This window comes from Electrophorus electricus, chromosome 16, assembly GCF_013358815.1.
Source record: "Electrophorus electricus isolate fEleEle1 chromosome 16, fEleEle1.pri, whole genome shotgun sequence".
NCBI classification, from domain to species: Eukaryota; Metazoa; Chordata; class Actinopteri; order Gymnotiformes; family Gymnotidae; genus Electrophorus; species Electrophorus electricus.
The window spans coordinates 1898052-1970140 of record NC_049550.1 but is presented as its reverse complement, the minus strand read 5'-3'; the positions used below and the strand labels follow the sequence as shown (position 1 = coordinate 1970140).

The 72089-nt window shown below is 37.8% G+C and overlaps 7 protein-coding genes across 8 annotated transcripts in view; 3 read left to right on the top strand and 4 right to left on the bottom strand.

Annotated features, from left to right (window-relative positions):
• LOC118242740 overlaps positions 1 to 276 on the top strand; it is a 1218-nt gene extending 942 nt beyond the window's left edge. The window contains exon 1 of the mRNA XM_035535082.1: positions 1 to 276. This exon is cut by the window's left edge and continues 942 nt beyond it. Coding sequence (XP_035390975.1) covers positions 1 to 276 — 276 coding nt within the window.
• Positions 277 to 8344: 8068 nt separating this feature from the next.
• LOC118242739 lies at positions 8345 to 10910 on the top strand. The gene is made up of 3 exons (XM_035535081.1): positions 8345 to 8505; positions 8924 to 8982; positions 9655 to 10910. Exons 1-3 carry the CDS (start codon positions 8345 to 8347, stop codon positions 10908 to 10910), a joined length of 1476 nt encoding a protein of 491 aa, XP_035390974.1.
• Positions 10911 to 13038: 2128 nt separating this feature from the next.
• LOC118242702 (NACHT, LRR and PYD domains-containing protein 12-like) lies at positions 13039 to 23124 on the bottom strand. Of its 2 annotated transcripts, XM_035534917.1 has the most exons (6): positions 22588 to 23124; positions 21140 to 22524; positions 19166 to 19339; positions 15900 to 16073; positions 13724 to 13770; positions 13039 to 13618 (listed from the first exon to the last, which is right to left on the bottom strand). In XM_035534917.1, exons 1-6 carry the CDS (start codon positions 22918 to 22920, stop codon positions 13074 to 13076), a joined length of 2658 nt encoding a protein of 885 aa, XP_035390810.1. In that variant the 5' UTR covers positions 22921 to 23124; the 3' UTR covers positions 13039 to 13073. The 2 variants fall into 2 exon arrangements, with proteins under 2 accessions (XP_035390810.1, XP_035390809.1); XM_035534916.1 differs by having other exon boundaries at positions 21140 to 23124.
• Positions 23125 to 25211: 2087 nt separating this feature from the next.
• LOC118242738 (histone H4-like) lies at positions 25212 to 25553 on the bottom strand. The gene has a single exon (XM_035535080.1). The coding sequence runs from the start codon at positions 25551 to 25553 to the stop codon at positions 25212 to 25214; it is 342 nt and encodes a 113-aa protein (XP_035390973.1).
• A 14274-nt stretch (positions 25554 to 39827) lies between these two features.
• Positions 39828 to 42501, top strand: LOC118242737. Its single transcript, XM_035535079.1, has 3 exons — positions 39828 to 39991; positions 40534 to 40592; positions 41261 to 42501. The coding sequence occupies exons 1-3, from the start codon at positions 39828 to 39830 to the stop codon at positions 42499 to 42501; spliced, it is 1464 nt and encodes a 487-aa protein (XP_035390972.1).
• A 2016-nt stretch (positions 42502 to 44517) lies between these two features.
• On the bottom strand, positions 44518 to 56668 carry LOC118242700 (NACHT, LRR and PYD domains-containing protein 3-like). The gene is made up of 6 exons (XM_035534914.1): positions 54525 to 56668; positions 53809 to 53982; positions 50842 to 51015; positions 47544 to 47717; positions 45278 to 45324; positions 44518 to 45186 (listed from the first exon to the last, which is right to left on the bottom strand). The coding sequence occupies exons 1-6, from the start codon at positions 56462 to 56464 to the stop codon at positions 44642 to 44644; spliced, it is 3054 nt and encodes a 1017-aa protein (XP_035390807.1). The 5' UTR covers positions 56465 to 56668; the 3' UTR covers positions 44518 to 44641.
• Positions 56669 to 58755: 2087 nt separating this feature from the next.
• LOC113591292 (histone H4-like) lies at positions 58756 to 59097 on the bottom strand. Its single transcript, XM_035535078.1, has one exon. It carries the CDS (start codon positions 59095 to 59097, stop codon positions 58756 to 58758), a length of 342 nt encoding a protein of 113 aa, XP_035390971.1.
• Positions 59098 to 72089: the final 12992 nt, after the last annotated feature.

Here is a 72089-nt window from a genome sequence, read left to right as displayed (position 1 = left end):
CCAGATAGAAAAGACTTAGACAACCCCAGAAAAATGATTATCAATCCAAGGACTGTAGTGCAAACATCAGTGCACTACGTACCCCAAAAATATGGAGATGTCTTTTTTGTGCCTTTTGATGTATGTCGAATTGTTCATGTAAGATCACCACGACAAGGGACTCTTACCAAAGATCAACTGGTTGTTGATAAAAGGGTGTGGGACTTTGCCTCAGAACTCATACCAAACATTGATAAGACTCTACAGGCATCTGGTTTGATGGAAATTACAGATTGATATGATATTCATTTTAGTGTTTCTTTTTTTTTTCTGTGGCATTGCCTATGTCATAAATGTATGTAAATGTCTAGAATAAAAAAAAAATATGTATAATTGTGTTACCAACATTTATATATGGCCTATATTGTAAATGTTATTTGACTGTCCTTTTACACTTTATTATCAACTTTCTTAATGCCACAAGTAGATACTCCAACCTTAGAAGGCTGCTCCACGAATTTGAATATATATTACACATTTTTTTTCAAAGGCTTTTGTGTAGTCATTGCTGTCTCCTGCATGTATTAGCAAAATTGTTACATCAGCAAAAATTCCTTATGTATCCAAAGCCAGACAATAATTTCATGCAGTTTCTTCAATACATTAGATTGTAACAGAGTACATTTCAGAGGTCTGTTGTTGTTCTTGTATTCAGAAAATAATGCATTCATATAGCTCCCATACATTATGATTACATTTATATCTTACCTTATTTAACATTTGGATTTCAATTTACATTTTGGACCACTTTATTTCAATAAGGGGACATTACAACCATGTGTAACTTGTTCATTACTCCAAAGTTTCATTGTGTTTATTTCTAAAAAGGTTTGCCAACACTCATTTGTTGAGGGGTATGCAAAATCAAGATTATCTAAATTTCAGTATTTCAAGAGAATCACAGGGATTGCTATATATGTACAAAAGGCCAAGAATAGCTTATTTGAAGTTCAGATTAATAACTATTTTAATCATTAAATTACATTTTGTGGCTATGCACTAGTATTTAGCAACAATACAATAAATTTAGGCATCTGTTTGATCAGTTGACCAGGCCAATTTGTGTTCAGCTCGGATCACTGCCAATTGGTCCAAACTGTCATTGTTCACATTTGACTGAAGGTGTGTTTTGATACATTTTAGCTTACTGAATGATCTTTGAAAAGATGCAACTAGCAATGGCATTGTCATAAACACTCTAATTTGGACCAGAGTTTCCTGTTGCAGATCATTTAACTTGTCAATTGTCTTTTGCTGCCCTTTAAACCAACAAATGACTCATGTATAACTGACTTTTTGTGTATATCTGTGTGCTCATACTGAATTGTGATGGTGGCCTGTTACTGTTTTGAAATATCAAGTATGCAGTCAAGATTTTGCTAACGATGTACAGTCATGTCCAAAAGTTGAGACTAGCACAAATTTAGCTTTTCACAAAGTTTGCTGGCTCAGTTTCAATGGTGGCAATTTGCATTATCTCTAGAGTGTGAAGAGTGATCAGATGAATTGCAATTAACTGAAAAGTCAGTCATTCTTGGCCATGAAAATCAACTTCATCACAAAAATTACTCCATTCCAGCCACTGCATTTCAGCCCTTTTGCTGAATGCTTGCTCAAATGTTTGCTTAAGAACACTGCCATGAACAAGGAATGGTATCAAAACATCCTCCAAGAGCAACTTCTCCCAACGATCCAGGAGCAATTTGGTGATGAACAATTTTTTATTTTTAATTTTTTTTCCAGTATGACGGAGCACCATGTCTCAGATCTCAATCCCCAGATCTCAATCCCATTGAGAACCTGTGGTAAATCCTCAAAAAGAGGGTGGGCAAACAAAAACACAGAAACTGCTATCAACTCCAAGCAATGATTAGGAAAGAATTAGTTGCCATCAGTAAAGATTTTACCCAGAAGCTGATATCCAGCATGCCAAGGTGAATTGCAGAAGTCTTAAAAAAAGAAGGGTCAACACTGTAAATATTAAGTCTTTGCTTAAACTAGATGTATTTGTCAATAACAATTTTTTTATAAAAAAAACTTATCTATATCATATAAATATCGGACAAAACAACTGAGGCAGTAAACTTTGTGAAAACCAAAAGGGTGTGTGTGTGTGTGTGTGTGTGTGTGTGTGTGTGTGTGTGTGTGTGAGTGTGTGTGTGTGTGTGTGTGTGTGTGCGCTTTTGTCCTGAACTGTCTCTGATGGAATGAGGACTGACTGGGGGAGCTACTAGTCTCTGGGCCCATCAACGCCAATAACACGAGCGCTCCACTCTCACTGTCACGTGGTACAGCCCGCTGCATACAGTGGGAGTTTCTACTTTGATTGTAAACATGCCTACATGTCTACACACACCTGCACCTAGTTAGTGTTGTTCTGTGTTTATGGATTTAAACCTCTTGTTGGTGTGTGCATCAATGTCGGCCATTGCCTTTGTTCACACTGCCTTTGTTCGTGTCCGTTTTCACAATGTCAATGCCCTTGTTTGTGTTCATCGTTTACCTTGTAAACCCTGCGACACTTGGGCCATTACACTACAGTTATAGATGTCACAGAAAACTAGTTTTATGATGGTAACTTTAGGCCAGAGGCTAATGATTAAAATGTAAATCTTGGGTTTGAGATATTTGTTTACAATGCCATCAAATGAATCTTCAAAATGTTCATTAGGTTATCCATGATACAATTGTTACCAATATTAAATATCTCCATTTATCAAAATAGTATGGTCTGCAATTTCCTACATTGGACCACTTCAGTTGAATCCACACTGAGGATGAACAAATATACATGACCGTTGATAAATATCTTTTAAACCCAAAGTGTTCCTGTATATTGACAAGGCAAGAGGCAGGTTGCAGGTTCGAAGAGGGAACTTTAATAAATAAAAGCAAATACAAACAAAACCAAAGAATGTAAACCAAACATGAGGCAATATGAAACACTTGGAAAATAGACTATAAAACCTAAGCATATACATAAATAAGAGTCGGGTGAATAAATAACATACAAACATCAATGAAGAGCACAAACTGCATAAGAAACCAAACGTGCAAAATAACCGACAACTTGGGTGACAGAACGCAGGGCTTAAATACACGAACTAATAACGTAACAACAAGACACAGGAGAAACAGATAACAGGCAGAGAACTAAATAGGGGACAGAGAAAAAAATGAAACCAAAACAAAGAAGCACATGTAACAAAGACCAGGCAGAAAACAAAACAGAACTCATAGCGGTGGAAATCGCAACGCCAGGGAGAGGGGGCAATCATCACAGTTCCATTGAAGTTTCTTATTGCTATGGTAACTGTTGGTAATGTTGTCACGGAACGCTCGCCTCCCGCGAGTCACGTGGGTTGGCCCGCCACGAGCAGTGGGAGGGTCGTTGTTTGTGACCACACCTGCACCTTGTTTTGTTTATGCATTTAACCCTCATTGTAGTGTGCAGGATTGTTGGTTATTGTGGATGTAACGTTTTGATGTAGTGTTCCTTATGTTATTGCTAAACGTATGCATGTTTATTGTGCTTGTTTCTTGTTAACCGTTTCATGTTCATGTTAATGTTTGTAACGCTTGTGAGTAGCAATATCGTTTTGTGTTTATGTAAATAAATGTACGTCCCAGTCGCTGGATTCTGTGCGTCCTGCCCCTCGCCCTGCGGCACTCGGGCCACCACGCGTTATAAATGTATATGTCTCTGCATGTATTTCCAAATAATATGTCTCTCACTAAGATGTTAATTTAAAATTAGCTGCTTTCAGCTAGGTAGCTAATTAGCTAACTTGTTTATAAATGCAAAACAATTAGCTACAGTGGTGTGAAAAAGTGTCTGAAAAAAAAACACTTTTCACACCACTCTAGGTGGCTACCTAGCAAGATAACTTATCCAAATTAACGTGCTTTTCAAATAGATTTCTTACTAATATATTAATAATTTATTCTCTTTGTAAATTACTTTATTTTTCCTAAAAATAATTTAAAAGGAATCTAAGATACACATTTACACACCCATTCTCCTGCCACTATCGTGACTTAACTCGTGTTCTTGTCTGGCTTTTTTTTCCCAGACCTGAGTAGCTCCCTTTCTGTTTCGCATTGCATTGTGGGTTGTTGTTGTCCATCAAAACCATACTCAAAAACCAACCAATTCTATGTATTCTTTGTGGATTTTTGAGTTTACCCCACATTGACACTATTAACTCTACTGCATACTACATATTCAAATACTAGTTATCATCGGTAATTAGTACACAATTGGGATGCATCCTAACTTAAAAGCAGGGTAATGGAATGGCACAGAAAAACAAGCAAATCAGTTATATAGATAATATGCAGCAGTGTGTGTGTGTGTGTGTGTGTGTGTGTGTGTGTGTGTGTGTGTGTGTGTGTGTGTGTGTGTGTGTGTGAAGGGGCCCCTTCATCCCTTTACACTGTGTGCTCAGGAGAGGGGCGCCTGAACACAGTTGTTGAGCTGCATGGCTGCAGCTGCTCAATACTTCTCTCTGCGCCGGTCCAAGGGCCTGCAAGCTGAACAGAGCCCCCAGTGCCTCTGTGCCAGTGGGAGGCTGGGAACTCCTAGGTGACCCCACCCTGCTTCACCCACCATGTCCCCATCAGCACAGAATAGAAGCAGGAGGAGCATGTTGGATTTCCAGCAGGAGTGGGTGGGGTTTGTGTAGGACAGAGTGTGCTTCATTCATATTCATATTTCCTCAGGTCACTCATGTGTTCTACAGTGGTTCTAAAACAAATAAAACTACAGTCATTCCTCCTGATCTGCTGCTAACAACTAGGTGTTGCTTATGGTGAGGACAGTCTGTGTGTGTGTGCATTTGTGGTACTCAGTGTATGATTGTTGCCTATAGTGTTATAGGTGGTATCTATGGTCTTCTGTGTGTGTATGGTACCTAAATTGTATACTGTTTCTGTGCAGAAGTGTATTGTGGTGGTGGGGTGGGGTGTAAAAGTATTACATTTAGCAGAGAATAGTCAGGTGACTACTGATCCTCAGATTCTCAATGTTTATTTATTTATCTTCAGATCAATTTTTTTAGCATTAGTATGGGACAGCTAGTCTACTAGTTTAATAAGTGAGCAATAAAGGTGCTTTTATTTCTTTAAATCTTCTAGGTCTATCACAATTGGCTTATGTTACGCTTCCGACAGGAACAAGGCAAGAAGTAGAATGCAAAATGCAGGAGGTGGTTTATTAAATGAGGAAACATGAATGGTAACACAAACAGAGGCTAAGGGGTGCTGGGGGTAATCTAACACACGGCTGGAGTGCACAGAAAAGCAATGATGATGATGACAACTATATGCTCCAATCACTTTGTCCAGGTTGTCTACACTTTTGTTTTTGCTGTAGTCCAGGATCATAACCAGCTTCCTGTCTTCACAATGTCGGATCTTAGCATCCTTGTGCAATGTACTCATGAGGATGATGTTTTTGTTTGTCTTTGGGCAATAAGAAACAAGCATGGTATTGGGGTGAAGGCAAACTTGGAAGAAAATATGTCTCTCTGCTTTGTTGTAAGGAGTGCAGCAGGGAGTTCAGGCTTGTTCTTTGTAACTGTGCCTACCATGCTTATCTTCTTCTTCATTAAGTACTTGTCAAGTTCATATGATGTAAAAAAAAAATGTCACACGTAACAGATGTCAGACCTTCAGTCTTATCAAGAACAACACAAATCCCTTGATTCATCTCGGGGGCTCCACCCCTTGGCTTCCCTGTGTACACTTGCATTTTCTAAGCGTAGCGGCATTGTGTATCACAGGGAAGCCCAGATCTTGATTCCATACTTTGCTGGCTTGCTAGGCATGTACTGTCTGAAAGGACAATGACCTTTTGACAAAGAGAGACAGATTTCAATATCAGGGTCACAAAAAATGCAGAAAATTGCCCTTCCACTCTCAGCATCCTAAAGACGGGATGTGGCCTCCCCTCAGGATTTGTATACACCACCCAAGAATAGTACACCTATGTAGGCATCCATCTTCTTCCAGTTTTCTCCATACTTGCGGAAACCCTACATATTTGTCATTTCAAGGATGATCTTTTCAATGTCTGGTGTAGTAAAGAGGCAGAAGGTTGAGGCAAAGTCCTTGGCATTGGACATAGCTAATCTTGTAAGCCCTTGAGTCATCTGCATTAGATTGTGTGCTGCCAGCCTGCCCTGATCAACAAAGAGTGATGTGGACCACAGCAAAGCCTGTTCTTTGACAAAAATGTCTCTCCCAGCTTGATGGTCTTCAGGGAGATCTTCCTCACATGAAGCTGAATCATCATGATCAGTTATATTCTTCATCATCATCATCATCATCATCATCATCATCATCATCATTATCATCATCAGATATCACTTCTTTGTCTCATCCATTATGACTTTGTTCCTCCTGTACATCTTATTAGGTCAGCAGGTCAAGGTCCTGTTGGCCATTGTAACATGTGCTCTTGGTTTCAGCAGAGAAAGAAACTGGGGTCCTGACATGAGCCTTTTATAGGAATATGACCACCGCGCCTATTACCTATTTCGTGCTAGAAAACGATGCTCTCCCAATGAGTACTGCTCTTACTTTGATACATTGTATGATAGTGTATGAGACAGGTGTGGGGGTCAGGTGTGAAGTTGGGCAATGCATAACACTATATATTCACTGGAAAGTTTATTCTTGAAGCATGTATAATTATATTTATTTTTCTCTTATATCCCTGTGTGTATTAAAATTTATTTGAAATAATAAATAAATTTTATATTTTATTTATATGTTTATATTTATACTGTTTTTATCTTTTTAGTTGTTATAAATAATTTAGTAATGGTTGAATTTGCCTACAGATCATTGTAACGGCTGCCCGAGTGCCGCAAGGGCAGGACGCACAGACTCCCTCGACTTGATGAAACATTTATTAACAATTAGCATAAAAGACAATGGTGGCATTCATTCAATATCAACGTTAAACACGAACACACTTAACACGTTTAAACAGACCCTGTATCTAAGATAATAACAGAGGAATAGGTTGTCTTTTGTCTTGTTTTTGAGAGGTCCCTTATCCTTAGTTTCACAGACTATTCAGATATGCAGATCTATGAATCATTTGCGTTTGGCTAATAAGAACTGTTTTTCAACACAGACCCACCCCCTGCGGTTTCACCTGTGCATTAAATTCGCGGAAATCTTGTAAATAGACTAGTCTGTACGGGAGTAATGAATACATGCAAAAAGACATACGCGTCAGTGATAAGTAAGTAAAAACTTAAAGGTAGTTCCATTATTATTATTATTATTATTATTATTATTATTATTATTACAAAATAATAAGGTACAATATGTACACTCAAACAACACAATGACTTCAGTTTATTTGTTATGCACAGACTATAACTGTACATAATGAGCTGCCTTACATTTTACAGTGAATAGTAAGTTATTTCAAGGCAACTAATTAGATTTTTAATTAGATTTTTTTTTTTCTGTGGCTTGAAACACAGCTGGTGCCGCTATTATACTCTAAACTCATCTGACTGTACCAGAGTCCTGTAAACTGTTTGTATTGTGTATTAGTCTTCATTAATAATCTGGTCTTGACCAAGTTCAAACCAAGACTCGTTGCATTCAGACTACCCTTATACTTCAACATACCTTTATATTTGTCACTAATCCCCACTAACCAAATGAGAAAAGAATAAACTAACGAATGGCGTGAGAAAACGAACGAGTTCTGCAAGTTTCTCACTGGTCTTCGTAGTCCGAAATTTAATAAATGGGTATAAAGTACTTCTTAGTTTACTGCACCCGTGGACCAGATGGGAACGAGCAACTAGACGAAAACTAATCCATTTCACAGATTTTCGCTGGCTTGAAACACTCTCTTCAGGAGCTACTCTCCGCGGCAGTACTATCCGATTAACTGCAGTGCCTTTTGCATATCCCGTTTCTATAATGTATTTTTGCAAAGGTGGACAATAGCTGTATGGCTGTATTTAGGTACTGTATTTAAATATAATTTTGGGCAATTTGCAGTTTACTCAGGCATTATTAATGCTGAATAGGTAATCATGCTAAAAAGTGATTGCGTACATTTTCATTTAGGCCTTCAGAGTACAAAATTACAATAATACACGTATTTACGTAAACAGCACATTGCAATTCATATTTATTCATTTTAAATATAAAAGCTGAAAATTGTCGATTATCATTAGTTCATAAGTGAATGGATACAACTGCTGGTGATACAGATTCGCTAAAATGTAGGCTACAGAAGCTTACAGTGAAGGCTGTTGCATGATCGAACATGGCGTATCTATTCGTAGCCATTGAATTGGATGACGGAGCGCGTTTAGCGCGCAGAAAGTTCAGGCCACCAAGGTCGTTTCAAGACAGGACAGATCCACTTGATTTTTCGGATGGCGACTTTTACCAGCGTTACCAGCGCAGTGTTGGCCCGTTTAAGTTGTATTATGTTGTATTATACTTTCCAATAACAATTTTTTAATGTTAAAGCGCCCATAAATGTGGTAAAAAGCGTGCTTACGCATTTAGTCTGTCGACAATTTTCTGCCAGATTGCATCTCTACATTTAATAAACTAGAGATTATTTCCTTCTAATAATTACTTAATATTCTTCATGAGTAATTCCTGCTAATTCATAATTCATAAATATTAAAAATATTGCTTGCGCGCGTGATCTACCATTACAAATGCCTGGCTTGAAAAAGAGTACCGAGAAACCTTAATTGCATGCACGTTACAAAACGCACAGAAAATAAGAAATAAGGGAGACGCTGTAAACAGCATCATTGCCATTATTATTAGGGGTCCAGTGCTGTAACCCTATTATATGTTAGAGATTTGTTTAAGAATTCTTATTCAGATCCATTACTAAAACCAATCGCCCAGACGAGAACAAAGGTCCAACAGACATGAAATTCGGTAAGTAGGTAGCAGTCCCCTCCACAACGCCAGACCGATTAGATGATAGGTATGACTATAATACAAACGTATTCCATAACACTGTATATCACAGAGTCAAAATCCGCTCCCCCACCCCCCACCCCCACCCCCCAAGCTTGTAAATCCATTTCAACACTACTTGGATTCCACATGCCAATCAAAAACAGGTTGAGTGTGCATTGCATATCTTGTATATCTGGTCCCAACCCAGCACTGATAGACACTTTGGTACAGCTATTGAGTACGTGTATCTATGAAATGGCAACTCAGTGCACATACTTTGCCCATAAATGGGTAAGTATAGCGTCAATTATAGTAGAACGTTTGTTACAAGTACAACCTGTTTAGATTTTAGTGGTTGGTTCATGCTCAGCTTCTAATTATAGGACAATAACAAGCCTGCTCACATCGCAGAACATTTTTAGTCCTTGTTATTTTTTAATTCTTTAATTTTTTTGGCCACTAATTTTCCCATTATAGTGGAACATGTGTATACACGTGTATTCCGAAAATAAACAGAAACTGCTTGTAGTGGTTGTATTAATGCAATTATTTTGTTTCAATCTGCAGGTGTTTTTTCTGGATAGTGGATTAAGATGGAAAAAAAGCAATTCCCTCTTTTTGTTTTGATTTTAGTTTCTGTGTTATTAGGGGTCATCCTTACCCAAATGTTTACTGGATATACATTTATGGACATATTGCCCTTTAGTTTCAATGGTTCTGAAACAAACAAATTCAGTTTGTTTTCCATAACCCCTATTAAACACTCAAAACATTTAATGGTGTCTGCATTCATCGATCACAGAATCAATAAGGCCATTCGAGTTATCAGCATAATCAGAAGAGACAGTCTGCAGCCTCTTTACTGCATCTACTGTAACAATGACCATAACTGCCAGACTGCTGAGGCTGAAGTCCAGATACACGTTGACCATTTTGGCTTTCCATTTGGAGCCTCAGATGTCCTGTGTCATGGCGCACACACTCAGAGTGCAACACGTGTAGCCATTTCAACCAGTGCAAACATCTCAGAGATTCATAATGAAGATTTCTTGCCCATCAAGAATGAAAAGACCCATGAATCATTTATGTTCAATTTCACTGTTTGTATCTCCACCCTTTTTGATAGCTACAATAATGTTCTGCAATTTGCCCAAACAGTGGAGATATACAAACTTCTAGGTGTTCAACATATAGTTATCTACAATACGAGCTGTGGACCTGACCTGGAGAAACTCTTACAGCATTATAAGAGGGAAGGAATTTTAGAGATTGTTCCATGGCCTATTGACCATTTCCTTAACCCATCTAAAGGATGGAACTTTGTGGAGCATGGTGGAGACCTCCACTATTATGGTCAGTTGGTAACCCTCAATGAGTGTATTTATAGAAACATGTATCAGTCCAAATATGTTCTTCTGAATGACATTGATGAAATCATTATGCCTTATGAGCATGCTAACCTTCCATTACTGATGGAGGATCTTCAACAGCAGCACAAAGACATGGGTGTGTTTTTCATTGAGAGTCACTTTTTCCCCAAGACACAATTTGAAGAGAGTGATCGATTCAGTCGGCCAGAATGGAGAAATATACCCGGTGTTAATATTATGGAACATATTTATAGAGAACCAGATAGAAAAGACTTAGACAACCCCAGAAAAATGATTATCAATCCAAGGACTGTAGTGCAAACATCAGTGCACTACGTACCCCAAAAATATGGAGATGTCTTTTTTGTGCCTTTTGATGTATGTCGAATTGTTCATGTAAGATCACCACGACAAGGGACTCTTACCAAAGATCAACTGGTTGTTGATAAAAGGGTGTGGGACTTTGCCTCAGAACTCATACCAAACATTGATAAGACTCTACAGGCATCTGGTTTGATGGAAATTACAGATTGATATGATATTCATTTTAGTGTTTCTTTTTTTTTTCTGTGGCATTGCCTATGTCATAAATGTATGTAAATGTCTAGAATAAAAAAAAATATATGTATAATTGTGTTACCAACATTTATATATGGCCTATATTGTAAATGTTATTTGACTGTCCTTTTACACTTTATTATCAACTTTCTTAATGCCACAAGTAGATACTCCAACCTTAGAAGGCTGCTCCCCGAATTTGAATATATATTACACATTTTTTTTCAAAGGCTTTTGTGTAGTCATTGCTGTCTCCTGCATGTATTAGCAAAATTGTTACATCAGCAAAAATTCCTTATGTATCCAAAGCCAGACAATAATTTCATGCAGTTTCTTCAATACATTAGATTGTAACAGAGTACATTTCAGAGGTCTGTTGTTGTTCTTGTATTCAGAAAATAATGCATTCATATAGCTCCCATACATTATGATTACATTTATATCTTACCTTATTTAACATTTGGATTTCAATTTACATTTTGGACCACTTTATTTCAATAAGGGGACATTACAACCATGTGTAACTTGTTCATTACTCCAAAGTTTCATTGTGTTTATTTCTAAAAAGGTTTGCCAACACTCATTTGTTGAGGGGTATGCAAAATCAAGATTATCTAAATTTCAGTATTTCAAGAGAATCACAGGGATTGCTATATATGTACAAAAGGCCAAGAATAGCTTATTTGAAGTTCAGATTAATAACTATTTTAATCATTAAGTTACATTTTGTGGCTATGCACTAGTATTTAGCAACAATACAATAAATTTAGGCATCTGTTTGACCAGTTGACCAGGCCAATTTGTGTTCAGCTCGGATCCCTGCCAAACTGTCATTGTTCACATTTGACTGAAGGTGTGTTTTGATACATTTTAGCTTACTGAATGATCTTTGAAAAGATGCAACTAGCAAAGGCATTGTCATAAACACTCTAATTTGGACCAGAGTTTCCTGTAGCCGATCATTTAACTTGTCAATTGTTTTTTGCTGCCCTTTAAACCAACAAATGACTCATGTAACTGACTTTTTGTGCATATCTGTGTGCTCATACTGAATTGTGATGGTGGCCTGTTACTGTTTTGAAATATCAAGTATGCAGTCAAGATTTTGCTAACAATGTACAGTCATGTCCAAAAGTTGAGACTAGCACAAATTTTGCTTTTCACAAAGTTTGCTGGCTCAGTTTCAATGGTGGCAATTTGCATTATCTCTAGAGTGTGAAGAGTGATCAGATGAATTGCAATTAACTGAAAAGTCAGTCATTCTTGGCCATGAAAATCAACTTCATCACAAAAATTACTCCATTCCAGCCACTGCATTTCAGCCCTTTTGCTGAATGCTTGCTCAAATGTTTGCTTAAGAACACTGCCATGAACAAGGAATGGTATCAAAACATCCTCCAAGAGCAACTTCTCCCAATGATCCAGGAGTAATTTGGTGATAAACAATTTTTATTTATTTTTTTTTTTTTTCCAGTATGACGGAGCACCATGTCTCAGATCTCAATCCCCAGATCTCAATCCCATTGAGAACCTATGGTCAATCCTCAAAAAGAGGGTGGGCAAACAAAAACACAGAAACTGCTATCAACTCCAAGCAACGATTAGGAAAGAATTAGTTGCCATCAGTAAAGATTTTACCCAGAAGCTGATATCCAGCATGCCAAGGTGAATTGCAGAAGTTTTAAAAAAAGAAGGGTCAACACTGTAAATATTAAGTCTTTGCTTAAACTAGATGTATTTGTCAATAAAATTTTTTTTATAAAAAATACTTATCTATATCATATAAATATCGGACAAAACAACTGAGGCAGTAAACTTTGTGAAAACCAAAAGGGTGTGTGTGTGTGTGTGTGTGTGTGTGTGTGTGTGTGTGTGTGTGTGTGTGTGTGTGTGCACGCACTGCTGGGTGTAGCCTAGAGTGTGACACTTACATGCTAATGGCTGAATTTTAAAACCACTTATTTATATAATAAACATCTAGATATTTCTACTCAGAAGTGAAATATGGTCTGACATATCTACTAAGTAGTCTGAAAAATTGAGTCTTGAAAAATATTGAATTTTGAATCCTGCTGATACAAGATGTCCACAATACAAAGTAAGGTTTGTCTGATATTTCCCTGCACAACACAAGATATTCTATCTCACTCGCACTGAGGTACCAGAAGACACAGCCCAAAACCCAAACCCTGCATAGAGGGGCTCAGTGAATGTGGAGTGGAATGTATATAAGTGGGTCAATGTATGTGTGTCCAAGGAGACATTGTAAAAGGACAGAGTGCCTGACGGCCAGTCCAGATACACTCCTACTCTGTTGGACCTGGAGGTAAGGACAGGTAAGAAAGTGTGATTCTTATTATGCCTGGCAATGTAACGCTCATTAGAGCAGATGAGACACCAGGACTTGTCATTGTATCCAAATGCACAGTCAGTACTGCCTCCTTTTGAGTTGATTCCTTTATATGCCACTGCTACAACAGACTCTCCACTCCCCCTCCACTCTGCTTCCCAGTAACAGCGTCCAGACACAGTCTCTCTACACAGCACCTGCTCACAGCCATCAAATCTCTCTGAATGATCAGGATATGACTGCTGCTCCTCCATCCATGTCACCTTTCGGTTTCCCTCAGACAGATGGAGATGGGGGTGTGCTGTGTTTGGATCCAGTGTGAGCACACATGCGTCTGTGCACAAGAAGAAAGGTTAAAGGCAAGGACACAAATTGAATGTGTGTGTGTGTGTGTGTGTGTGTGTGTGTGTGTGTGTGTGTGTGCATACAGTGAACCTACATTTTTTAAAGCCTGCTTTGATTCTGATCATCCCTGCAAGTTCCATTCTAAAGACACACAGAAACACACACACACACACACACACACACACACACACACACACACACACACACACACACACACACACACACACACACACATACAGTTTAATAATAATATGTAAGAATTATTAATTTCTTGAAAAGTATTTTCATTGACAGCAAGTTTTTATTGATCTTCTCACCCATCTGTCATTTCTCCCAGTGTAGTTCAACAATTTATTACTGCACTCATTCAGTATAGGTCTACATTCAGACTGTGGTTAACACAAACACACAGGGCTACATTAATTCAGCTTTTCCACTGGGAAACTGTTTAATTACAGATAGGGTTGGACGTATGAATTAGAACCACAGAGTCCTCAGTACTCAGGTTACATTGTAGAGGCATACACACGTGTCCTTCATTCCAACCATTTTAGTCTATAATAGCAGTATACTATAATACTATAATAGTATAGTATAATAATATTATAATTTACCATGATAATTTAAACACATGCCAGTAATTTCTAAATTATTATTTCAGTGTTATTTTTTCTTTTTCTTTTTCCTTTGTGGGAACATGTCATTATCAATCAGCTGATATGTTTGTGTAAAACTGCATGTTTGCAGAGGAAATTAATTTGTCAATACTGTTATATTATTTAACTTATATAAAACATACAGCAGGCATGGTGGAGCTTTTCAGCATCCCCACTCTCCTGCTCCCCTGCACGTTCTGTTGCTTATCTCCAAGTTTGTAATATTGTTTCGCATTAACAAAAGGTTTGGTGTTGTTTTGTGCTAAATTAATAAAATTAATAACTTCTGTACTTTATAGTTAAGATTTATCATAATCCTGTCTTACATAAATCTTTTTTTATTTCATTTTTGTCATGGTCATAGCAATAATAATGTTAAGTAATAGCCTATATAAACAAGATGTAACTAACTAATATTTTGTGGAAAAAAAATTGAAAAAATAAAAAATAAACCTACACATTTACCAGACTTTATATCATGTTTGCGGACCGGAGCTTCTCCTGTTTCCCTGGCTTCATGATCTCTTCCGTGTGTCCAGTCCTTAGTTTCGTTTTCTCCACCTCCTCGTTTGTTTTCAACACCCGTCATTGCTTTCACCTGCTCCTTGTTTATATTCTTTTTATCTTTGTATATTTAAACCGTGTCACTGAATCTTAGGGTTGTTGGTCATTTCTAATTTCATTTCTATGTATTTTTGATCGTTCTTGGTGTTTCAAGTTAAGTTACTCTCTCTGTTTACTATTGTTATTCTCCTGTTAGTGTTATCTTTTGTTTGGTTCCTACATGCTTTCTCTTGGTATTCTAGTTTATGTTGCCTTCTTTGTCGATATTGCCTTGCCGGTTAATGTTCATTAAGTTGATTCTGATCTCCTGGCCGCTATACATTATTTCTGTGTACTCCTAAGTTTCTTTCCTGATCTATAATCCCATGCTGTAGTCTAGTCTCTTTCCTTGTCACTTTGCTCCCTTTAGGTTTCTTTCCCCTTCCTTTTTGTTTACCCTGTTTGTTTATGCTTCCTTGTTATCCCATAGGTTCCCCTTCAATATGTTTCTGTTATTAAACTAGTCCATTTCTTTACATTGACCTGTTTATCATTCTCGATATGTCTTCCCCTGTTTTGGATTCTGCTCATTCTCAAGTCCAAGTCGCTGGTACTTTGCATGTGTGTTCGCCCCCTACCTCACTCCCATTACACTTTAGATTTTGGTCATTAATGCTGGCATAAGCTTCAGTACGAAGCTCCTGAGAAGAACTGTGCTAAAGTATTCATTTTACAATAATTTAACATTTGTAGCAGCATGAACACTTCAATAAACTGGCAATTAATTATTTTAAGAGTGTTCAGTGCACCACCCTCATCCTTGTAATGCTGGGAGGCTTGGCAGGATGCAAAGACAATCTCATCTAACAGCACAGCTACACTGATGCTCACTCAGACTGTTATCTTGTATCTATTATTGTACAATAAATCAGACAATTCACTGACCAGCCAAAAGCCAAACCCAAATTTAAGCATATCATTGACACTACATAAAGTAACCTAAATAGACTAGTATCAATTTGAATATACCCCCTTATACATTTATACGGACACCACTATAGTTTCACATACTTAAGTGTGTCCAGTTTGCAGAGTGGATCTTCCAGTCTAGCAGAGAGCAGCTTCATTCCTGAGTCTCCTGGGTGGTTATAGGTCAGAACCAGTTCTTTTAGATGTGAGGGGTTTAAACTCAGGGCTGAAGCCAGAGAAGAACAGCCTTCCCCTGTGACCAAACAACCAGACAATCTGCAAAAAAGGAGAGGAAAACAAATAGAGACAAATTCAGTGACATAATTCACATGCTTCTCAGGCTGTACTGTCTAACTGCAAACATTTTTTGTTATGAAATTAAATAAAATGTTAAAATTAATAAACTTTTTTTTTCAACACTTATTTGTGTGTAACCTTAAAAACCAAGTCTAACCAAATATGGGTATTTTTGTTATTTCCATGTTATGTAGTTTAAAAGGCATTATGTATTTATATAGTTTTGTAGGACACCATGTTCTGAGAAAAAAAGGCTTATGAGGTTGAACATATATCATGTGTCATCATAACACACTGTATGCTTAGTTGATACTTCCAGTCTTCCCACAGAATCAGTTAAACTTTATGATTTAGACTACAGCCGTCATATTATCACTAAGTCTTTTTTGAATGCTACTGTACTAAGTGGAGCACTTGGCGAACTCTTCCAGAAATGTATCCCTCCCTGCCCACACACTGGGCACCTCATCACTGGTGTGCAGGTTACCCTATGTTTTACAAATCAAGCTTCGCTCAAGAGTTAGAACTTAAGTGCAGAGCAGAGACAGAGAATGAACAGACATTTAAAAAAATAAATAAAAATAAGTAATAACCTAGAATATATCAGATAGAACAAAACCAGCTGAACTTAACCTACAGCCATGTCATTCTGCCATTTACTCGTGGTGCCATTTTATTTTCTTGGTTCTTGTATGGAGAACCAAAAGTAGCAAATCTCCACCTCCTTTAACATCATGCATGTACATTTACATGAGTATGCACAAACCTTGTTTTCCTCTTTCTCACAACACACACACAAGCTAATTTACACTATAAATAAACAGATTGTTGATTCTATTGGTTTTGACTTTGAGTAGCTTGTGTGTTATTAAATGTATAATTTATTTCCACCAAGTTGTCCACTAATGCAACAAGCTTATTGTTCCTATAGTTATTATTATATAGATTTTTGTAGTCAACAGTGTTAAAAATGGAAAACACTGTAAAATGTTGTTTGGCTATCCTTTCACTGAAATACTCCCTCACTGTTCATTTGTATTTTTTTCCTGGCAGCAAGAAATATGATGAATGTCAAGTTGGATTAATGCAAATTGATTAATTTTGCCACATTTGAGATATTGATCCGATTTTATGACCACATATGAAAGTGGCCCTAATTGGAAATGAACATAACAGAATAACTCTGGCTTTTGCTGTTTGTGCTGCTGTTCAAATTACAATTGTGCATCACATATAGAGTAAAAGATCAGATTTGACCCACATTTACCTGATGTGTGAATGTGGCCAAAAGTAAAGCACACTTATTTAATCCTTCAGAAATGAAATAATGTATGTTACTTTCTTTAGTTAAAAATTAAGAATTGTGATCAATATGATTTGACTGACAAATTAAGACTGATTTATTAATGAGATTAATAATTGAGACATACAGTGGTGTGAAAAAGTATTTTCCCCCTTCCTGATATCTTATTTTTTTGCATGTTTATCACACCTAAATGTTTCAGAACATCAAACAAATTTAAATATTAGACAAAGATAACACAAGTAAACACATAATTCAGTTTTTAAATGAAGGTTTTTATTATTAAATGGAAAAGAAATCCAAACCTACATGGCACTTTGTGAATGACACACCCAGGCCTGATTACTACCACACCTGTTCTCAATCAAGAAATCACTTAAATACCATTTGGCTGACAAGGAGAAATAGACCAAAAGATCCTCAAAAGCTAGACTGCATGCTGTGATCCAAAGAAATTCAGGAACAAATGAGATACAAAGTAATTGAGATGTATCAGTTTGGAAAAGGTTATAAAACCATTTTTAAAGCTTTGGGACTCCAGCGAACCACAGTGAGAGACATTATCCACAAATGGCAAAAACAGGTAACAGTGGTGAACCTTCCCAGGAGTGGCCGGCCGACCAAAATTACCCCAAGAGCACAGCGATGACACATCCAAGAGGTCACAAAAGACCCCACAACAGCATCCAAAGAAATCCAGGCCTCACCTGCTTCAGTTAAGGTCAGTGTTCATGACTCCATGAAAAAGAGACGGGGCAAAAATGGCCTGCATAGCAGAGTTCCAAGACAAAAAACACTGATGAGCAAAAAGAACATAATGGCCCATCTCAGTTTTGCCAGAAAATATCTTGATGATTCCCAAGACTTTTGGGAAAACACTTTGTAGACTGACAAGACAAAAGTTGAACTTTTTGGAAAGTGCATGTCCTATTACATCTGGCGTAAAAGTAACACAGCGTTTCAGAAAAGGAACATCATACCAACAGTCAAATATGGTGCTGGTAGTGTGATGGTCTGGAGCTGTTTTTCTACTTCAGAAGCTGGAAGACTTGCTGTGGTGAATGGAACCATGAATTCTGCTGCCTACCAAAAAATCCTGAAGGAGAATGTCTGGCCATCTCTTCGTCAGCTCAAGCTGAAGCGCACTTGGGTTCTGAAGCAGGACAATGATCCAAAACACACCAGCAAGTCCACCTCTGAATGGCTTAAGAAAAACAAAATGAAGACTTTGCAGTGGCCTAGACAAAGTCCTGACTTAAATCTGAATGAGATGCTGTGGCATGACCTTAAAAAGGCAGTTCATGCTTGAAAACCCTCCAATGTGGCTGAATTACAACAATTCTGCAAAGATGAGTGGGCCAAAATTCCTCCACATTTCTTTTACATGCTATAAAAGACTCATTGCTAGTTATCGCAAACAATTGCAGTTGTTGCTGCTAAGGGTGTCCCAACCAGTTATTAGGTTTAGGGGGCAATCACTTTTTCACACAGGGCCATGTAGGTTTGGATTTTTTTCCACCTTAATAATAACCTTCATTTAAAAACTGCATTTTGTGTTATCTTTGTCTAATATTTAAATTTGTTTTATGATCTGAAACATTTAACTGTGACAAACATGCAAAAAAATAAGATATCAGGAATGGGGCAAACACTTTTTACACTACTGTACTGTTACTTTTATGTGGTGTGAAGGGGGAAAAAAACATTCTATATTTATACTTTTATATAGATTTTATATTTATACTTAATATTTACATTTTTAGCTCACCTGAGTATCTCCAGTTTACAATGTGAACTCTTCAGTCCAGCAGAGAGCAGTGTCACTCCTGAATCATGCAGATCATTGTTAGTAAGGTCCAGTGCTCTCAAGATTGAGTTTGTCAGTTGCAAAGCTGATCCCAAATTTTCACAAGTCTTTTCCCCAAGATTACAGATAGGTAGCCTACAAAGGCAGATCAATGACAGATTTTACAATATATTTAATGACTCAGAATTATAATTTTGCCAGATGGTAAACAAAGGTGGTAAAATGACCTTAAGGACTGTATATTTATTTTTAGTCCAAAGTGATTTGTACAGTAACTGTTGACCAAAATTGGTATGAAAGAGTGATATGTGAAAGCTTTATTACCAATTCATTAATAAATAAGCAAATATCAGACTTTTTCTGTGCAGCCGTAAAAATAACATTCCAAACAGAACACTCGTATGCCAGGTGAACACTTGAAATATATGAAATAAGACAAAGTATCAAAGAACAAAACAAAGCCAGTAAGTAATAAAAAAACATACAAATGAGGAAGGCTTATTAAGAAGGAGTAAGTATGTAACGTAATCTGTTTAGTACAATAGGGAAAAACATCTATTTAATGTATTAGGCTGAAAACTAAAGTCAAAAGGTCAAGAGTCGGTGTTTGTGTATCACTACTGAATGCTAGTGGTGCCTTTTATTTCTCCTTGTACAAGATACTTAACTGACTGTACAATTAAAGTAAAGAGGGAATGCACTGTTGCCTAAAGAGAACAAAATACATTTTTTTTAAAAAACAGAGTGACTACAAAAACTACAAATTTATGATTTGCTTATAATGGTCATTTATTTTACTTTCTGATAGTATGGGAATGGAGTGTTCAACAGTATGGAATTGATGGGAGTGTTTATATGGTAACAGTGAGAAAGAAACACACCACCCCAAATCTGATCATTCACTGTCCAGACATGGAACCATCCAGGCATCAGGAGCTTTAAAAATAAAATACTACCCCTCTCCAGCTTTTCAACACATTCATCTGTGCATATTTAACCCCAGGATGACAGAGAAATGAATGACCAACATTTCCCATTTAAAAATGCATTTGGAGACCAAACAAATGTCTCCATCTTGTGGATGTTTCAGAGAACAACCACCCAGCCAATCTATCACATGACCTTTTTTTTTTTCCATGGGACACATTTTACGCAGCCTTGAACGGTATAGCTTGTTTACACTATGTTAATGCCGCAGACTGAACATGCATTAAAACTGTTAAGCACTTAAAACCAATGTTATGATTGGCCCCCCAGGGGGTGGTAAAAGGATGACAGTGTATAAGAAAAGTCAAATTTCTTCCTCCTCACCTATTATTTACCCATAATAATGTTGTACTGTCAACACTGCATATTATAAAAATATGGTTTCTCCTATAGCTATAGCTCTGTCCTCTACTTCTTTCTGGTGTTGGACTACATTCTTTAACATTTCCCAATGTGAAACAAGAAACTAAATGGGAAACATTAGTATGAATAGGTTTTTTTTTCTTTCTTTTTTTTCCCCCCAAGAGTGTGTCCAACTGCATATTGACTATAGAATTATATATATTATATACTGGTTATTATAAAACATGATAATAACTAATGTCATGTATAACAATACACTTGTTTTTCATTTAGACCCTTTGAAACATTTACTTTATTGTATGTAAAGGAAAAACATTTAATTTTAGTATGAAATTTGCATTTGGTCCACAGACATATTTTAAGTATTGTATACAGCATACATTCATCCAGTCACATTCCAAACCAATCTAATTCTGGGTCATGGGGGGTGGAGCCTATTCTGATAGCACAAGATGGGAACTAACCCTGGGCAGTGTGCCAGACCATCACAAGGCATGATGAACTAACTTAAATGTGGCCAGTGTTCACATTTATCCTATTTTTAAAAAATATTCATGACATTATACTCATTCACATAACACTCACAGAGCTTTTCTGCAGTTGTACACAGCTGGTATCAGTCTCCTGTAACCCTCCTCTGATGTATTGAATTTCTTCAGGTCCACCTCATCCAGCACTTCCTCTGACATCTGCATTAAGAAAGCTATAGCTGAACACAGTCCAGGAGAGAGCTTGCTTTGGGATTCTTTATCTGATTGTAGATATTGCTGAATCTCCCTGGAGAGGGACTGGTCATGTATTTCAGTCAGACAGAGGAAGAGATTGTTGGATTTCTCAGTAAGAATGCTTTCTGTTTTTATTTGTTTTTTGATGTACTGGACTGCCTTGTTGATGCTCTTTGAACTGTTCTGTGACTGTATCAGTAGGCCTTGTAGGAGTCTCTGATTGGTCTCCAGTGTGATGCCCAGCAGGAACCGGAGGAAAAGATCCAGGTGTCCATTTTGACTCTTCAAGGCTTTGTCCACTGCTCCTTCCAGCAGGTCCTCCAGTAGAACATTCTCCTCTCTAAATATCTCAGTGCAAATCCCAGAGTACACAGAGGCCTCAGTGACATCAATGTCACACTCTCTTAGGTCTTCTTCATAGAATAGTACATTGCCCTTCATCAACTGCTTAAAAGCCACTTCAGCTAGTTTCAGAATCAAAGTTCTGCTGGATTCCAGAAGGGTTTTTAGATCTCTCTCATTTTTCTCTTTGTACTTTGCATTCTTCGTGTGTAACCGAGTCCACATAAAGTGTATATACATCTCAGTCAGAGTTTTAGGGATTTCTGTATCATTATTTTTTTTAATGATTTTCTGAAGCACCGTGGCTGAGATCCAACAGAAGACCGGTATGTGGCACATGATGTGGAGGCTCTTTACTGTCTTAATGTGTGAGATGATTTTCTTGGCTTGGTCTTGATCACCGATTCTTTTCCTGAAGTACTCCTCCTTCTGTGCATCAGTGAATCCCTGAATTTCTGTCAAACGGTTTATGTACTGAGGAGGGATTTGACTGGTTCCTGCTGGTCGGGAGGTTATCCAGATGAGAGCAGAGGAAAGCAACTCTCCTTTGAAGAGGTTTGTGATCAACACATTCACTGATGATATCGTGGTAATGTCAAATACATTCTCACACCATAGAAAGTTCAGTGGAATTGTGCTTTCGTTTAAACCATCAAAAACGAACACACATTTGTGTGTATCATATGTCCTTAAGGCAAGATCTTTAATCTCAGGATGGAAGTTACACAGAAGTGTATGAAGACTGTACTGCTCATCTTTAATCAAGTTCAGCTCCCTGAATGGAAGCACAAACATGAAATCTACATCCTGATTGGATTTTCCCTCAGCCCAGTCAAGAATGAATTTCTGCACAGAGACAGTTTTCCCAATTCCTGCAATTCCTTTAGTCAGAACCGTTCTGAGCTTTGGCATTTCTGGTCCTTTATCTTCTTTTTCTTCTGTGTGTCTGACACCTTCAGCCATCACAGCTCTAATGTTCTCTTCTTCCATTTCTTTTTTAGGATCTTGTACAGCTTTAAAGATGTCAGAGCAGTTGATTGGAATGTCTTGTAACAGTTGTTTCCTGAGTGTTTTCTCCATCTGTAAAACCTCATGTTCTTCATCCACACTTTCACTCTCTCCCTCTATGATGTAGAGCTGTGTGTAAATCTGGTTCAAGAGGGTTTTATTCTCTTGTGTATTGATTCCCTCAAATAAGCTCTCATACTTGTTCTTCATGCTGGTTTTGTGGGTGTGTAAGACTCTATGCAGTACATCATGCACTGGAGTGTGACAGTCGTGCTGCATGGCCTCTTCCATGTCTTTGTGTGGGTGTAGAAGAGGACGGGTTCTAGATCTCTTTCTGCACTGTGGACAGCCAAACCCTCCTGATGAAGAAGACTGGTCCCAGTAGCTGCTGATACACTGTCTGCAGAACCTGTGTCCACAGCTGATGGAGACTGGATCTGTCAGAAGCTGCTCACACACTCCACACCTGGACTGATCTTGTAGTTCATCATCTTCCCTCCTGTTAATAGAAACAAAGAGGAAGAGTCAGGATGAAAGAGAGAGGATAAAATAAATACATGAATCAGACTGAAACACAAGGCATTTTAGTCATTATTTCATATATACATTGTGATACACTCTGACATTGCGTGTGTGTGTGTGTGTGTGTGTGTGTGTGTGTGTGTGTGTGTGTCTGTTTTAGTATATACCGCACAGGACACAGCACTTAATAACATGTCCAGTTCTACAGGCAGCATATCTACTGCTCACTCAGGATCAGCGTTTATGCTCTGGGATATGAATGACTACTAACCAGAATAGACATTTTTTTAAAAGGACACAGAATCTCTATACTCCTTTATGTTTTATGTTATTAACATGACTAATTCAATGTTTAAATCTCTTTTTCCTGTAAACACGCTTTTTATTACCTCAGAGGGAAAAGCTTGGAGCTGTCACTTTTCATAGACATACAGCTTGGATCTGGAGATTCTGCTCTCTGCTTCCCGCATCTGGTGATATTAGATAGAAAATAATTCAGATGAAGTGCAGCATGAGGACTGAAAATAATACACTTGATAATAATACACACATTAGGCGGTTCATCAGAGGAGGCAAGGGAGGATGTGCCCGGTCAAATGTCTGGTTTAAATAAGCAATCCAATCCGTCATGTGTTATTAACTTTTACATGCCTATGTAGGAGTGTGGTGTGGTCAAGTATTGTCTACTGTGCGGAAACACAACCAATGAACCAGCGAATGATTAAAATGGGTCGAAAATGCTGTAACAGTTCTTACCCGGAGTGAGGAACAATTGCTTCAGAGTAACTGTGATGCACGGAGTTAAGAGGGAGCACATATGTAGTAACGAGGACATTAGTGTGGGTACAATGAAAGGCTCGTTTATTTTATAGACTGACCATACCAAGCCAGCTCACATGGCAACTAATGTTCTATATATACATAAAGGAAACAATATGAAGCACCATAACGGCATTACTGAAAATGCTAAGAAGGCTAGAGAAACAATACAGTGACAGCGTCCAGCTCTCTTTCCCAAATGAGCTCTCTCCCCTCTCTCACAAGAGATCGCCCAAAATACACGTGATCATAAAGACGAACTAGCGACCTCTTAAAGACAGCATACATGTTACACTGCATGTCATTAACAGTAGCCTACTTAAACGGGTACTTTTGTTTCAGTATACTCAGAGCAAGAGACTTCACAAACAGAACTGTACTGCTGAGAACCGCTGAAATAAGGAACTTATTTAAAGACTGTCTGTTTCGTGGCTGTTTTTTTCTTATTTTATTTTTTAAATTTATTTATTTGTTTGTTTTAAATGTTCATGAAGACAAGCCTTTCCTGTCCCCTGAATCCATCCTTCCTTGCAGATTCAGCACACTTTCTAAAATCTAATTTTAGAAAATGTTTCCCTAATCCAGGGACATCAAGCATTTCCAAAATAATCATGTATTTTCCTATAATTTCACATAGATATTCAAAGTCTTTGGGAGGATTGTTTTAAATCTTTACTTTCACAGCCTAATTTTACAAAATGTTAGTTCTGGAGCACCATTCAGCTCTTAAAAAGTCCAACAAGCTGCTAAAAATGCTACTGCTATTATAAGTACTCCATCCATAATGATAGCCAACCACATTAAGCATATTACACCATATTAGAGTTACTGGATGAGCCTGTTGTGATATATACATTACTATCTGTTTGGTTAGGTAATAAAAATAACTCTGATTAAGCTAGTGTTCATCTACACGTCAGCCTCCCCAGGAATCTTCCTCATACTGATTCAGTACACATACACAAATTCATGTGACTATATTTAATTTCCTGTTTATGAAAACCTACCTAGGTTTTTGAATGGCTAAGACATCACCCCAGTGGAATGCCCTTAAGCCTTGTAGGCATGTCCTGAACAACTGTTTGTTTAATACTAATGATTTCAAAACTGAGGACCTACTATCCATAGCAGACATGTTTGTGTTCGTGTTTTACCTCAGGTCAGTGCCAGCTCCACTACTGAAATGATAAGGATTCTCCATGGAACCCTCCATGGCCCTCTTCTAAGAGATACACTCTTACTTATGATATGGTTGGCTCTAATAAGTGCCGGTGGTTTCGTGTTGTTTGATATCGAAGTTTAACCCAAAAGAGTGGTGCCTGGCATTTCAGAGCAAAAATCACATCCAAATAGGTGACGGTGTTCCTCTTCTCGTGCTCGATGTAGGTAACTGCATCCCTGATAACGTTCTCTAGGAACACTTTCAGCACAGCACGGGTCTCCTCGTAGATCAGACCGGAGTTACGCTTGACGCCGCCACGACGGGCCAGATGGCGAATAATGGCATTAGACATGACCTGCATGTCGTCACAGCGAACCTTGTGCTTAGTTCCGCCTTTGCTGCGCTTTCTTTTACCTGACATAGCTAGTCGAATAAAAGTGAAACACTGGAGCTGCAATTCCAACATGCCTGTATTATTTTCCTCTAAAGGAGCTGGTTGGAGACAACCAGGTGGTGGCGCGGGTAAATACCATACTCCTCCAGTTCTTATTCTTCTTGAAACTATGATTATTTTATAACTATTGCTTTTTTTTTTTTAACTCATTACCGGGGCCCACTAGTTTGTTTCACAGTCATTCTAATAGCAAGAATTCCAGCTCATCAGCTAATTATGAAACTCTTCTTAAATTTGATCATGCAAGCAAAGTTTAAAACTGCAGGTTAATGAGTCCTCAGAACTGGTGTTGAAGAACTGGTGCTGAAAACCCCAAAAATCGAGGACTCCCGTTTTAAAATAGGGAAATGACATACACACTGCTAATGTATTTTTTACTAGGCTGCTTGGGACTTCATAGCATCAAAGAACCATGGGTTATCTGTTATTGAAGCATGTCGGTTTTCCAAATGCTATGTTGTAAACTCTAATTAAAGCTAATAACAGAAATTGATCGAAATGAGGGGTTAGAGTGTTGTACTGACAAGAAACTTAAAAAAAAAACATAAATAGATGGCAGTATGGCCAATGGGATTAAGGCCTATATTTTTAAATAAGTAATTCAAATTACTTTACCAAATATAAAAACAACTGCAAAAATGAATCTGACAGGATTAAAAAAAACTTTGGATGAATAAAATGAATATGTGGTCCAATTTATTTTCATCTATCAAAAACAAAGAAGCAACTATTCTGATCATCCCTAGACAGTCTTGTTTCTTGTAAGCATAAAATGTCAAATTTGGCCATCAAAATATTTCCTTTTTGCAGTAGACTGAAGTCCACGGACATTTCAGCTTACAACTGCTATGTCAAAACGTCCTTTTGTTTAAAGTACATTTTCCAGACCTTCGCTCTCTCAAAGAATCCTTGTTTCTTTTCATCTCCTTCATAGCAGAGGTCCAAGGCTTTTCCCTTCCTTTTGTCTGGTAGCTTTTTTTAATGTTGAGAATTTTGTTTTTAATTGCATCATTTGTTTTGTAACTGGAGTTAGCAAATCCATATTAATTAGCCAAAACAAAATACATTTGAAATATTGTAGCATTTATTTTCTGTAATTCTTATCATAAGCTATTCATATGTTATACATATTTATGTAAAATTGTAATAAATATTTTGAGGCTTCTGAGGTTCTATTATTTGTTTGACTGAACAAATTATCGTGTTCTTTTTCTTTCTGCCTAAGCTAACAATTTTAAATTTTCATGTAAACATAGATCAGTCTGGAGTAGCTCTGACCACCACAGCTCAGTGACCCAGCACAGACCACCATAACTCAGACTGTTCTGGGAAAGACCACCACAGCTCAGAGTGACCCAGGAGAGACCACCATAAATCAGAGTGACTCTGGACAGACCACCACAGTTCAGAGTGACCCAGGACACACTATCACAGCTCAGAGTGACCCAGGACAGACCACCATAATTCAGAGTGACTCAGGACAGACGACCACAGCTCAGAGCGACCCAGGACAGACCACTACAGCTCAGTTACCCAGGACAGACCACCATAAATCAGAGTGACCCAGGACAGATCACCACAGTTCAGAGTGACCCAGAACACACCACCACAGTTCAGGGTGACCCAGGACACACCACCACAGTTCAGGGTGACCCAGGACACACCACCACTGCTCAGAGTGACCTAGGACAGACCACCATAATTCAGAGTGACTCAGGACAGTAATTCAGAGACCCAGGACAGACCACTACAGCTCAGAGTGACCCAGCACAGACCACTACAGCTCAGCGTGGATGATCTGTCAAAGCACAGGCCCTACATAGAATTAATGATTTAAAGTAAAAGTGCTTGATTTTTGTTGATGTGCAAATTGGAAAGTCTTCTTTTGTTCCTTTCCATTTTATACAATTGTAAATTAGTATTATGTATTTATGACTTACAAAAGTTCTTTGTCATTTACTAATAGAATGTATCCTAGCCAGTACAGTAGGTTAGAGTTCAAGATATCATTGAAATACTGTTGAAATACAGGGATCAATGCTTATACCTAGAAGTGAAAAACATGCATAACCTCTATCTCAGGCAATGAAAAGTGCAATAACAAGAGCAGCCAAGGTGCATAAGCGACTTTTACCAGAAACCCCTTACTCACCTGCAAAAAGGAAACAATGTCATGTCAGCAGATGTTCAGGAAACAAAATGTATTAAATCTGCCAGACATGTAAGTGTCACGGTTAGCTGACCATCCAGCAGGAGGGACATGCTCACTCCTCCTAGGGATCTTACCAAACACCCACACTGCTCCCAATCCCCTGACTACTGATTAGTTTCACCTGTTCCTTCTTGTCTTTCACTTATATAAACCCTCAGGCTTCAGATGATAGCTCTGCACATTAGCCGACCATAGACTGAGAGTCTACCTGCTCCAGTGCTACCACTCACAGAGAGGATTACTTTGTTTCGTTGCATCAGTGCTTCTATTGGTGATTCCCTTATGGAAAATAAAGAGCACTTCCTCACTACCCCACCTCCTGCAGTAAGAGACTGGTCTGTGGTAAACACTCAAACACTGCACCCAAGCTGTGCTTTGAATGTTAATAAAGTGCTGCACAATTCAAACGGAACTTAAGTTGGGGGGAAAAAAAAAAACTTATGACATCTCCAAATGACACCTGTAAGCCCCAAAAAATGTAAGCCATTGAATGGGGACAAAAAATTGGATTTTTTGTTTGGTTGTCTAAAGTAAAATATGATAGACATTTGCAGATCATCAAAAACTTCACAGTCCTTGAAGCCTGCAGGCAATAAAAGATAAAACATGGTTGTATGATTTGCATTAAACTGAAATCAATGTTTTTCTTCATGATCAGTGATGCAGGTTGATAAACATTCCAGAACAGCTGGTGAAACTCTAGAAGATCAGTGGAGGAGTGTCCTGTAGAAGTTCCAGTGGAATCTGATTAACAGTGTGGAAGATTACAAATGCATTTCAAATGCTCAGCTGAAGAAAGCAGGCAGAAATTATATTGTGTATAAGATGGTGGTGCACTACAGCCCAGATATTGTAGTGGAGATCACACCGGCCATCCTGAAGAACATGAATCACAACAAACTGGCTGAAGAACTAATGAAAAAACCCAGAGAGAATTAACATATTATCTGTTTAACCACATAAACAGTAATGCTCAAATCATATTTACTACTTACACTCAGAGTAACGCCACTGAATCTATATTCACACTTTAAACTCAGAGGCCTTGATTTACAAATGAATATGAATAAAGCACACTCTGTCCTACACAAACCCCACCCACTCCTGCTGGAAATCCAAAATGCTCCTCCTGCTTCTATTCTGTGCTGATGGGGACATGGTGGGTGAAGCAGGGTGGGGTCACCTAGGAGTTCCCAGCCTCCCACTGGCACAGTGGCACTGGGGGCTCTGTTCAGCTTGCAGGCCCTTGGACTGGGGCAGAGAGAGGCATTGAGTAGCTGCAGCCATGCAGCTCAACAACTGTGTTCAGGCACCCTCTCCTGAGCACACAGTGTAAAGGGATGAAGGGGCCCCTTCATACACACACAAACACACACACACACACACACACACACACACACACACACACACACTGCTGCATATTATCTATATAACTGATTTGCTTGTTTTTCTGTGCCATTCCATTACCCTGCTTTTAAGTTAGGATGCATCCCAATTGTGTACTAATTACCGATGATAACTAGTATTTGAATATGTAGTATGCAGTAGAGTTAATAGTGTCAATGTGGGGTAAACTCAAAAATCCACAAAGCATACATAGAACTGGTTGGTTTTTGAGTATGGTTTGGATGGACAACAACAACCCACAATGCAATGCGAAACAGAAAGGGAGCTACTCAGGTCTGGGAAAAAAAAGCCAGACAAGAACACGAGTTAATTCGCGACGGTGGCAGGAGAATGGGTGTGTAAATGTGTATCTTAGATTCCTTTTAAATTATTTTTAGGAAAAATAAAGTAATTTACAAAGAGAATAAATTATTATTATATTAGTAAGAAATCTATTTGAAACGCACATTAATTTGGATAAGTTATCTTGCTAGGTAGCCACCTAGAGTGGTGTGAAAAGTGGTTTTTTTTCAGACACTTTTTCACACCACTGTAGCTAATTGTTTTGCATTTATAAACAAGTTAGCTAATTAGCTACCTAGCTGAAAGCAGGTAATTTTACATTAACATCTTAGTGAGAGACATATTATTTGGAAATACATGCAGAGACATATACATTTATAACGCGTGGTGGCCCGAGTGCCGCAGGGCGAGGGGCAGGACGCACAGAATCCAGCGACTGGGACGTACATTTATTTACATAAACACAAAACGATATTGGTACTCACAAGCGTTACAAACATTAACATGAACATAAAACGGTTAACAAGAAACAAGCACAATAAACATGCATACGTTTAGCAATAACATAAGGAACACTACATCAAAACGTTACATCCACAATAACCAACAATCCTGCACACTACAACGAGGGTTAAATGCATAAACAAAACAAGGTGCAGGTGTGGTCACAAACAACGACCCTCCCACTGCTCGTGGCGGGCCAACCCACGTGACTCGCGGGAGGCGAGCGTTCCGTGACAACATTACCAACAGTTACCATAGCAATAAGAAACTTCAATGGAACTGTGATGATTGCCCCCTCTCCCTGGCGTTGTATATAAACAGGGATATTTATTTATTTGTTTGTTTGTCTATTTATTCATTTATTTATTTTTAAATTGCAGAATTCTACAGATGACTGGACAAACTGATTTACTCGGGCTCATTAGAAATAATTAATGATCAAATTAATTTACTCCAAACAGGCTAAATACCTAAGGGGAAATGGCACACCAAGGCCAAGACGGTTTTACCTTCTTCAAAAAATACACAAACCTCTATACACACACACACACACACACACACACACACAGACACAGGACTTCAAACAAAAGGTCAGGAACACGACCTTAGAACAGAAAATCCTACTATTCTCTATAAATGATTTTTATACCAACATAGAGACAAACATGGACTGCAATCTCACAGACATTGCTTTAACCAAAACACAGATGAAAACAGACCAGATGAGGTGTTAAATCAAGTTCAAGTTTGGTTTATTAATCTACTAGAACTAGAACGAGAACTAGAACTAGAAATAGAACTAGTCTTTAACTTTCTTTATGTTTCAGTGTTTGTTTTCTTTAGTTTTTTTTTTTTGTTTTTTGTTTTTTTTTTACCTTTAAAGCCCATTCTGTTACAAAGCTTTTTAGGGCTGAACTACTGCTTTACAACCTTTGATTTTTTGTGTCTCTGTATCATGTTAAATTTCCACGGAACCCTGATTGTTATATTTAAAGGGCTTTGAAATTTCTTGTTCTTTTTCACCCCACTAGCAGGACTTTTCTAACTGATATCTCCAGTTAGGTCTTCTGCTCTAACACACTGTTCTTTGTTTTTGGTCTTCTGCATCTGTCTGCTGTTTTCAGCTCCAGTAGTTTAACCTACCCTCCCAAATTTGACAATCTCTTGAGAAAACTTTAGGAAAGATCTCTGAAATAAACAAAATACATCTGAGGATAGTTTTTCATTCTTTGTTGTGCTTCTGTTTCTTAGTGTCCTTTTTGTAGTTCTCCTTTTGTAATGTCATTTCATTTTTATAACAGTGCTGCTGCATAAAAAGCCTAAAACATCTGCTAAATGTACAACTGTATAACCCAAGTGAATCAGAACACTGGATAAAGCTTAGATATATTTGTGTAATTAATTTTAACCAGTTTGCCCAGAGATTACATACATGCCCAAAAAGTCACCAGAGTTGGTGCATGCAGCCAAGGATCTTTATTTGACAACTGAAAATATCTGCACAAAGCTTCAGAAACTCTGTTTCTATGTCCATGATTTGTACAAAAAAGACTGCTGGAACTGAGGTAATAGAGGAAAATTGTCCTTCCCCCACGAATATGAATTGTGGATATTAAAGAAATTTATTTCATGTTTTAATTACAAACTACAATTACATTACAAAGTCTCATTATTTACTAGCCATAACTTTTTTTTTTTTTTTTTTTTACATTTCAGGAATATGTACCCATATTAGGAGACTATTAGGTCTTAATGTCTTCCATGTCTTAAAAAAAAACAACCAAAAAATAAATAAATAAATTATATATATATATATATATAAGACCATATGCTTTTAAAATGTTCTATTGGAAGCCATTGTAGAAATTCATGTAAATTGTAGGAGGAATGTTAGCCATTCACACAGGAAAAATGGTGTTTCATGCGGTGTCACCTGTCTCTTGTGTAAGGCAGCATTTGAGAACATTTCACGATGTCACAAACAAGTCTGAGTTATACCTACTGCTGATTAGACTCAAACTTTTGTTAAGAACCTAGGTGACAATGTCTTTTGTTAAAAGCACTATATAACTAAATTAATTCAGTTCTGGACAAACATCTACAAAATGTTCACCATGATCTTCAGGTTAGTGTTTTTTGACTGTGCAAACAGATTGTGACTGCATGATAATAGTGTTGTCATAAGAACAATGCTGTCAAAACCAAAAGAACTGCTAGCAAAAGAGGAAAAAACAAATGTCTGCCAAATACGACAACCAGACAGAAGTTTGGGATTTTGTGTGCGACCATTGTGATCTCTGTCACAAAATCTGTATCATAACAGCTCTTATTGGTGCACTTGGGATAGAAGCAGCTCTCAATGCAGAAGAAAAGCTGAAGAAGGAAACGGAAGCAGCTTCAAAGGGTTCAACTGCCATGTCTGAGAATGCACAGCACAAAAGGGTTTCTTATCCGCTCCTCCTCAGTATTTAGAGCAATACAGAAGAAGGTTTTGGGGTTTTGGGTAGTTCTTAGGCCAGTCTTGATATCTTGCTGGCCCATTTTTGCTTGGGGAAGAGACACTGCTTAATTATTATGCACACCTTGTTATAGGGTGTTAATCTCTTTAGGCCACCCCCTCACTCATTACACAAATACACATTGCATGATATGCTTAAATCTAATAAGCATTCAAGTTTATACAGCTTGGAGTTGGAAAATATGCACAAAAATGATGATATGGTCAAAATACTCTCTTGCCTAATAATTGTGCACACAGTATAGACATGTAAGTGTTTTATTTAGATTTTTAGATCACACACAATGCTCATTCTGAATTGATTAGCCATGTTTTCAAGGCAGTGAGTATTTCTGTAAGATGTTTGAATGTTGGAGTTTGTTGGGAATTTATTTTAGTTGAGTAGGTAGGTTTTTTATTTGATTTCCAATTGCTAAACAGATCAGTGGGCATTTTATGTTGAACACCTAATTTTTAGATCCTGGCCAATGCTAATCCTGAAGTGATTAGCCATGTTTTCAAGATGGCTAGTTTTACAGTAAAATGAATAGCATGGAGTCTATTTTCAATTTGATTAAACAGGTGTTTATCTTTAGCTTCCATTAGTAATTAGACAGGTAAGAATTTTATTTAGAACTCCTGATTTTTAGATCACACGTATTTCTCATTATTGTAGGGAAATGACAGCAGTTACGGAGCGACTAATCGGGCTATAACCCTGGAACAACAGGACAGCACACATGGAGCAACACACAAGAGCAATAATACCACACAGATAACAGGGAGGAAAATTTGGAGTAACAGCTGGCCCCATGGGTCTCACTGCTGCTGAAGTTGAGATACCCAAGATTCTACTTCTGGAGGGGGAGGTATACCGTCCTTCATGGCTGTAATTAAATCGGTTAAGTTGTGGTGAGCATCTGGAATATAAAAACAACAACACCTTGCACACTCCCCCTTCCTTTGCTAGAACAAACCTGTGTTGAAGGACAGCAGTGTGAATGGAGAACAACTCCCTGTCTATTGTTCCTAAAGCCACTTCAAGTTTGTTTTCTAAAATTTGTCTGCCTTGCCATCCTATTTATTTTTTGCAATTTAGCAGCGATGCTGCCGCCAGGTAGTAGGGCCCAACCCATTGTTGTCCCCGGGGTCGTCCAGGGATCCCACATATGATATCCATGCCAGGCATGGTCGCTTCTTGTTTTGTCTTACTTGAGCTTTTGTCCTGAACTGTCTCTGATGGAATGAGGACTGACTGGGGGAGCTACTAGTCTCTGGGCCCATCAGCGCCAATAACGCGAACGCTCCACTCTCACTGTCACGTGGTACAGCCCGCTGCATACAGTGGGAGTTTCTACTTTGATTGTAAACATGCCTACATGTCTGCACACACCTGCACCTAGTTAGCGTTGTTCTGTGTTTATGGATTTAAACCTCTTGTTGGTATGTGCATCAATGTCGGCCATTGCCTTTGTTCACACTGCCTTTGTTCGTGTCCGTTTTCACAATGTCAATGCCCTTGTTTGTGTTCATCGTTTACCTTGTAAACCCTGCGACACTTGGGCCATTACACTACAGTTATAGATGTCACAGAAAACTAGTTTTATGATGGTAACTTTAGGCCAGAGGCTAATGATTAAAATGTAAATCTTGGGTTTGAGATATGTGTTTACAATGCCATCAAATGAATCTTCAAAATGTTCATTAGGTTATCCATGATACAATTGTTACCAATATTAAATATCTCCATTTATCAAAATAGTATGGTCTGCAATTTCCTACATTAGACCACTTCAGTTGAATCCACACTGAGGATGAACAAATATACATGACCGTTGATAAATATCTTTTAAACCCAAAGTGTTCCTGTATATTGACAAGGCAAGAGGCAGGTTGCAGGTTCGAAGAGGGAACTTTAATAAATAAAAGCAAATACAAACAAAACCAAAGAATGTAAACCAAACATGAGGCAATATGAAACACTTGGAAAATAGACTATAAAACCTAAGCATATACATAAATAAGAGTCGGGTGAATAAATAACATACAAACATCAATGAAGAGCACAAACTGCATAAGAAACCAAACGTGCAAAATAACCGACAACTTGGGTGACAGAACGCAGGGCTTAAATACACTAACTAATAACGTAACAACAAGACACAGGAGAAACAGATAACAGGCAGAGAACTAAATAGGGGACAGAGAAAAAAATGAAACCAAAACAAAGAAGCACATGTAACAAAGACCAGGCAGAAAACAAAACAGAACTCATAGCGGTGAAAATCGCAACGCCAGGGAGAGGGGGCAATCATCACAGTTCCATTGAAGTTTTTATTGCTATGGTAACTGTTGGTAATGTTGTCACGGAACGCTAGCCTCCCGCGAGTCACGTGGGTTGGCCCGCCACGAGCAGTGGGAGGGTCGTTGTTTGTGACCACACCTGCACCTTGTTTTATTTATGCATTTAACCCTCATTGTAGTGTGCAGGATTGTTGGTTATTGTGGATGTAACGTTTTGATGTAGTGTTCCTTATGTTATTGCTAAACGTATGCATGTTTATTGTGCTTGTTTCTTGTTAACCGTTTTATGTTCATGTTAATGTTTGTAACGCTTGTGAGTACCAATATCGTTTTGTGTTTATGTAAATAAATGTACGTCCCAGTCGCTGGATTCTGTGCGTCCTGCCCCTCGCCCTGCGGCACTCGGGCCACCACGCGTTATAAATGTATATGTCTCTGCATGTATTTCCAAATAATATGTCTCTCACTAAGATGTTAATTTAAAATTAGCTGCTTTCAGCTAGGTAGCTAATTAGCTAACTTGTTTATAAATGCAAAACAATTAGCTACAGTGGTGTGAAAAAGTGTCTGAAAAAAAAAAACTTTTCACACCACTCTAGGTGGCTACCTAGCAAGATAACTTATCCAAATTAACTTGCGTTTCAAATAGATTTCTTACTAATATAATAATAATTTATTCTCTTTGTAAATTACTTTATTTTTCCTAAAAAGAATTTAAAAGGAATCTAAGATACACATTTACACATCCATTCTCCTGCCACCGTGGCGAATTAACTCATGTTCTTGTCTGGCTTTTTTTTCCCAGACCTGAGTAGCTCCCTTTCTGTTTTGCATTGCATTGTGGGTTGTTGTTGTCCATCCAAACCATACTCAAAAACCAACCAGTTCTATGTATGCTTTGTGGATTTTTGAGTTTACCCCACATTGACACTATTAACTCTACTGCATACTACATATTCAAATACTAGTTATCATCGGTAATTAGTACACAATTGGGATGCATCCTAACTTAAAAGCAGGGTAAAGGAATGGCACAGAAAAACAAGCAAATCAGTTATATAGATAATATGCAGCAGTGTGTGTGTGTGTGTGTGTGTGTGTGTGTGTGTGTGTGTGTGTGAAGGGGCCCCTTCATCCCTTTACACTGTGTGCTCAGGAGAGGGGCGGCTGAACACAGTTGTTGAGCTGCATGGCTGCAGCTGCTCAATGCTTCTCTCTGCCCCGGTCCAAGGGCCTGCAAGCTGAACAGAGCCCCCAGTGCCTCTGTGCCAGTGGGAGGCTGGGAACTCCTAGGTGACCCCACCCTGCTTCACCCACCAAGTCCCCATCAGCACAGAATAGAAGCAGGAGGAGCATGTTGGATTTCCAGCAGGAGTGGGTGGGGTTTGTGTAGGACAGAGTGTGCTTCATTCATATTCATATTTCCTCAGGTCACTCATGTGTTCTACAGTGGTTCTAAAACAAATAAAACTACAGTCATTCCTCCTGATCTGCTGCTAACAACTAGGTGTTGCTTATGGTGAGGACAGTCTGTGTGTGTGTGTGCATTTGTGGTACTCAGTGTATGAGTGTTGCCTATAGTGTTATAGGTGGTATCTATGGTCTTCTGTGTGTGTATGGTACCTACATTGTACACTGTTTCTGTGCAGAAGTGTATTGTGGTGGTGGGTTGGGGTGTAAATGTATTACATTTGGCAGAGAATAGTCAGGTGACTACTGATCCTCAGATTCTCAATGTTTATTTATTTATCTTCAGATCAATTTTTTTAGCATTAGTATGGGACAGCTAGTCTACTAGTTTAATAAGTGAGCAATAAAGGTGCTTTTATTTCTTTAAATCTTCTAGGTCTATCACAATTGGCTTATGTTACGCTTCCGACAGGAACAAGGCAAGAGGTAGAATGCAAAATGCAGGAGGTGGTTTATTAAATGAGGAAACATGAATGGTAAAACAAACAGAGGCTAAGGGGTGCTGGGCGTAATCTAACACACGGCTGGAGTGCACAGAAAAGCAATGATGATGATGACAACTATATGCTCCAATCACTTTGTCCAGGTTGTCTACACTTTTGTTTTTGCTGTAGTCCAGGATCATAACCAGCTTCCTGTCTTCACAATGTCGGATCTTAGCATCCTTGTGCAATGTACTCATGAGGATGATGTTTTTGTTTGTCTTTGGGCAATAAGAAACAAGCATGGTAGTGGGGTGAAGGCAAACTTGGAAGAAAATATGTCTCTCTGCTTTGTTGTAAGGAGTGCAGCAGGGAGTTCAGGCTTGTTCTTTCTAACTGTGCCTACCATGCTTATCTTCTTCTTCAATGAGTACTTGTCAAGTTCATATGATGTAAAAAAAAATGTCACACGTAACAGATGTCAGACCTTCAGTCTTATCAAGAACAACACAAATCCCTTGATTCATCTCGGGGGCTCCACCCCTTGGCTTCCCTGTGTACACTTGCATTTTCCAAGCGTACCAGCATTGTTTATCACAGGGAAGCCCAGATGTTGATTCCATACTTTGCTGGCTTGCTAGGCATGTACTGTCTGAAAGGACAATGACCTTTTGACAAAGAGAGACAGATTTCAATATCAGGGTCACAAAAAATGGAGAAAATTGCCCTTCCACTCTCAGCATCCTAAAGACGGGATGTGGCCTCCCCTCAGGATTTGTATACACCACCCAAGAATAGTACACCTATGTAGGCATGCAGGCCAATGGCATCCATCTTCTTCCAGTTTTCTCCATACTTGCGGAAACCCTACATATTTGTCATTTCAAGGATGATCTTTTCAATGTCTTGTGTAGTAAAGAGGCAGAAGGTTGAGGCAAAGTCCTTGGCATTGGACATAGCTAATCTTGTAAGCCCTTGAGTCATCTGCATTAGATTGTGTGCTGTCAGCCTGCCCTGATCAACAAAGAGTGATGTGGACCACAACAAAGCCTGTTCTTTGACAAAAATGTCTCTCCCAGTTTGATGGTCTTCAGGGAGTTCTTCCTCACATGAAGCTGAATCATCATGATCAGTTATATTCATCATCATCATCATCATCATCATCATCATCATCATTATCATCATCAGATATCACTTCTTTATCTCATCCATTATGACTTTGTTCCTCCTGTACATCTTATTAGGTCAGCAGGTCAAGGTCCTGTTGCCCATTGTATCATGTGCTCTTGGTTTCAGCAGAGAAAGAAACTGGGGTCCTGACATGAGCCTTTTATAGGAATATGACCACCGCGCCTATTACCTATTTCGTGCTAGAAAACGATGCTCTCCCAATGAGTACTGCTCTTACTTTGATACATTGTATGATAGTGTATGAGACAGGTGTGGGGGTCAGGTGTGAAGTTGGGCAATGCATAACACTATATATTCACTGGAAAGTTTATTCTTGAAGCATGTATAATTATATTTATTTTCTCTTATATCCCTGTGTGTATTAAAATTTATTTGAAATAATAAATAAATTTTATATTTTATTTATATGTTTATATTTATACTGTTTTTATCTTTTTAGTTGTTATAAATAATTTAGTAATGGTTGAATTTGCCTACAGATCATTGTAACGGCTGCCCGAGTGCCGCAAGGGCAGGACGCACAGACTCCCTCGACTTGATGAAACATTTATTAACAATTAGCATAAAAGACAATGGTGGCATTCATTCAATATCAACGTTAAACACGAACACACTTAACACGTTTAAACAGACCCTGTATCTAAGATAATAACAGAGGAATAGGTTGTCTTTTGTCTTGTTTTTGAGAGGTCCCTTATCCTTAGTTTCACAGACTATTCAGATATACAGATCTATGAATCATTTGCGTTTGGCTAATAAGAACTGTTTTTCAACACAGACCCACCCCCTGCGGTTTCACCTGTGCATTAAATTCGCGGAAAAACCAGGTTCTTGTAAATAGACTAGTCTGTACGGGAGTAATGAATACATGCAAAAAGACATACGCGTCAGTGATAAGTAAGTAAAAACTTAAAGGTAGTTCCATTATTATTATTATTATTATTATTATTATTATTATTATTACAAAATAATAAGGTACAATATGTACACTCAAACAACACAATGACTTCAGTTTATTTGTTATGCACAGAATATAACTGTACATATAGAGCTGCCTTACATTTTACAGTGAATAGTAAGTTATTTCAAAGCAACTAATTAGATTTTTAATTAGTTTTTTTGTTTTTTTTTCTGTGGCTTGAAACACAGCTGGTGCCGCTATTATACTCTAAACTCATCTGACTGTACCAGAGTCCTGTAAACTGTTTGTATTGTGTATTAGTCTTCATTAATAATCTGGTCTTGACCAAGTTCAAACCAAGACTCGTTGCATTCAGACTACCCTTATACTTCAACATACCTTTATATTTGTCACTAATCCCCACTAACCAAATGAGAAAAGAATAAACTAACGAATGGCGTGAGAAAACGAACGAGTTCTGCAAGTTTCTCACTGGTCTTCGTATTCCGAAATTTAATAAATGGGTATAAAGTACTTCTTAGTTTACTGCACCCGTGGACCAGATGGGAACGAGCAACTAGACGAAAACTAATCAATTTCACAGATTTTCGCTGGCTTGAAACACTCTCTTCAGGAGCTACTCTCCGCGGCAGTACTATCCGATTAACTGCAGTTCCTTTTGCATATCCCGTTTGTATAATGTATTTTTGCAAAGGTGGACAATAGCTGTATGGCTGTATTTAGGTACTGTATTTAAATATAATTTTGGGCAATTTGCAGTTTACTCAGGCATTATTAATGCTGAATAGGTAATCATGCTAAAAAGTGATTGGATACATTTTCATTTAGGCCTTCAGAGTACAAAATTACAATAATACACGTATTTACGTAAACAGCACATTGCAATTCATATTTATTCATTTTAAATATAAAAGATGAAAATTGTCGATTATCATTAGTTCATAAGTGAATGGATACAACTGCCTGCGATAAAGATTCGCTAAAATGTAGGCTACAGTAGCTTACAGAGAAGGCTGTTGCATGATCGAACATGGCGTATCTATTCGTAGCCATTGAATTGGATGACGGAGCGCGTTTAGCGCGCAGAAAGTTCAGGCCACCAAGGTCGTTTCAAGACAGGACAGATCCACTTGATTTTTCGGATGACGACTTTTACCAGCGCTACATACTCCGAATGCATAGTATCTGGGCAAAGTATTAGGACCCTACATCGAAATCACTCGGTGCAGTAAAGCGCTTACTAAAGACCAAATGTCCTGTATGGCTTTGAGGCACATTTTTAAAACAGAACTGCCTACCCTAAAACGTAGTGTGTTGGCCCGTTTAAGTTGTATTATGTTGTATTGTACTTTCCAATAACAATTTTTTAATGTTAAAGCGCCCATAAATGTGGTAAAAAGCGTGCTTACGCATTTAGTCTGTCGACAATTTTCTGCCAGTTTGCCTCTCTACATTTAATAACACTAGCGATAGTTTATTTCCTACTAATAATTACTTAATATTCTTCATGAGTAATTCCTGCTAATTCATAATTCATAAATATTAAAAATATTGCTTGCGCGCGTGATCTACCATTACAAATGCCTGGCTTGAAAAAGAGTACGGAGAAACCTTAATTGCATGCACGTTACAAAACGCACAGAAAATAAGAAATAAGGGAGACGTTGCCATTATTATTAGGGGTCCAGTGCTGTAACCCTATTATATGTTAGATTTGTTTAAGAATTCTTATTCAGATCCATTACTAAAACCAATCGCCCAGACGAGAACAAAGGTCCATCAGACATGAAATTCGGTAAGTAGGTAGCAGTCCCCTCCACAACGCCAGACCGATTAGATGATAGGTATGACTATAATACAAACGTATTCCATAACACTGTAAATCACAGAGTCAAAATCCGCCCCCCCACCCCCCACCCCCCAAGCTTGTAAATCCATTTCAACACTACTTGGATTCCACATGCCAATCAAAAACAGGTTGAGTGTGCATTGCATATCTTGTATATCTGGTCCCAGCCCAGCACTGATAGACACTTTGGTACAGCTATTGAGTCCGTGTATCTATGAAATGGCAACTCAGTGCACATACTTTACCCATAAATGGGTAAGTATAATGTCATTTATAGTAGAACGTTTGTTACAAGTACAACCTGTTTAGATTTTAGTGGTTAGTTCATGCTGAGCTTCTAATTCTAGGACAATAACAAGCCTGCTCACATCGCAGAACATTTTTTAGTCCTTGTTATTTTTTAATTCTTTAATTTTTTTGGTCACTAATTTTCCCATTATAGTGGAACATGTGTATACATGTGTATTCCGAAAATAAACAGAAACTGCTTGTAGTGGTTGTATTAATGCAATTATTTTGTTTCAATCTGCAGGTGTTTTTTTCTGGATAGTGGATTAAGATGGAAAAAAAGCAATTCCCTCTTTTTGTTTTGATTGTAGTTTCTGTGTTATTAGGGGTCATCCTTACTCAAATGTTTACTGGATATACATTTATGGACATATTGCCATCTAGATTCAATGGTTCTGAAACAAACAAATTCAGTTTGTTTTCCATAACCCCCATTAAACACTCAAAACATTTAATGGTGTCTGCATTCATCGATCACAGAATCAATAAGGCCATTCGAGTTATCAGCATAATCAGAAGGGACAGTCTGCAGCCTCTTTACTGCATCTACTGTAACAATGACCATAACTGCCAGACTGCTGAGGCTGAAGTCCAGATACACGTTGACCATTTTGGCTTTCCATTTGGAGCCTCAGATGTCCTGTGTCATGGCGCACACACTCAGAGTGCAACACGTGTAGCCATTTCAACCAGTGCAAACATCTCAGAGATTCATAATGAAGATTTATTGCCCATCAAGAATGAAAAGACCCATGAATCATTTATGTTCAATTTCACTGTCTGTATCTCCAGCCTTTTTGATAGCTACAATAATGTTCTGCAATTTGCCCAAACAGTGGAGATATACAAACTTCTAGGTGTTCAACATATAGTTATCTACAATACGAGCTGTGGACCTGACCTGGAGAAACTCTTACAGCATTATAAGAGGGAAGGAATTTTAGAGATTGTTCCTTTCCTTAACCCATCTAAAGGATGGGACTTTATGTACCATGGTGGAGAAATCCAGTATTATGGCCAGTTGGTAACCCTCAATGAGTGCATCTATAGAAACATGTATCAGTCCAAATATGTTCTTCTGAATGACATTGATGAAATCATTATGCCTTATAAGCATGCTAACCTTCCATTACTGATGGAGGATCTTCAACAGCAGCACAAAGACATGGGTGTGTTTTTCATTGAGAGTCACTTTTTCCCCAAGACACAATTTGAAGAGAGTGATCGATTCATTCGGCCAGAATGGAGAAATATACCCGGTGTTAATATTATGGAACATATTTATAGAGAACCAGATAGAAAAGACTTAGACAACCCCAGAAAAATGATTATCAATCCAAGGACTGTAGTGCAAACATCAGTGCACTACGTACCCCAAAAATATGGAGATGTCTTTTTTGTGCCTTTTGATGTATGTCGAATTGTTCATGTAAGATCACCACGACAAGGGACTCTTACCAAAGATCAACTGGTTGTTGATAAAAGGGTGTGGGACTTTGCCTCAGAACTCATACCAAACATTGATAAGACTCTACAGGCATCTGGTTTGATGGAAATTACAGATTGATATGATATTCATTTTAGTGTTTCTTTTTTTTTCTGTGGCATTGCCTATGTCATAAACGTATGTAAATGTCTAGAATAAAAAAAAAAAGTACAATTGTGTTACCAACATTTATATATGGCCTATATTGTAAATGTTATTTGACTGTCCTTTTACACTTTATTATCAACTTTCTTAATGCCACAAGTAGATACTCCAACCTTAGAAGGCTGCTCCCCGAATTTGAATATATATTACACATTTTTTTTCAAAGGCTTTTGTGTAGTCATTGCTGTCTCCTGCATGTATTAGCAAAATTGTTACATCAGCAAAAATTCCTTATGTATCCAAAGCCAGACAATAATTTCATGCAGTTTCTTCAATACATTAGATTGTAACAGAGTACATTTCAGAGGTCTGTTGTTGTTCTTGTATTCAGAAAATAATGCATTCATATAGCTCCCATACATTATGATTACATTTATATCTTACCTTATTTAACATTTGGATTTCAATTTACATTTTGGACCACTTTATTTCAATAAGGGGACATTACAACCATGTGTAACTTGTTCATTACTCCAAAGTTTCATTGTGTTTATTTCTAAAAAGGTTTGCCAACACTCATTTGTTGAGGGGTATGCAAAATCAAGATTATCTAAATTTCAGTATTTCAAGAGAATCACAGGGATTGCTATATATGTACAAAAGGCCAAGAATAGCTTATTTGAAGTTCAGATTAATAACTATTTTAATCATTAAGTTACATTTTGTGGCTATGCACTAGTATTTAGCAACAATACAATAAATTTAGGCATCTGTTTGACCAGTTGACCAGGCCAATTTGTGTTCAGCTCGGATCACTGCCAATTGGTCCAAACTGTCATTGTTCACATTTGACTGAAGGTGTGTTTTGATACCTTTTAGCTTACTGAATGATCTTTGAAAAGATGCAACTAGCAAAGGCATTCTCATAAACACTCTAATTTGGACCAGAGTTTCCTGTAGCAGATCATTTAACTTGTCAATTGTCTTTTGCTGCCCTTTAAACCAACAAATGACTCATGTATAACTGACTTTTTGTGCATATCTGTGTGCTCATACCGAATTGTGATGGTGGCCTGTTACTGTTTTGAAATATCAAGTATGCAGTCAAGATTTTGCTAACAATGTACAGTCATGTCCAAAAGTTGAGACTAGCACAAATTTAGCTTTTCACAAAGTTTGCTGGCTCAGTTTCAATGGTGGCAATTTGCATTATCTCTAGAGTGTGAAGAGTGATCAGATGAATTGCAATTAACTAAAAAGTCAGTCATTCTTGGCCATGAAAATCAACTTCATCACAAAAATTACTCCATTCCAGCCACTGCATTTCAGCCCTTTTGCTGAATGCTTGCTCAAATGTTTGCTTAAGAACACTGCCATGAACAAGGAATGGTATCAAAACATCCTCCAAGAGCAACTTCTCCCAACGATCCAGGAGCAATTTGGTGATAAACAATTTTTTATTTATTTATTTATTTTCCAGTATGACAGAGCACCATGTCTCAGATCTCAATCCCCAGATCTCAATCCCATTGAGAACCTATGGTAAATCCTCAAAAAGAGGGTGGGCAAACAAAAACACAGAAACTGCTATCAACTCCAAGCAATGATTAGGAAAGAATTAGTTGCCATCAGTAAAGATTTTACCCAGAAGCTGATATCCAGCATGCCAAGGTGAATTGCAGAAGTCTTAAAAAAAGAAGGGTCAACACTGTAAATATTAAGTCTTTGCTTAAACTAGATGTATTTGTCAATAAAAAATTTTTTATAAAAAAACTTATCTATATCATATAAATATCGGACAAAACAACTGAGGCAGTAAACTTTGTGAAAACCAAAAGTGTGTGTGTGTGTGTGTGTGTGTGTGTGTGTGCGCGTACTGCTGGGTGTAGCCTAGAGTGTGACACTTACATACTAATGGCTGAATTTTAAAACCACTTATTTATATAATAAACATCTAGATATTTCTACTCAGAAGTGAAATATGATCTGACATATCTACTAAGTAGTCTGAAAAATTGAGTCTTGAAAAATATTGAATTTTGAATCCTGCTGATACAAGATGTCCACAATATAAAGTAAGGTTTGTCTGATATTTCCCTGCACAACACAAGATATTCTATCTCACTCGCACTGAGGTACCAGAAGACACAGCCCAAAACCCAAACCCTGCATAGAGGGGCTCAGTGAATGTGGAGTGGAATGTATATAAATGGGTCAATGTATGTGTGTCCAAGGAGACATTGTAAAAGGACAGAGTGCCTGACGGCCAGTCCAGATACACTCCTACTCTGTTGGACCTGGAGGTAAGGACAGGTAAGAAAGTGTGATTCTTATTATGCCTGGCAATGTAACGCTCATTAGAGCAGATGAGACACCAGGACTTGTCATTGTATCCAAATGCACAGTCAGTACTGCCTCCTTTTGAGTTGATTCCTTTATATGCCACTGCTACAACAGACTCTCCACTCCCCCTCCACTCTGCTTCCCAGTAACAGCGTCCAGACACAGTCTCTCTACACAGCACCTGCTCACAGCCATCAAATCTCTCTGAATGATCAGGATATGACTGCTGCTCCTCCATCCATGTCACCTTACGGTTTCCCTCAGACAGATGGTGATGGGGCTGTGCTGTGTTTGGATCCAGTGTGAGCACACATGCGTCTGTGCACAAGAAGAAAGGTTAAAGGCAAGGACACAAATTGAGTGTGTGTGTGTGTGTGTGTGTGTGTGTGTGTGCATACAGTGAACCTACATTTTTTAAAGCCTTCTTTGATTCTGATCATCCCTGCATGTTCCATTCTAAAGACACACAGAAACACAGAAACACAGAAACACACACACACACACACACACACACACACACACACACACACAGTTTAATAATAATATGTAAGAATGATTAATCTCTTGAAAAGTATTTTCATTGACAGCAAGTTTTTATTGATCTTCTCACCCATCTGTCATTTCTCCCAGTGTAGTTCAACTATTTATTACTGCACTCATTCAGTATAGGTCTACATTCAGACTGTGGTTAACACAAACACACAGGGCTACATTAATTCAGCTTTTCCACTGGGAAACTGTTTAATTACAGATAGGGTTGGACGTATGAATTAGAACCACAGAGTCCTCAGTACTCAGGTTACATTGTAGAGGCATACACACATGTCCTTCATTCCAACCATTTTAGTCTATAATAGCAGTATACTAAAATACTATAATAGTATAGTATAATAATATTATAATTTACCATGATAATTTAAACACATGCCAGTAATTTCTAAATTATTATTTCAGTGTTATTTTTTCTTTTTCTTTTTCCTTTGTGGGAACATGTCATTATCAATCAGCTGATATGTTTGTGTAAAACTGCATGTTTGCAGAGGAAATTAATTTGTCAATACTGTTATATTATTTAACTTATATAAAACATACAGCAGGCATGGTGGAGCTTTTCAGCATCCCCACTCTCCTGCTCCCCTGCACGTTCTGTTGCTTATCTCCAAGTTTGTAATATTGTTTCGCATTAACAAAAGGTTTGGTGTTGTTTTGTGCTAAATTAATAAAATTAATAACTTCTGTACTTTATAGTTAAGATTTATCATAATCCTGTCTTACATAAATCTTTTTTTATTTCATTTTTGTCATGGTCATAGCAATAATAATGTTAAGTAATAGCCTATATAAACAAGATGTAACTAACTAATATTTTGTGGAAAAAAAATTGAAAAAATAAAAAATAAACCTACACATTTACCAGACTTTATATCATGTTTGCGGACCGGAGCTTCTCCTGTTTCCCTGGCTTCATGATCTCTTCCGTGTGTTCCAGTCCTTAGTTTCGTTTTCTCCACCTCCTCGTTTGTTTTCAACACCCGTCATTGCTTTCACCTGCTCCTTGTTTATATTCTTTTTATCTTTGTATATTTAAACCGTGTCACTGAATCTTAGGGTTGTTGGTCATTTCTAATTTCATTTCTATGTATTTTTGATGTTCTGACTCTTCTTCGCTTATGGTTACGCTGTAATCGTTCTTGGTGTTTCAAGTTAAGTTACTCTCTCTGTTTACTATTGTTATTCTCCTGTTAGTGTTATCTTTTGTTTGGTTCCTACATGCTTTCTCTTGGTATTCTAGTTTGTTGCCTTCTTTGTCGATATTGCCTTGCCGGTTAATGTTCATTAAGTTGATTCTGATCTCCTGTCCGCTATACATTATTTCTGTGTACTCTCCTAAGTTTCTTTCCTGATCTATAATCCCACGCTGTAGTCTAGTCTCTTTCCTTGTCGCTTTGCTCCCTTTAGGTTTCTTTCCCCTTCCTTTTTGTTTAGCCTGTTTGTTTATGCTTCCTTGTTATCCCGTAGGTTCCCCTTCAATATTTAGTCTCTTTATTTATCCAGTGCTCACCCTCACCCTGAATTGGCCTCTTATCTTTTTGGTTTGTTCCTCGTGTTTCTGTTATTAAACTAGTCCATTTCTTTACATTGACCTGTTTATCATTCTCGATATGTCTTCCCCTGTTTTGGATTCTGCTCATTCTCAAGTCCAAGTCGCTGGTACTTTGCATGTGTGTTCGCCCCCCCACCTCACTCCCATTACACTTTAGATTTTGGTCATTAATGCTGGCATAAGCTTCAGTACGAAGCTCCTGAGAAGAACTGTGCTAAAGTATTCATTTTACAATAATTTAACATTTGTAGCAGCATGAACACTTCAATAAACTGGCAATTAATTATTTTAAGAGTGTTCAGTGCACCACCCTCATCCTTGTAATGCTGGGAGGCTTGGCAGGATGCAAAGACAATCTCATCTAACAGCACAGCTACACTGATGCTCACTCAGACTGTGTTATCTTGTATCTATTATTGTACAATAAATCAGACAATTCACTGACCAGCCAAAAGCCAAACCCAAATTTAAGCATATCATTGACACTACATAAAGTAACCTAAATAGACTAGTATCAATTTGAATATACCCCCTTATACATTTATACGGACACCACTATAGTTTCACATACTTAAGTGTGTCCAGTTTGCAGAGTGGATCTTCCAGTCTAGCAGAGAGCAGCTTCATTCCTGAGTCTCCTGGGTGGTTATAGGTCAGAACCAGTTCTTTTAGATGTGAGGGGTTTAAACTCAGGGCTGAAGCCAGAGAAGAACAGCCTTCCCCCGTGACCAAACAACCAGACAATCTGCAAAAAAGGAGAGGAAAACAAATAGAGACAAATTCAGTGACATAATTCACATGCTTCTCAGGCTGTACTGTCTAACTGCAAACATTTTTTGTTATGAAATTAAATAAAATGTTAAAATTAATAAACTTTTTTTTTCAACACTTATTTGTGTGTAACCTTAAAAACCAAGTCTAACCAAATATGGGTATTTTTGTTGTTATTTCCATGTTATGTATTTTAAAAGGCATAATGTATTTATATAGTTTTGTAGGACACCATGTTCTGAGAAAAAAAGGCTTATGAGGTTGAACATATATCATGTGTCATCATAACACACTGTATGCTTAGTTGATACTTCCAGTCTTCCCATAGAATCAGTTAAACTTTATGATTTGGACTACAGCCGTCATATTATCACTAAGTCTTTTTTGAATGCTACTGTACTAAGTGGAGCACTTGGCGAACTCTTCCAGAAATGTATCCCTACCTGCCCACACACTGGGCACCTCATCACTGGTGTGCAGGTTACCCTATGTTTTACAAATCAAGCTTCGCTCAAGAGTTAGAACTTAAGTGCAGAGCAGAGACAGAGAATGAACAGAAATGTAAAAAAATAAATAAAAATAAGTAATAACCTAGAATATATCAGATAGAACAAAACCAGCTGAACATAATCTACAGCCATGTCATTCTGCCATTTACACGTGGTGCCATTTTATTTTGTTGGTTCTTGTATGGAGAACCAAAAGTAGCAAATCTCCACCTCCTTTAACATCATGCATGTACATTTACATGAGTATGCACAAACCTTGTTTTCCTCTTTCTCACAACACACACACAAGCTAATTTACACTATAAATAAACAGATTGTTGATTCTATTGGTTTTGACTTTGAGTAGCTTGTGTGTTATTAAATGTATAATTTATTTCCACCAAGTTGTCCACTAATGCAACAAGCTTATTGTTCCTATAGTTATTATTATATAGATTTTTGTAGTCAACAGTGTTAAAAATGGAAAACACTGTAAAATGTTGTCTGGCTAGCCTTTCACTGAAATACTCCCTCACTGTTCATTTGTCTTTTTTTCCTGGCTGCAAGAAATATGATGAATGTCAAGTTGGATTAATGCAAATTGATTAATTTTGCCACATTTGAGATATTGATCCGATTTTATGACCACATATGAAAGTGGCCCTAATTGGAAATGAACATAACAGAATAACTGTGGCTTTTGCTGTTCGTGCTGCTGTCCAAATTACAATTGTGCATCACATATAGAGTAAAAGATCAGATTTGTCCCATATTTACCTGCTGTGTGAATGTGGCCAAAAGTAAAGCACACTTATTTAATCCTTCAGAAATGAAATAATGTATGTTACTTTCTTTAGTTAAAAATTAAGGATTGTGATCAATATGATTTGACTGACAAATTAAGACTGATTTATTAATGAGATTAATAATTATGAGACATACAGTGGTGTGAAAAAGTATTTTCCCCCTTCCTGATATCTTATTTTTTTGCATGTTTATCACACTTAAATGTTTCAGAACATCAAACAAATTTAAATATTAGACAAAGATAACACAAGTAAACACATAATGCAGTTTTTAAATGAAGGTTTTTATTATTAAATGGAAAAAAAAATCCAAACCTACATGGCACTTTGTGAATGACACACCCAGGCCTGATTACTATCACACCTGTTCTCAATCAAGAAATCACTTAAATAGCATTTGGCTGACAAGGAGAAATAGACCAAAAGATCCTCAAAAGCTAGACTGCATGCTGTGATCCAAAGAAATTCAGGAACAAATGAGATACAAAGTAATTGAGATGTATCAGTTTGGAAAAGGTTATAAAACCATTTCTAAAGCTTTGGGACTCCAGCGAACCACAGTGAGAGCCATTATCCACAAATGGCAAAAACATGTAACAGTGGTGAACCTTCCCAGGAGTGGCTGGTCGACCAAAATTACCCCAAGAGCACAGTGATGACACATCCAAGAGGTCACAAAAGACCCCACAACAACATCCAAAGAAATCCAGGCCTCACCTGCTTCAGTTAAGGTCAGTGTTCATGACTCCATGAAAAAGAGACTGGGCAAAAATGAAAGAGACTGGGCAAAAATGGCCTGCATAGCAGAGTTCCAAGACAAAAAACACTGATGAGCAAAAAGAACATAAAGGCCCATCTCAGTTTTGCCAGAAAATATCTTGATGATCCCCAAGACTTTTGGGAAAACACTTTGTAGACTGACAAGACAAAAGTTGAACTTTTTGGAAAGTGCATGTCCTATTACATCTGGCGTAAAAGTAACACAGCGTTTCAGAAAAGGAACATCATACCAACAGTCAAATATGGTGCTGGTAGTGTGATGGTCTGGAGCTGTTTTTCTACTTCAGGACCTGGAAGACTTGCTGTGGTGAATGGAACCATGAATTCTGCTGCCTACCAAAAAATCCTGAAGGAGAATGTCTGGCCATCTCTTCGTCACCTCAAGCTGAAGCGCACTTGAGTTCTGAAGCAGGACAATGATCCAAAACACACCAGCAAGTCCACCTCTGAATGGCTTAAGAAAAACAAAATGAAGACTTTGCAGTGGCCTAGACAAAGTCCTGACTTGAATCTGATTGAGATGCTGTGGCATGACCTTAAAAAGGCAGTTCATGCTCGAAAACCCTCCAATGTGGCTGAATTACAACAATTCTGCAAAGATGAGTGGGCCAAAATTCCTCCACAGTGCTGTAAAAGACTCATTGCTAATTATCGCAAACGCTTGATTGCAGTTGTTGCTGCTAAGGGTGTCCCAACCAGTTATTAGGTTTAGGGGGCAATCACTTTTTCACACAGGGCCATGTAGGTTTGGATTTTTTTTTCCCCTTAATAATAAAAACCTTCATTTAAAAACTCCATTTTGTGTTTACTTGTGTTATCTTTGCCTAATATTTAAATTTGTTTGATGATCTGAAACATTTAACTGTGACAAACATGCACAAATAAAATAAGATATCAGGAAGGGGGCAAACACTTTCACACCACTGTAGTTACTTTTATGTGGCGTGAGGGGGAAAAAAATATATAATTCTATATTTATACTTATATTTTATATTTATACTTAATATTTACATTTTTAGCTCACCTGAGTATCTCCAGTTTACAATGTGAACTCTTCAGTCCAGCAGAGAGCAGTGTCACTCCTGAATCATGCAGATCATTGTTAGTAAGGTCCAGTGCTCTCAAGATTGAGTTTGTCAGTTGCAAAGCTGATCCCAAATTTTCACAAGTCTTTTCCCCAAGATTACAGATAGGTAGCCTACAAAGGCAGATCAATATGACAGATTTTACAATATATTTAATGACTCAGAATTATAATTTTGCCAGATGGTAAACAAAGGTGGTAAAATGACCTTAAGGACTGTATATTTATTTTTAGTCCAAAGTGATTTGTACAGTAACTGTTGACCAAAATTGGTATGAAAGAGTGATATGTGAAAGCTTTATTACCAATTCATTAATAAATAAGCAAATATCAGACTTTTTCTGTGCAGCCATAAAAATAACATTCCAAACAGAACACTCGTATGCCAGGTGAACACTTGAAATATATGAAATAAGACAACATATCAAAGAACAAAACAAAGCCAGTAAGTAATAAAAAAATACAAATGAGGAAGGCTTATTAAGAAGGTGTAAGTATGTAACACGTAATCTGCTTAGTACAATAGGAAAACATCTATTTAATGTATTAGGCTGAAAACTAAAGTCAAAAGGTCAAGAGTCTGTGTTTGTGTATCACTACTGAATGCTAGTGGTGCCTTTTATTTCTCTTTGTACAAGCTACTTAACTGACTGTACAATTAAAGTAAAGAGGGAATGCACTGTTGCCTAAAGAGAACAAAATACATTTTTTTAAAAAACAGAGTGACTACAAAAACTACAAATTTATGATTTGCTTATAATGGTAATTTATTTTACTTTCTGATAGTATGGGAATGGAGTGTTCAACAGTTTGGAATTGATGGGAGTGTTTGTATGGTAACAGTGAGAAAGAAACACACCACCCCAAATCTGATCATTCACTGTCCAGACATGGAACCATCCAGGCATCTGGAGCTTTAAAAATAAAATACTACCCCTCTCCAGCTTTTCAACACATTCATCTGTGTATATTTAACCCCAGGATAACAGAGAAATGAATGACCAACATTTCCCATTTAAAAATGCATTTGGAGACCAAACAAATGTCTCCATCTTGTGGATGTTTCAGAGAACAACCACCCAGCCATTCTATCACATAACTTTTTTTTTTTTCTTTTTTTTTCATGGGACACATTTTACGGTATAGCTTGTTTACACTATTTTAATGCCCCAGACTGAACATACATTAAAACACAATACAAAAAGAGGTCCAAAGCCTGGAGGACTGTTACAATACAGCCCCTCCCTCCTCCTCAAACATCTGTGTGTGTGTTTGTTAGTCTGTAGTGTCACGCTGTCTCGTCACCCACCTGATCTGATCCTTGTGTGTAATTGTCGAGTGTGTGTCTCTTGTGTCGTCATATGTTTGTTGGTATTTGATGTAATATAGTATGTGTGGTGAGTGTAGGTGTTTTGTGTTAAATAAAACATTTGTCTCAACGTGCCTCATCCCCACATCCTGCTTAAGCCTCGTTCCGTAACAGGACTATTAGAGCTGGGGCCTAATTTAAGCAGTAGGTCTAATGTCTAGACATGCGCCTAAATTTAACTTTAAAATAAAATAATAAAAAACAACAACAACAAAGTGATGGTCAAGCAGACAAGGTTTTTTTCAAGAAAACGGGGGCAATCAGAGGTGAGAAGGTGCTTACTGGCAGGCTTGGACCTAAACATCTGTAAAGCTGCTTGTGCCTGTTGTAAAAAGCACTATATAAATGCATTTTGATTGATTGATTGTTTACTTTTGGTAATACTATCATTTTGATAGAAGATATTCTGTCAATGAGGGTTGGCAGTTATCATTTTTAGATGTGAGTATGGATTAAAATTAAGATTAGGCAACTATGAAAGATATCTGGAGATTTTTATACTCAAATATGTGATGTGCTGAGTGCTTAGAGGCATGAGCTCATGTTGAGTGATTTGGTCCAGTTAATATATTTGGAGATTTTGGAATGTATTTCTATAGTTTGGATAGTTTGATGAGAGATGATTTTGCAGGAACAGTAATATATCATCTGCATATAAACTGATTATATGTTCTGCATTATGGGTCTAAACACCTTTGACATTTGTAGTTTGTTATATAACTGCTGCTAATGCTTCCAAAAATAATGAGAACAGAAAGGATGACAGTTCAGATATTGAGTGAGCAGCCACTTTGATATTATTAGCTTCTACTGCATGTAGTCATGTCCATGATTAGGTTTATATTTATTGTTAACACACTTTAATCATACATTTTATAAACACAATCCCCATCAGTGGGGAATTAATGCATTTATAAATCTCAAACTAAGTAATGTGCTAAGACACTTGTGGTGCGACAATTTAACTTTAGTTAATTTTTATAACCCATAAGCTCTATCAGTGTAAACAAGCAAGTTTAAAGTTGTGTTAAATTACACTAAGTAAAACTGTAAAATAATTTCAGCTCATAGCTTCATCCCATTCCTAGTAGGTTCTACTGATATCTATTGCTTATCTTAAAGTTTGGTTAGATATTTTAATCCTTCTAGAGTAGCCCTGCATTGCGGGTTTTATTGTCTCCTGCTCACCTATTTTATAATGACCATTCATTTCAGGTGTTAAATTATGGTTTGAAGAAACACAATCAGTGCCAGAATCCAAGAAGGATGACATATTTATCTAATAATAGCAAATCTGCTTGTGAAAACAAATGTCTTTATCATGCCCTTGCTATCATTATTTCCCTTGGGGAAAATCATAACCATCTTAAGGGCCACTCCATTACTTTAACAGCAACTTCAAGAGCAGAATTTGCCCCAAAGTCAATGCTTAATTTCTATATTGAGACCCAGGAATATTCATAAAAATATCACGGCCTTGCCTTCACACATTACAATGAACTTGTTTTAATTCAGGTATTAAATGATAGAAGGCTTACCTGAGTATCTCCAGTTTACAGTGGCAACTCTTAAGTCCAGAACAGAGCAGCTCCAATTCTGAATTTTTTAGGTTATTGTTACTCAGTTGCAGTTCTCGCAGGGGGTAGTTTGGAGACATCAAAGTGTAGGAGAGAGTTTCAATGCAGTCTGTGGTGAGATTATAGCCATCTAGTCTGCAAAGGCAGTGAGAATTAAGTGCACAGTACAGTTAAAACAGGCTGATGGAAACAGGTAACACAGAAATTGCTTGGATAAGCTGAAGAGGAAACTTTCTTTTTTTTTCCCCCAAGAGTGTGTCCAACTGCATATTTACTATAGAATTATATATATATTATATACTGGTTATTATAAAACATGATAATAACTAATGTCATGTATAACAATACACTTGTTTTTCATTTAGACCCTTTGAAACATTTACTTTATTGTATGTAAAGGAAAAACATTTAATTTTAGTATGAAATTTGCATTTGGTCCACAGACATATTTTAAGTATTGTATACAGCATACATTCATCCAGTCATATTCCAAACCAATCTAATTCTGGGTCATGGGGGTGGAGCCTATTCTGATAGCACAAGATGGGAACTAACCCTGGGCAGTGTGCCAGACCATCACAAGGCATGATGAACTAACTTAAATGTGGCCAGTGTTCACATTTATCCTATTTTTAAAAATATATTCATGACATTATACTCATTCACATAACACTCACAGAGCTTTTCTGCAGTTGTACACAGCTGGTATCAGTCTCCTGTAACCCTCCTCTGATGTATTGAATTTCTTCAGGTCCACCTCATCCAGCACTTCCTCTGACATCTGCATTAAGAAAGCTATAGCTGAACACAGTCCAGGAGAGAGCTTGCTTTGGGATTCTTTATCTGATTGTAGATATTGCTGAATCTCCCTGGAGAGGGACTGGTCATGTATTTCAGTCAGACAGAGGAAGAGATTGTTGGATTTCTCAGTAAGAATGCTTTCTGTTTTTATTTGTTTTTTGATGTACTGGACTGCCTTGTTGATGCTCTTTGAACTGTTCTGTGATTGTATCAGTAGGCCTTGTAGGAGTCTCTGATTGGTCTCCAGTGTTATGCCCAGCAGGAACCGGAGGAAAAGATCCAGGTGTCCATTTTGACTCTTCAAGGCTTTGTCCACTGCTCCTTCCAGCAGGTCCTCCAGTAGAACATTCTCAGACCGGTTTCTGTACCAGCCCCAATGCTGAGGCATAAAAAACTGCAGTGCCTCAATGTCCTTGTTCACACAGCATTGAAACACATAGAAAGTAGCCAGGAACTCCTGAAAGCTCAGATGCACAAAGCAGTAGACCTTTGTCTGGTAGAGCACAGATTCCTCTCTAAATATCTCAGTGCAAATCCCAGAGTACACAGAGGCCTCAGTGACATCAATGCCACACTCTCTTAGGTCTTCTTCATAGAATAGTACATTGCCCTTCATCAACTGCTTAAAAGCCAGTTCCGCTAGTTTCAGAATCAAAGTTCTGCTGGATTCCAGAAGGGTTTTTAGATCTCTCTCATTTTTCTCTTTGTACTTTGCATTCTTCGTGTGTAACTGAGTCCACATAAAGTTTATATACATCTCAGTCAGAGTTTTAGGGATTTCTGTATCATTATTTTTCTTAATGATTTTCTGAAGCACCGTTGATGAGATCCAACAGAAGACCGGTATGTGGCACATGATGTGGAGGCTCTTTACTGTCTTAATGTGTGAGATGATTTTCTTGGCTTGGTCTTGATCACCGATTCTTTTCCTGAAGTACTCCTCCTTCTGTGCATCAGTGAATCCCTGAATTTCTGTCAAACGGTTTATGTACTGAGGAGGGATTTGACTGGTTCCTTCTGGTCGGGAGGTTATCCAGATGAGAGCAGAGGAAAGCAACTCTCCGTTGAAGAGGTTTGTGATCAACACATTCACTGATGATATCGTGGTAATGTCAAATACATTTTCACACCATAGAAAGTTCAGTGGAATTGTGCTTTCGTTTAAACCATCAAAAACGAACACACATTTGTGTGTATCATATGTCCTTAAGGCAAGATCTTTGATCTCAGGATGGAAGTTACACAGAAGTGTATGAAGACTGTACTGCTCATCTTTAATCAAGTTCAGCTCCCTGAATGGAAGCACAAACATGAAATCTACATCCTGATTGGATTTTCCCTCAGCCCAGTCAAGAATGAATTTCTGCACAGAGACAGTTTTCCCAATTCCTGCAATTCCTTTAGTCAGAACCGTTCTGAGCTTTGGCATTTCTGGTCCTTTATCTTCTTTTTCTTCTGTGTGTCTGACACCTTCAGCCATCACAGCTCTAATGTTCTCTTCTTCCATTTCTTTTTTAGGATCTTGTACAGCTTTAAAGATGTCAGAGCAGTTGATTGGAATGTCTTGTAACAGTTGTTTCCTGAGTGTTTTCTCCATCTGTAAAACCTCATGTTCTTCATCCACACTTTCACTCTCTCCCTCTATGATGTAGAGCTGTGTGTAAATCTGGTTCAAGAGGGTTTTATTCTCTTGTGTATTGATTCCCTCAAATAAGCTCTCATACTTGTTCTTCATGCTGGTTTTGTGGGTGTGTAAGACTCTATGCAGTACATCATGCACTGGAGTGTGACAGTCGTGCTGCATGGCCTCTTCCATGTCTTTGTGTGGGTGTAGAAGAGGATGGGTTCTAGATCTCTTTCTGCACTGTGGACAGCCAAACCCTCCTGATGAAGAAGACTGGTCCCAGTAGCTGCTGATACACTGTCTGCAGAACCTGTGTCCACAGCTGATGGAGACTGGATCTGTCAGAAGCTGCTCACACACTCCACACCTGGACTGATCTTGTAGTTCATCATCTTCCCTCCTGTTAATAGAAACAAAGAGGAAGAGTCAGGATGAAAGAGAGAGGATAAAATAAATACATGAATCAGACTGAAACACAAGGCATTTTATTCATTATTTCATATATACATTGTGATACAATCTGACATTGCATGTGTGTGTGTGTATGTGTGTGTGTGTGTGTGTGTGGGTGTGTCTGTTTTAGTATATACCGCACAGGACACAGCACTTAATAACATGTCCAGTTCTACAGGCAGCATATCTACTGCTCACTCAGGATCAGCGTTTATGCTCTGGGATATGAATGACTACTAACCAGAATAGACATTTTTTTAAAAGGACACAGAATCTCTATACTCCTTCATGTTTTATGTTATTAACATGACTAATTCAATGTTTAAATCTCTTTTTCCTGTAAACACGCTTTTTATTACCTCAGAGGGAAAAGCTTGGAGCTGTCACTTTTCATAGACATACAGCTTGGATCTGGAGATTCTGCTCTCTGGTTCCCCCATCTGGTGATATTAGATAGAAAATAATTCAGATGAAGTGCAGCATGAGGACTGAAAATAATACACTTGATAATAATACACACATTAGGCGGTTCATCAGAGGAGGCAAGGGAGGATGTGCCCGGTCAAATGTCTGGTTTAAATAATCAATCCAATCCGTCATGTGTCATTAACTTTTACATGCCAATGTAGGAGTGTGGTGTGGTCAAGTATTGTCTACTGTGCGGAAACACAACCAATGAACCAGCGAATGATTAAAATGGGTCGAAAATGCTGTAACAGTTCTTACCCGGAGTGAGGAACAATTGCTTCAGAGTAACTGTGATGCACGGAGTTAAGAGGGAGCACATATGTAGTAACGAGGACATTAGTGTGGGTACAATGAAAGGCTCGTTTATTTTATAGACTGACCATACCAAGCCAGCTCACATGGCAACTAATGTTCTATATATACATAAAGGAAACAATATGAAGCACCATAACGGCATTACTGAAAATGCTAAGAAGGCTAGAGAAACAATACAGTGACAGCGTCCAGCTCTCTTTCCCAAATGAGCTCTCTCCCCTCTCTCACAAGAGATCGCCCAAAATACACGTGATCATAAAGACGAACTAGCGACCTCTTAAAGACAGCATACATGTTACACTGCATGTCATTAACAGTAGCCTACTTAAACGGGTACTTTTGTTTCAGTATACTCAGAGCAAGAGACTTCACAAACAGAACTGTACTGCTGAGAACCGCTGAAATAAGGAACTTATTTAAAGACTGTCTGTTTCGTGGCTGTTTTTTTCTTATTTTATTTTTTTAATTTATTTATTTGTTTGTTTTAAATGTTCATGAACACAAGCCTTTCCTGTCCCCTGAATTCATCCTTCCTTGCAGATTCAGCACACTTTCTAAAATCTAATTTTAGAAAATGTTTCCCTAATCCAGGGACATCAAGCATTTCCAAAATAATCATGCATTTTCCTATAATTTCACATAGATATTCAAAGTCTTTGGGAGGATTGTTTTAAATCTTTACTTTTACAGCCTAATTTTACAAAATGTTAGTTCTGGAGCACCATTCAGCTCTTAAAAAGTCCAACAAGCTGCTAAAAATGCTACTGCTATTATAAGTACTCCATCCATAATGATAGCCAACCACATTAAGCATATTACACCATATTAGAGTTACTGGATGAGCCTGTTGTGATATATACATTACTATCTGTTTGGTTAGGTAATAAACATAACTCTGATTAGGCTAGTGTTCATCTACAGGTCAGCCTCCCCAGGAATCTTCCTCATACTGATTCAGTACACATACACAAATTCATGTGACTATATTTAATTTCCTGTTTATGAAAACCTACCTAGGTTTTTGAATGGCTAAGAGATCACCCCAGTGGAATGCCCTTAAGCCTTGTAGGCATGTCCTGAACAACTGTTTGTTTAATACTAATGATTTCAAAACTGAGGACCTACTATCCATAGCAGACATGTTTGTGTTCGTGTTTTACCTCAGGTCAGTGCCAGCTCCACTACTGAAATGATAAGGATTCTCCATGGAACCCTCCATGGCCCTCTTCTAAGAGATACACTCTTACTTATGATATGGTTGGCTCTAATAAGTGCCGGTGGTTTCGTGTTGTTTGATATCGAAGTTTAACCCAAAAGAGTGGTGCCTGGCATTTCAGAGCAAAAATCACATCCAAATAGGTGACGGTGTTCCTCTTCTCGTGCTCGATGTAGGTAACTGCATCCCTGATAACGTTCTCTAGGAACACTTTCAGCACAGCACGGGTCTCCTCGTAGATCAGACCGGAGTTACGCTTGACGCCGCCACGACGGGCCAGATGTCGAATAATGGCATTAGACATGACCTGCATGTCGTCACAGCGAACCTTGTGCTTAGTTCCGCCTTTGCTGCGCTTTCTTTTACCTGACATAGCTAGTCGAATAAAAGTGAAACACTGGAGCTGCAATTCCAACATGCCTGTATTATTTTCCTCTAAAGGAGCTGGTTGGAGACAACCAGGTGGTGGCGCGGGTAAATACCATACTCCTCCAGTTCTTATTCTTCTTGAAACTATGATTATTTTATAACTATTGCTTTTTTTTTTTTTAACTCATTACCGGGGCCCACTAGTTTGTTTCACAGTCATTCTAATAGCAAGAATTCCAGCTCATCAGCTAATTATGAAACTCTTCTTAAATTTGATCATGCAAGCAAAGTTTAAAACTGCAGGTTAATGAGTCCTCAGAACTGGTGCTGAAGAACTGGTGCTGAAAACCCCAAAAATCGAGGACTCCCGTTTTAAAATAGGGAAATGACATACACACTGCTAATGTATTTTTTACTAGGCTGCTTGGGACTTCATAGCATCAAAGAACCATGGGTTATCTGTTATTGAAGCATGTCGGTTTTCCAAATGCTATGTTGTAAACTCTAATTAAAGCTAATAACAGAAATTGATCAAAATGAGGGGTTAGAGTGTTGTACTGACAAGAAACTTAAAAAAAACCATAAATAGATGGCAGTATGGCCAATGGGATTAAGGCCTATATTTTTAAATAAGTAATTCAAATTACTTTACCAAATATAAAAACAACTGCAAAAATGAATCTGACAGGATTAAAAAAACTTTGGATGAATAAAATGAATATGCGGTCCAATTTTATTCATCCATCAAAAACAAAGAAGCAACTATTCTGATCATCCCTAGACAGTCTTGTTTCTTGTAAGCATAAAATGTCAAATTTGGCCATCAAAATATTTCCTTTTTGCAGTAGACTGAAGTCCACGGACATTTCAGCTTACAACTGCTATGTCAAAACGTCCTTTTGTTTAAAGTACATTTTCCAGACCTTCGCTCTCTCAAAGAATCCTTGTTTCTTTTCATCTCCTTCATAGCAGAGGTCCAAGGCTTTTCCCTTCCTTTTGTCTGGTAGCTTTTTTTAATGTTGAGAATTTTGTTTTTAATTGCATCATTTGTTTTGTAACTGGAGTTAGCAAATCCATATTAATTAGCCAAAACAAAATACATTTGAAATATTGTAGCATTTATTTTCTGTAATTCTTATCATAAGCTATTCATATGTTATACATATTTATGTAAAATTGTAATAAATATTTTGAGGCTTCTGAGGTTCTATTATTTGTTTGACTGAACAAATTATCGTGTTCTTTTTCTTTCTGCCTAAGCTAACAATTTTTAATTTTCATGTAAACATAGATCAGTCTGGAGTAGCTCTGACCACCACAGCTCAGTGACCCAGCACAGACCACCGTAACTCAGACTGTTCTGGGAAAGACCACCACAGCTCAGAGTGACCCAGGAGAGACCACCATAAATCAGAGTGACCCAGGACAGATCACCACAGTTCAGAGTGACCCAGAACACACCACCACAGTTCACGGTGACCCAGGACACACCACCACAGTTCAGAGTGATCCAGGACACACCATCACAGCTCAGAGTGACCCAAGACAGGCCTGTGGGCCCTACATAGAATTAATGATTTAAAGTAAAAGTGCTTGATTTTTGTTGATGTGCAAATTGGAAAGTCTTCTTTTGTTCCTTTCCATTTTATACAATTGTAAATTAGTATTATGTATTTATGACTTACAAAAGTTCTTTGTCATTTACTAATAGAATGTATCCTAGCCAGTACAGTAGGTTAGAGTTCAAGATATCATTGAAATACTGTTGAAATACAGGGATCAATGCTTATACCTAGAAGTGAAAAACATGCATAACCTCTATCTCAGGCAATGAAAAGTGCAATAACAAGAGCAGCCAAGGTGCATAAGCGACTTTTACCAGAAACCCCTTACTCACCTGCAAAAAGGAAACAATGTCATGTCAGCAGATGTTCAGGAAACAAAACGTATTAAATCTGCCAGACATGCAAGTGTCACGGTTAGCTGACCATCCAGCAGGAGGGACATGCTCACTCCTCCTAGGGATCTTACCAAACACCCACACTGCTCCCAATCCCCTGACTACTGATTAGTTTCACCTGTTCCTTCTTGTCTTTCACTTATATAAACCCTCAGGCTTCAGATGATAGCTCTGCACATTAGCCGACCATAGACTGAGAGTCTACCTGCTCCAGTGCTAAAACTCACAGAGAGGATTACTTTGTTTCGTTGCATCAGTGCTTCTATTGGTGATTCCCTTATGGAAAATAAAGAGCACTTCCTCACTACCCCACCTCCTGCAGTAAGAGACTGGTCTGTGGTAAACACTCAAACACTGCACCCAAGCTGTGCTTTGAATGTTAATAAAGTGCTGCACAATTCAAACGGAACTTAAGTTGGGGGAAAAAAAAAAACTTATGACATCTCCAAATGACACCTGTAAGCCCCAAAAAATGTAAGCCATTGAATGGGGACAAAAAATTGGATTTTTTGTTTGGTTCTCTAAAGTAAATTTTGATAGACATTTGCAGATCATCAAAAACTTCCCAGTCCTTGAAGCCTGCAGGCAATAAAAGATAAAACATGGTTGTATGATTTGCATTAAACTGAAATCAATGTTTTTCATCATGATCAGTGATGCAGGTTGATAAACATTCCAGAACAGCTGGTGAAACTCTAGAAGATCAGTGGAGGAGTGTCCTGTAGAAGTTCCAGTGGAATCTGATTAACAGTGTGGAAGATTACAAATGCATTTCAAATGCTCAGCTGAAGAAAGCAGGCAGAAATTATATTGTGTATAAGATGGTGGTGCACTACAGACCAGATATTGTAGTGGAGATCACACCGGCCATCCTGAAGAACATGAATCACAACAAACTGGCTGAAGAACTAATGAAAAAACCCAGAGAGAATTAACATATTATCTGTTTAACCACATAAACAGTAATGCTCAAATCATATTTACTACTTACACTCAGAGTAACGCCACTGAATCTATATTCACACTTTAAACTCAGAGGCCTTGATTTACAAATGAATATGAATAAAGCACACTCTGTCCTACACAAACCCCACCCACTCCTGCTGGAAATCCAAAATGCTCCTCCTGCTTCTATTCTGTGCTGATGGGGACATGGTGGGTGAAGCAGGGTGGGGTCACCTAGGAGTTCCCAGCCTCCCACTGGCACAGAGGCACTGGGGGCTCTGTTCAGCTTGCAGGCCCTTGGACTGGGGCAGAGAGAGGCATTGAGCAGCTGCAGCCATGCAGCTCAACAACTGTGTTCAGGCACCCTCTCCTGAGCACACAGTGTAAAGGGATGAAGGGGCCCCTTCATACACACACAAACACACACACACACACACACACACACTGCTGCATATTATCTATATAACTGATTTGCTTGTTTTTCTGTGCCATTCCATTACCCTGCTTTTAAGTTAGGATGCATCCCAATTGTGTACTAATTACCGATGATAACTAGTATTTGAATATGTAGTATGCAGTAGAGTTAATAGTGTCAATGTGGGGTAAACTCAAAAATCCACAAAGCATACATAGAACTGGTTGGTTTTTGAGTATGGTTTGGGTGGACAACAACAACCCACAATGCAATGCGAAACAGAAAGAGAGCTACTCAGGTCTGGGAAAAAAAAGCCAGACAAGAACACGAGTTAATTCGCGACGGTGGCAGGAGAATGGGTGTGTAAATGTGTATCTTAGATTCCTTTTAAATTCTTTTTAGGAAAAATAAAGTAATTTACAAAGAGAATAAATTATTATTATATTAGTAAGAAATCTATTTGAAACGCAAGTTAATTTGGATAAGTTATCTTGCTAGGTAGCCACCTAGAGTGGTGTGAAAAGTGTTTTTTTTTTCAGACACTTTTTCCCACCACTGTAGCTAATTGTTTTGCATTTATAAACAAGTTAGCTAATTAGCTACCTAGCTGAAAGCAGCTAATTTTAAATTAGCATCTTAGTGAGAGACATACTATTTGGAAATACATGCAGAGACATATACATTTATAACGCGTGGTGGCCCGAGTGCCGCAGGGCGAGGGGCAGGACGCACAGAATCCAGCGACTGGGACGTACATTTATTTACATAAACACAAAACGATATTGGTACTCACAAGCGTTACAAACATTAACATGAACATAAAACGGTTAACAAGAAACAAGCACAATAAACATGCATACGTTTAGCAATAACATAAGGAACACTACATCAAAACGTTACATCCACAATAACCAACAATCCTGCACACTACAACGAGGGTTGTAGTGCAGGTGTGTGCAGGTGTGGTCACAAACAACGACCCTCCCACTGCTCGTGGCGGGCCAACCCACGTGACTCGCGGGAGGCGAGCGTTCCGTGACAACATTACCAACAGTTACCATAGCAATAAGAAACTTCAATGGAACTGTGATGATTGCCCCCTCTCCCTGGCATTGCGATTTTCACCGCTATGAGTTCTGTTTTGTTTTCTGCCTGGTCTTTGTTACATGTGCTTCTTTGTTTTGGTTTCATTTTTTTCTCTGTCCCCTATTTAGTTCTCTGCCTGTTATCTGTTTCTCCTGTGTCTTGTTGTTACGTTATTAGTTAGTGTATTTAAGCCCTGCGTTCTGTCACCCAAGTTGTCGGTTATTTTGCACGTTTGGTTTCTTATGCAGTTTGTGCTCTTCTTTGATGTTTGTATGTTATTTATTCACCCGACTCTTATTTATGTATATGCTTAGGTTTTATAGTCTATTTTCCAAGTGTTTCATATTGCCTCATGTTTGGTTTACATTCTTTGGTTTTGTTTGTATTTGCTTTTATTTATTAAAGTTCCCTCTTCGAACCTGCAACCTGCCTCTTGCCTTGTCAATATACAGGAACACTTTGGGTTTAAAAGATATTTATCAACGGTCATGTATATTTGTTCATCCTCAGTGTGGATTAAACTGAAGTGGTCCAATGTAGGAAATTGCAGACCATACTATTTTGATAAATGGAGATATTTAATATTGGTAACAATTGTATCATGGATAACCTAATGAACATTTTGAAGATTCATTTGATGGCATTGTAAACACATATCTCAAACCCAAGATTTACATTTTAATCATTAGCCTCTGGCCTAAAGTTACCATCATAAAACTAGTTTTCTGTGACATCTATAACTGTAGTGTAATGGCCCAAGTGTCGCAGGGTTTACAAGGTAAACGATGAACACAAACAAGGGCATTGACATTGTGAAAACGGACACGAACAAAGGCAGTGTGAACAAAGGCAATGGCCGACATTGATGCACACACCAACAAGAGGTTTAAATACATAAACACAGAACAACGCTAACTAGGTGCAGGTGTGTGCAGACATGTAGGCATGTTTACAATCAAAGTAGAAACTCCCACTGTATGCAGCGGGCTGTACCACGTGACAGTGAGAGTGGAGCATTCTGTGACGTAGAATTATGCTTAAAGAACCTGAATGGTCTCCCAATCACTTGCTAAATGCTGATGTTAGTGTTAGTGTTTGTTATTGAACTAAGTGTCGGGACCAGCTGTGTGAGGGGACTCTTTTCTCATCTCAGGGCTTTGTAGTGGTGGGAGTGGAGTTTACCATTTTTTGTGTGTGGCCAATATTTAATAGTCCTTTTTTGAGTTATGAGTAATAGTGGCACTTGGCCTAATTCAGCTCTACATGCATTATATTTTGTTTTCCTGTGCACTTTCAGGATATTTTTTACAGAATTCAGAGTGCTGTGTGTTTGTTCCATTGTTCAAAATTTTGATTTAAGAGTGGCCCCCATACTTCACAACCATTCATCAGAATTGGTTGATTTTATAATCCAAATCTGTTATCATATAATCCACTGTGCTATTGCCAAGAGGTGAACAAAAAATGTATCTCCCCAAAGAGTCCCCTCGTAACCTACCATTGACAATGTACAGACCCAGACATTGACAGAGCTGAAGGAGGATCAAAGTCTGTGTCTAAAGCCAGAAGAGCAATACAAAAACCAGGTAGTAAATCCAAAAGGGGGTCAGGCAAAATCAGCAATGAGAGACAACATAAGGTTACAGTACACTGGAAGCTAGTCAAAGAAAATAACACTCAGTATGCTTAGAAATCCTAGAGGCAATACTTCACAATGAATGAGTGCTTGAAACATTCTTATATACAACAATTTCTCTGAACACACAGGTGAGTTCCATACTCCGGTGATGACGATCTTATTGAACATCGCTGATTGGCTGAGTTGTTGGCTGGGTGATAAAGGCTGCTGGGTAGTGTAGTGTGGTAGAGTCGAGCGGTATGACAGTTACCTTGTTCTGTGTTGGAGTCAAGTAGAGATCCAGTACACTGAGAGCGCCACAGATCAGCACACTTCCCTGGGCCTGGAAGCCACCGATCTGATCATGGAGACTGGGAAAAATGTCTTCATTATAATAAGGGGATTCACTGGGAGGAATGTAGATTGTACAAAGAAATATATTTGAGTGTTTGTTTATCTTTTTTTTTTGTTGATTTTAAGACAAATATGTAATTTTTCTAATTTCAGAGGAATTATGAATTTAGACAATTCTGATTTATACCAGATAGTAATTCCATCTGAATATCTCCCTCTTTTAATGTCAGGGTGCTTAACAGCAGAGAGGATGATTTCCTTGTATCTTACAGGACAGTGAGTCACCCAATCAGATTAACACCAGGTTTCCTGGAAAATTATGATGTCGTTATCTTTTGTTATTTGTGAATTCAGTGTTTATACTTTTGTACCCAAACAGGGATGACTTTATGCCTTGAATGTTCCATAGAGAGATTTCATTATTTAAATTATGTATTAAAGGAAAAATACAAATAGGTTTAAAGTGAGATAAACCTGTAAAAGTGAAGGATTGTTATTAGATGTACATTCATGTATATAAACAGGGATATTTATTTATTTGTTTGTTTGTCTATTTATTCATTTATTTATTTTTAAATTGCAGAATTCTACAGACGACTGGACAAACTGATTTACTCGGGCTCATTAGAAATAATTAATGATCAAATTAATTTACTCCAAACAGGCTAAATACCTAAAGGGAAATGGCACACCAAGGCCAAGACGGTTTTACCTTCTTCCAAAAATACACAAACCTCTATACACACACACACACACACACACACACACACACACACACACACACACACACACACACACACACACACACAGACACAGGACTTCAAACAAAAGGTCAGGAACACGACCTTAGAACAGAAAACCCTACTATTCTCTATAAATGATTTTTATACCAACATAGAGACAAACATGGACTGCAATCTCACAGACATTGCTTTAACCAAAACACAGATGAAAACAGACCAGATGAGGTGTTAAATCAAGTTCAAGTTTGGTTTATTAATCTACTAGAACTAGAACGAGAACTAGAACTAGAAATAGAACTAGTCTTTAACTTTCTTTATGTTTCAGTGTTTGTTTTCTTTAGTTTTTTTTTTTGTTTTTTTTTTGTTTTTTACCTTTAAAGCCCATTCTGTTACAAAGCTTTTTAGGGCTGAACTACTGCTTTACAACCTTTGATTTTTTGTGTCTCTGTATCATGTTAAATTTCCACGGAACCCTGATTGTTATATTTAAAGGGCTTTGAAATTTCTTGCTCTTTTTCACCCCACTAGCAGGACTTTTCTAACTGATATCTCCAGTTAGGTCTTCTGCTCTAACACACTGTTCTTTGTTTTTGGTCTTCTCCATCTGTCTGCTGTTTTCAGCTCCAGTAGTTTAACCTACCCTCCCAAATTTGACAATCTCTTGAGAAAACTTTAGGAAAGATCTCTGAAATAAACAAAATGCATCTGAGGATAGTTTTTCATTCTTTGTTGTGCTTCTGTTTCTTAGTGTCCTTTTTGTAGTTCTCCTTTTGTAATGTCATTTCATTTTTATAACAGTGCTGCTGCATAAATAACCTAAAACATCTGCTAAATGTACAACTGTATAACCCAAGTGAATCAGAACACTGGATAAAGCTTAGATATATTTGTGTAATTAATTTTAACCAGTTTGCCCAGAGATTACATACATGCCCAAAAAGTCACCAGAGTTGGTGCATGCAGCCAAGGATCTTTTTTTGACAACTGAAAATATCCGCACAAAGCTTCGGAAACTCTGTTTCTATGTCCATGATTTGTACAAAAAAGACTACTAGAACTGAGGTAATAGAGGAAAATTGTCCTTCCCCCACGAATATGAATTGTGGATATTAAAGAAATTTATTTCATGTTTTAATTACAAACTACAATTACATTACAAAGTCTCATTATTTACTAGCCATAACTTTTTTTTTTTTTTTTTTACATTTCAGAAATATGTACCCATATTAGGAGACTATTAGGTCTTAATGTCTTCCATGTCTGTAAAAAAAAAACAACCAAAAAATAAATAAATAAATTATATATATATATATATATATATATATATATATATATATATATATATATATATATATATATATATATATATATATATATATATATATATATAAGACCATATGCTTTTAAAATGTTCTATTGGAAGCCATTGTAGAAATTCATGTAAATTGTAGGAGGAATGTTAGCCATTCACACAGGAAAAATGGTGTTTCATGCGGTGTCACCTGTCTCTTGTGTAAGGCAGCATTTGAGAACATTTCACGATGTCACAAACAAGTCTGAGTTATACCTACTGCTGATTAGACTCAAACTTTTGTTAAGAACCTAGGTGACAATGTCTTTTGTTAAAAGCACTATATAACTAAATTAATTCAGTTCTGGACAAACATCTACAAAATGTTCACCATGATCTTCAGGTTAGTGTTTTTTGACTGTGCAAACAGATTGTGACTGCATGATAATAGTGTTGTCATAAGAACAATGCTGTCAAAACCAAAAGAACTGCTAGCAAAAGAGGAAAAAACAAATGTCTGCAAAATCCAATGCAACAACTGTGACAAAAACTACATGGGTCAAGCAGGGAGAAAATTATCAACGAGACTGCATGAACATCAATTGGCCACTAGAAGACATGATCCACTTTCCCTAATCTCAGTACACGAGGACCAAGAAGGACACAAGTTCAACTGGGATACAGCAAAAATCATAACGGGAGCAAGGACAAGGAAAGAAATAATTCCTTGAAGCTTGTTCTCCACCAAAAAGTCAATAAACAAACATATTAGTATCGAGCCAATCTACCAACCTCTTAGACTCAGAGAAATGTAAAAAGCCTTGGTAAAACCCTAAGAAACCACATATCAATCGATTTCGTCTACGCTGCTCGGTTACTAAATTTAGTAACCTGAACGTGGACCAATTGAAATTCAGGAAACCAGACCAGTGCAGCACATTCTTTTGAACCATTCCTGACTGCCTATTTCTGACCACGACACCATAACTTAAAAATTGAACCAATCAACTGTCGAATCATAACATCCAACACCACCAATACCCTATATAAATGCAAGTGGTCAAAAGAAACAACACCTCTAAGTGCACTGATGTCTACTCAATTGGTGATGAAACATTTGCAATCCAATTGCCAAGGTCGATGAACAACCCAGAATCAACCAAACCAACTGGGCTACCAATATTCCAAATTATTAGCGTATTGTTACATACTGTCTTTCCAGAAATCACAACAAAAACTTGTGCTGAAGAAGGCTTAAAAAAAAGAGCTCGGATGCACATATCCGGAACCTCCAATGGTGAGCACATTGGACTTAGATCAGCAGAAAGCAGTTCAAGTAAAGAGGGAATAAGGAACAGTAATATTAACAAAGTCTGTCAGGAAACCAGGTATGACAATCTGTGCCCAGCAGTGTCACCAGTGCATAGATCTGCGACGAAGTATCCGGAAACAATGCTTTTCTTATTTTCAGTTTGATATATTTTCAAATTAGAATTTTTTTTTTTGCTGATTTTTGTAACCTTTCCAAAGAAGCTCTAGGGATAAAATAATTCCAACAAAAGTGATCTGATCATTCTTTTTTATTTTAATTATTTTTATACCTGGAAATTTGAGAATTTTTATTTTTATATGAAGTGGAATGGAAAGAAAAGTATAATAATTGCAACATATAAAATATGTTTTAAGGTGTGGGAATAATAAAATGCATTTTTAAAGTATTATTTTTATTCATTTATTTTATTGATAAATTATCATGTTTTAAACAATGGTTACATTACCCTCCCACGAGGAGAACATACAAACTCCACAAAGAGAGGATTCAGGTCATCCTGGGAATGCCTGGGAATCAAACCTGTTATTCAAGTCCAACACCTCCTTGCAATTTGTTTGCCTTAACCAAACCCTTTTGCCTTTCTAATTTCTACCAAAATTCAACTGGGTTTTTGCTCCCAAAACAACATATCTGAGTTCCATAGCGCCAAGTGGCCAGGAACTCCAAGTAACCTTGAGGAGCATTTAGAAAGCCTCGAATACCTTAACTGAGATTTGTGTTCTTTTTCAAAGAATTTCTAAATTTGGTGGTTATCAAGTGGTAAATTCACCAATAGCTGTGCTCAGTCCTGGACTGCTCTGAGGATGGCTTTGAGGTGGTGGTAGAAAGGAGAGCTCTTAAACTCACAACTATTCTGAATAACACCTCACACCCCCTCCATGACCTACTGCTCAGTGAAGCACTTTCAGCAACAGACTTATTCAGCTCCACTGTAGCAAAGAATAGTAAAAGAGATCATTTCTTCCAGAGGCAATCGCACTTGTACTCAACTTAAAAAATTAGCACCATTTCTTTGTGTTGTAAAATGCAATGTTTGTTTCTTCTTGATCCATTTTCAGGAAACCTCGTGAGGTGGCGGTCCTCTGGTCCTATTATTATCCCTAGGCCTGGCTAGCCAATGCTTTTTTTAGGTAGACTTAAAGCCTGAAAAACCAGCCTCAAAGAAGGCTCACACCTGTCTGACCTCTGGTAGTGAGTCCTGAGTTCACTCCCATCATGACTACAAGGTTCAAATCCTCATCTTCAAGATTTGTCAAGCACGGCTGGCATCAAGTGGCATGTCTAGCAGCTTTGAGTAGAAAAGAACACAAATATCAAAATCAGATGTGAGACTAAGTTTATTTGAGAAGAGCAAAGTAAATGAGTGAGCACAGTGAGAGGAGACGTCCAGACCTAAGATCCAGCATCAAGATGGCGGACCAGAGGACCGAAGAGGAGGATGGACACGAAGATCTTCACGGTCATCCTGCTTGGGCAGGAGTGGCACCTCAACCTGGGTGCTCCGTTATCCGTGACTGCTGCGTCCTCAGGAGGGTTACGAGGTGCAGCTGAAAGGGACGTGACACATTCTGACCCTATTCCACACCAAAGCGTGTTGGTTGGTCATGAATTGTTTTTATCACTAGACTGAAAGCAATATCTCATATTGTAGGAACAACTGCGCATTTGTGTCGAACTTGATGGCTAACAGATGTACAGGTGGGTAGTGGTGTTATAGCAACTGCTCACTTCAGACTTTTGTTATAGTTAAAACTGAATGAAAGGGAAAGGGGTTATGTAACAACCTCAAGAGGGATGCCAAAACAATGAATATGGATAATAGCACTATTGGTTTTGAAGTATCCCTGTTTTGTACACTTTTGTTCTTGCTCCAAGACTAGCACTGGGCAGCCGGGATCCCCGTCTCCTAAAGTTTCAAGAACTGCCTGGTCACTTGGTTATTTATTCAAGCTTGAGCTATGTCTGTCTTCAAATGTGAGCTACTCAGTATTTTCATCTTAGAAGATGAGTAATAAATAACAATATATTTTTAAAAGGAAAAATACATCGTAATCTATATGACAATCATCATTTAAAATTAAATTAGTGGTACAGACCTTGTGATGTTTGTTGAGAGAATCTATATAAAAATGTCCTTAACTCATTCATTCTAGTTTGGCTTGTCTGCTCTTTTTCTGAGTTATAAACACTTACACTTTTTTTTTTAAAGCATGTTTGTACTTGCTGCCTATAAAATGAATACCTATTATATGAAACTGATTTTTTTTTTTAAAGCAATTTATGTGAATTTACTTCCCCAAGAAATAGTGCCATTAGTTAATGTCTGGGTATTTACCTCCTTTTATTTGAATCTATTTGAATTAGCCATCGCCATGATAACACTAAAGCACAGGCCCGTTCCTCTTACAGCTACACTAACAAATCCAGTTAGCTAGCTCCTACTGATCATGTTTGATGCAAACGTTAGTTTTGTATTTGTTTCTGCAATATGAGGAACTTGTTTTCATTAATTTATCGCTAGAAATATGTCACGTCCGCTCAAATAACCATAGCTAGCTGGCTACCTTTAGGTGAGCTTTGTTTTGCAGCCAATTATCAGTTAGTTGTCTCTGTATAGTGTTTTACCAGTTTATCGGACTCGGCGATTAACTCGTTTAAAATGGCCCTAACCTTATTAAGGACTGAAGTACATCAGCTCCAGAATTGTGAGTTAATAGTAGTCGAGTGCAGCCATCACTCGTCGTGTCCGTCGACAACGCAAAATGAAGTTCCTCTTTACCTACAGCTGGAAGATGGCAATGTTGCTAACTCACTAACTAAACTTCTAGGTAGCTAGCGAACCTACTGGGCTAACCTAGTTAGCCAATTGCCTACTTAAAGTCCTTGTCCATTTAAAGTATGAAGTCCGAAGTACCTAACTAAACTTCTAGGTAGCTAGCGAACCTACTGGGCTAACCTAGTTAGCCAATTGCCTAAAGTCCTTGTCCATTTAAAGTATGAAGTCCGAAGTACCTAACCATTGTCTCTATATTAGGCGTCATAAACTGATAACTAGTTAGCTATCAAGTGCATGAAGTAATACATAAATTATTGAGCAAATTAACAAATATATGAATCCTAAAAAAATAAACAAACTTGAGCACTGGTTTATCAGCCGATAAGACCTGTAGTTATCTGGTCTGGTCTGACCTTGTTCGTGAGCGACTGGGTGAAGAAAGTGCAAGGCGATGTTGACCATCAAACCCTGTAGG

Excerpts from the sequence above, each read along its gene's own strand:
- LOC118242739 (XM_035535081.1), top strand. The coding sequence starts at position 8,345 with ATGGCGTATCTATTCGTAGCCATTGAATTGGATGACGGAGCGCGTTTA. Across the intron at positions 8,506-8,923 it reads AGTGTTGGCCCGTTTAAGTT|ATCCATTACTAAAACCAATC; the intron begins GTATTATGTTGT and ends ATTCTTATTCAG. Across the intron at positions 8,983-9,654 it reads TCCAACAGACATGAAATTCG|GGGTCATCCTTACCCAAATG; the intron begins GTAAGTAGGTAG and ends CTGTGTTATTAG.
- LOC118242702 (XM_035534916.1), bottom strand. The coding sequence starts at position 22,920 with ATGGAAGAGGCCATGCAGCACGACTGTCACACTCCAGTGCATGATGTA. Across the intron at positions 19,340-21,139 it reads TACAACTGCAGAAAAGCTCT|GCTACCTATCTGTAATCTTG; the intron begins GTGAGTGTTATG and ends CTGCCTTTGTAG. Across the intron at positions 13,619-13,723 it reads CAAAGCAGGCTTTAAAAAAT|ACGCATGTGTGCTCACACTG; the intron begins GTAGGTTCACTG and ends TCTTGTGCACAG.
- LOC118242738 (XM_035535080.1), bottom strand. The coding sequence starts at position 25,553 with ATGTCAGGTAAAAGAAAGCGCAGCAAAGGCGGAACTAAGCACAAGGTT.
- LOC118242737 (XM_035535079.1), top strand. The coding sequence starts at position 39,828 with ATGGCGTATCTATTCGTAGCCATTGAATTGGATGACGGAGCGCGTTTA. Across the intron at positions 39,992-40,533 it reads ATGCATAGTATCTGGGCAAA|ATCCATTACTAAAACCAATC; the intron begins GTATTAGGACCC and ends ATTCTTATTCAG. Across the intron at positions 40,593-41,260 it reads TCCATCAGACATGAAATTCG|GGGTCATCCTTACTCAAATG; the intron begins GTAAGTAGGTAG and ends CTGTGTTATTAG.
- LOC118242700 (XM_035534914.1), bottom strand. The coding sequence starts at position 56,464 with ATGGAAGAGGCCATGCAGCACGACTGTCACACTCCAGTGCATGATGTA. Across the intron at positions 45,325-47,543 it reads TGCAAACTGGACACACTTAA|AATGGAACATGCAGGGATGA; the intron begins GTATGTGAAACT and ends GTGTGTCTTTAG. Across the intron at positions 45,187-45,277 it reads CAAAGAAGGCTTTAAAAAAT|ACGCATGTGTGCTCACACTG; the intron begins GTAGGTTCACTG and ends TCTTGTGCACAG.
- LOC113591292 (XM_035535078.1), bottom strand. The coding sequence starts at position 59,097 with ATGTCAGGTAAAAGAAAGCGCAGCAAAGGCGGAACTAAGCACAAGGTT.